General features: G+C 35.1%; 3 protein-coding genes across 7 annotated transcripts; 2 read left to right on the top strand and 1 right to left on the bottom strand.

The window, feature by feature from the left end:
• The first annotated feature begins 2,558 nt into the window (after positions 1-2,558).
• On the top strand, positions 2,559-23,473 carry LOC138315632 (uncharacterized). Of its 4 annotated transcripts, XM_069256796.1 has the most exons (9): positions 2,559-2,740; positions 15,315-15,347; positions 15,807-15,845; positions 16,683-16,760; positions 18,189-18,317; positions 20,164-20,199; positions 20,526-20,558; positions 22,576-22,770; positions 23,059-23,473. In XM_069256796.1, exons 1-9 carry the CDS (start codon positions 2,675-2,677, stop codon positions 23,080-23,082), a joined length of 633 nt encoding a protein of 210 aa, XP_069112897.1. In that variant the 5' UTR covers positions 2,559-2,674; the 3' UTR covers positions 23,083-23,473. The 4 variants fall into 4 exon arrangements, with proteins under 4 accessions (XP_069112897.1, XP_069112915.1, XP_069112906.1 ...); XM_069256814.1 differs by lacking the exon at positions 16,683-16,760 and having other exon boundaries at positions 2,561-2,740; positions 18,192-18,317; XM_069256805.1 differs by lacking the exon at positions 16,683-16,760 and having other exon boundaries at positions 2,562-2,740.
• Positions 23,474-39,884: 16,411 nt separating this feature from the next.
• LOC138315620 (uncharacterized) lies at positions 39,885-58,121 on the top strand. Of its 2 annotated transcripts, none has more exons than XM_069256784.1 (4): positions 39,885-40,307; positions 53,554-53,663; positions 54,485-54,716; positions 55,669-58,121. In XM_069256784.1, exons 2-4 carry the CDS (start codon positions 53,595-53,597, stop codon positions 56,475-56,477), a joined length of 1,110 nt encoding a protein of 369 aa, XP_069112885.1. In that variant the 5' UTR covers positions 39,885-40,307; positions 53,554-53,594; the 3' UTR covers positions 56,478-58,121. The 2 variants fall into 2 exon arrangements, with proteins under 2 accessions (XP_069112885.1, XP_069112877.1); XM_069256776.1 differs by having other exon boundaries at positions 39,885-40,315.
• A 2,839-nt stretch (positions 58,122-60,960) lies between these two features.
• On the bottom strand, positions 60,961-71,807 carry LOC138315605 (rhodopsin, G0-coupled-like). The gene is made up of 3 exons (XM_069256750.1): positions 71,178-71,807; positions 66,305-66,398; positions 60,961-65,995 (listed from the first exon to the last, which is right to left on the bottom strand). The coding sequence occupies exons 1-3, from the start codon at positions 71,805-71,807 to the stop codon at positions 65,793-65,795; spliced, it is 927 nt and encodes a 308-aa protein (XP_069112851.1). The 3' UTR covers positions 60,961-65,792.
• Positions 71,808-72,089: the final 282 nt, after the last annotated feature.

Genomic DNA, 72,089 nt, shown 5'->3' with positions numbered 1-72,089 from the left:
AGAGAACATTCGAAAAAAACTAGTTACCCTATACGTTTTGAATGAAATGATTAAATAAAATCAGTGTTTTGTTTTATTTTCGTATCTTAATGTTTTTAGAACAAGGAGAACACAGTCACCTTCAGTTTGTTGGTTCTGAATTTAACCTTTTTGACCTTTATCACAGTTCGTATTCTCCACAAATGTTGTAAGGATGAACTGTTGACTGCTCAATGACATGGCAGCTTTCCTCTGTGCGGTTTCCTCCATCCATTTCTTAGGTTTCCTCCACTTAATATAGAGGCATGTCAACAATTTGTTGTACAAATGCTTAACATGCGCTAAGTAGATTTATAGTTTGTGACACAGCTAGCGATGCATGTTTTCATTTTTGTTCAGCTATTGATATAATTTGTCACAATATCTCTTACGATAAAACAATATACTTGAAAACCTACCAACAAAAAAAGAATATGAATCCATATTTTATGTCATAATCTATATTATTTTATTTACGTTATTTCGACAGCCAGTTAATGTAGTTGATTTCTCATAAGGATAACACACGCTACTTCTGGTCTGGACTTATTAACATTGAAACTTCATCTAAGTTTTGTATCAAGGTTGGCTAACTCAATATACACTGAGTAATTTAACAGTGACACAATGATAGTTGTATTATGATAGGGGCAAAACTGTCGGGAGTTTCTGCAAACAACTTTCAAATTTCCATGACATACTCGTTATTGTAAACAATTAATTTCCATGACATACTCGTTATTGTAAACATCAAATTTCGAATAATACTCGTTATGGTAAACACTTAAGCAGAGTCCAAACTGTGTGAATGTTAATAAATTATGGAGTAAAATGACCATAGTTTTTTTTCAAAGCAATACAAACTTGTCTTTTTTATTATAATTCTTGTACCTGCCTGCATCAGTACAGTGTATCACTTAATTACTTATTTTTTCATTAAATAAATAAACACAGTATTCAATTCACTACATACCATATCAATGTATAATTGTCTTTTTCTCGGAATGCATGACTTTCATGTAGGGTTATATTGAAGATAGGGTCTTTGAAGATTGGATACATTGAGGGCAAAATATTATCTTTTTCCTATAATAACATGCTTAAAACGATTTGAGTGAACACCATTTCGATTATTGAGTTACAAGTTAATGTGAAATGTTGAACTTCTGCGATCCTTATTATGTTCAGTTCTAATATAATTTGACACATTTATCCAATCATTTACATGGGAACGTTCGGAGTCTAAGAGCTATGTTGCAGAGAGAAATAACATATGTATGCGATAAACTGATTGGCGTAAAAGGGATATGTACTAACATTTTCACGTTTATACACCTTAACTTACAAATGTTAACAATGGTCTTTTAAAGTGGTTTCGCGCTTGATGTTATTTTGTTTTTGTGGTTTCATAATACATAATTGCAAATCCATGATATGTTCCGGATTTGTGTTGTCATTTTAGGATGCATTGATATGGGTTTTTTTTAAATAAATGCTAAATAGTGAGACTTGATATGTTGGTTGTAATATGAAATCGGATGTAATCAGTTTTTAATCAATTACCGATTCTCTTAAAATAATATTACTTATTATTTAGAAGAAGAAAAAATATAAAGCAATGTACACGAGTGAAATGTAATGAAACAGTTGATTTGTAAGTCCCTCTGAAATGAACTGTTCACCATTGTGCGATCAATCTTACAACTGTTAAAGTTCACGTTCACCTGAAACCTCATTTAAAAATGTGCCGACAATAGGGATGTGGTGAGCGAGCTTTCAAGGTGCTTGGCACACTTTCTATCAAACTATCGTGAGTTGTAGGAATGGAAGTAATTTATTTTTATGATATTCTGAAGAGCCTACAAATCATGACATGTTCTTCAAATTTATCCACAAAATTAAATCCATGACCGAACCAAATTTACCAAAACAATAAAAACAATGCTTCCCGTGTCGCCCTTCTTAATGGTCAAACCAGCAGCGTTCAGGTTGAGAGTCCGTGGAATGATTTAGATAACTAATGATATCGTAGCCTAAGCTTATAGCCGAGAGATTGTTTATTTCAGAAATCTTCGCTTATGTGTGTAAATGCTCATTTGTCGCATATACAAAACGTTGTGTTCTATTTTCACTTACTAACCAGCTATACAGACGTGTACAATTATCACTTTGGATTAAGTTATAAGTAATTACAGGGAACCGACTACGCATTAAACACTCTAGTTTGTGACAAATACCAATACAGTACTGGATAGCCAACACCTGATGTAATGTTTTATGCTATTCAGACTCGCTTTTCTTGTGAATTAACAGATAAACTCGTCCCCGTATCCGAATCCATACATTTGACAAATACGTGCCCGCTTGTTAAATCATCAATTGTGTTTGACATCATACATTTCCTATCAATAATTAATAACTAAACCTTACCCATTTACCTAAGAGTTATAATAATATAACGGACACGCAGTAATCTCGGAATCGACCGGATGTCACGTGACCCATAGCTGCTGACGTCGAGAAGAAGTTGACAAAAGTGGGTGTTGCCAGCCTATATCAAGCAAAGCACGTGTCCTGCTCATAGAGAAAGATTTTCGGTTTTCGCCCATAACTGCTGCAGCAAAGGAAGAAAGGGAGAACATTTAAATTAGGCATCATGGTTTCAGGACTTCTCTCAGGCTGTGTGTTACTTGTAGCTTTCTCACTATACACGGAAGGAAAGGTGAGTGCTTTTAAACGTACATATATCTAACTTACATATATTATTGATCTTACTATGATGATGTTTTTGTCAATTGTATACAATCATTATTTTTGCAAATTCAATATGTTTAATGAATTAAAAGACAAAATTCGCGGACAATATATGAAAAAAAATGTTTTGCTCCAATTTTATGTTCCTGATTGCTAGATTATCTTAACTTGTAATTAAGTAAGGCTTACAAAAAAAAACCAACATTATCTTAACAATTATCATTGGGTAGTGTGTAAAGAAAACGATAAAGATCTGCTATCAGATCGTAGTAAAACGAGCACTCTTTAGTTGGGAAAAATCATTAATGTAAATGAAGTTCGATTTACGATCGTCAGTAGTTATAATTAACTGTATCTAAGGAAAAAAGTTCGATCCCATAACGAATTACGCCTATACGCGTTAATGTTATTATGTAATTGTGTGCTTTCGACAACTTATCAAGGTATGATTGCAATAATGTTAATAAAAAAAAAATCCTATTTTTAATTTTGCTAATTTTTCATTCTTAAGACGCCAATGCACAGCTACATTTGGTTTATTATGCAAATTAACGCTTTTTTATCCATCGATTTAAAGCAAGTGAACACAACTGTCATTATTTTACACGTTTTTCAACATCTTCACGCTGACGATTACATTGTCCTGATGGCATACAGCTGTTTCGGTCGAAACTTTGCAGAAATACATGAATGCTTAAAGATTCGTTTTAATTTATGTTTCCGAAACGGATTTTGATTTTTAATTTCAACTCTAAAACGAGTTTGATATTTTTGTAGAGTCGGAAAAGTTATTAATTTTTTCACTTAAGCACCTCTGGACAACTTTAGATACAGAAATGCTAATTTTCATAACGCGGGTCTTCTACGTTTCCTGGCATCCGCTAAATACCGCACAGTACACGTAGTTGATTACCAGTACCATGTTTATGGAGCGTATCTACAGTTACCCACATCCGGTTGGAAACAGTGACTACGCTACACAAGACAGGGAACCTTCGTTGTAAGCAATAGATTTAAGCAGGGTTCCTGCATCTATTCGGGTTTCAAGTTCATTATAAACTATAGTTACAGAAAATCTAGCTTAGTAATTATCCTTAAACTTTTGTTTCGATAATACAGTGGGTCTTTAAGTAATTGGCATAGACTGAATAAATTTCATTAGAAGCATATGATTGCATTATCTTATTGAGATTTAAGGTTTTGTGGAACTATTTTTTCCAACACGATATCAACTAATAGTTGTCAATAGCATTACCTTTCATATTTATTATTGTTAAAAAAATCAATTTGATCATGCAAACAAGATTCCAATACCCAAATATTCATCAAACTTTATGGACTGTTTCTCGCATTTTAGAGCAGTATTATATGAGATCATCTGCAGTTCACCATGAAATATTAAAACTAATAACCCGTACATATGCACACTGTAGAAAACCCAGGAGAGCCTCACCCGCTATTATAAATTTGGTTATCAGCTGATCGTCTCCACCAACTGGAAAACCAATCTGGATTAAATTGTAATCCGACTGTAAATCACAGTGCATCACTATTAGATACAAATTTTATCTGGAATATTGTATCAACGAGCTTGGCAAAACGATGGTTAAATTTCAGCATTAACAAACATACATATCAATTACCAATATCGATATCATTGCCCAGTAACTGACGCCAGCGAGATATGTTAATCAATAATAGTTTACATTTTCAAAAATATCATCTTCTTCACAGATTATCATCTTCTATTAATAATATCTCAAAATTCAGAAATGCTTAATATCCGAAAAAACCAGCTTTTACGAATTAGGGTGGGTATGCTTTGTTTTATAAGGTTTAGTTGTCACGTTGCCTATAGTGTGTTCCATGGCATCTGTGACTAGTAATTAGAGTAAATCTGTTTTTTAAAGTTCTTTAAAGTTAATATTTGATCCATAGAGATGTTTGAATTACCAAAAATATCAATAACACATTAAGTAATGGCAAATTGTTTTGATATCTTTCCTTAGTGATCAAAGGTTTCTGAATTGGTAGCACACTATTTAATTGTTCGATAAAAATAAATTCCTTTTCTGATTGATTATGAATGACTGCAAAAATCAGTGCATCTTGATATGGTTTTTACCAATTACTTATGAATTAACATTTAGTCGTTCTTGCTAGTGCTATTATGGAGATAAGACGTAACAATCGCTAATTTTGAAAAGTACTCTCTATGATCTCTCGGATACTTCTCTCATTGTTGGTCTATCTGACACCATGATATTTGTGCCACATGTAATTATAGAGAGTTGTAATGGGATAGTTGAAATGATTAATAATCGATCCCTTGTTCAATTAATTAATTAGTTTTAATGAAAACGAAATAATTCACAATACCAAATTTCTGACTATAACGACGACCATAAATACAATGTCAGTTTTCTCCAGGACATTCGCTTCTTCTGCTATACTGACATAGACATAGTACAAAGTAATAATGATTTCAATATAGCCTTTTTGTACCCCCAGCCGTTCAATCTATTAGAGATTTAAATACTTTTACTATAACGAATCACATGGGACAAGGAGAAAAGCTATAGAGTTTCCGAAAACATAAGTAAATTAACGTCATAGGCTGTTTACACCTATGATCAACATAGGAACTATAAGTTTACTCTTCAATTGTAAAGTTAGAAACAACGTTTTCGCTAAGAGATTGTCCGTTATCGACAATACATTGTATAGTTGTTTGATCTTATTTGATTTTATTTCAATTGCTTCCCCTCTTTGGCCAAAGATGACTTTAAAACAAGACTACATTCAGCTCTTTCAGAAAGAAGTTCCGAAAAAAATCATCATAGAGCAAATATGGACTTGATTGAATCTCAACATCATTTATTACCAAAGATAATTCGTTATAAACAATTTCTTAATACGTTCTAAAAGAAGTATAAAAAAGAGAAGCCAAAACAAAGGACTTGAACTTATATCTAATAAGAATAATTTCGTATCAGGTATGTTCGTCTTACTGTAACAATATATGTTAGAATCTGCTTGTGAATGATAGTAGAAAATCGCAAAGTTCAAAACAAAAAAGCTTGAAATTCAAACTGTAAATCGTATTCGATAAAAGCAATACGATAAAACATTACTGAATTAAAATGATATCATCGAGATTGAAGAACAATTAGATTTTTTACTGTCTGCATACCCTAGTCGAAACGGAAGTGATTTTGTAATTAAATTAAACTTTGAATAAAGAGTGATTACCCATTTAATAGAATATTTTAATGTTTTATTGAATAACCAATCAATGCAAACGTACGTATGTCGAAGCTAATTGTAGTATGTATTATATAACAGAAGCACGTATCATTAACCGCAGCTGACTTTTCAAAACATTCATTGAAAAAACATGCCTGATGTTCGAATCCCTTGCTTTTAGACAAGCTATAGTTCCGAATGACATTTGTTAATTCAGCCATAGAGTACTGGGTTAACAAACTAATGTATTAAAGTACAAGTTTGTATCCGACACCAAATTACCAGGTCATTAACTGTTTGTGTAATACTATGGAATGGTTAAAGTATCTATTAGACGTAATCAAACAAACAAACGCGGATTTAAATGTTTCTGGGCGGAAAATGTTGACTTGCTTTTTGACGCAGGTGGAACATTAGAAGTGTTCTGGCTGACATTTTCAAAATCTGAAGTTTCTCTTGGATGTTACATATGGCAACCTAACGAATTAAACTGTCGTTTTCACCATTACCAATTTAGCACTTGTCAACAAGACAAATCATTACTCGCACCGCCATTAAGAATTATAAATCAACGTCTAAAGACACTAGATAACATTTTGCTTCTATTGCGGAAAAATAGACAAAGCATTTTATTACTATGGAAATAATGCACCGTAAACGGGATTTGGGTACATAAAAGCAGGTAAATTATGAGACAAAGCACCATCAGGCGTTAGTGTATCAATAAAAATGTTTGGAATTGATGATTTTCGATAATTTAGAAAATGTATCGAAGTTTAGCAAACTCCTGTATATTGTGTCTGTTTAACTCGACCTTTAGTAAACGGCTCTTATCACTTTCCTTTTAACTCGATAAAGTGAAAATAACTGCGCTGAGGTATGGCGATAAGTGATTTTAACATGATTAAAATATAACTACAGATGCAGCCATACTCTGACATTTACAGTTTATAATGTAAACTTAAACATTAGATACCTTTATGACGTTGCTGATCCCGTTCGGTGTCGTAAGCTAAAATGTCCTTACCTATGATGTCTGATATGAAACCTTAACTTTGGCAGATATAATTTCCATACGAATTTACGAGAGTAAAGGTCACGTCAAGCAGGGTCGGGCAGCTTCGACCTACAAAACTATATCCATTCTATATCAATTTAATACTGGATAGCTTTGTGTTTGTCAAAGTAACGTAACATTGAACGAAAGTAGTAAATTATGCATGCTTTCAATCATTGCATCTTCCATTTAATTTTCAGGACAGGTTGTCATGCAATCGATATAAATGTGACTTCATTCTATGAATGATTTTTTCATTTTTGTCAATTGGATGTCCCTCATTAATCAACATTGTAAACTGAAACTCGGACATATACTGTAAAACAATAAAGTCTGGTAACATATATATTACTATAGATGTCAAGTGTAAATGCATCATTTTCTGGGATGGCGATAAAATGATAGATACAGTATAACTAAACCCCCACGCGGGGTACTTCAGAGTGGAAGTCTCCATCATTTGTCATGTCTGTACATACAGTATTACCACGACAGGGGTTTGAAAGACGTCTACACAATAGCCACATAACCTCTGATTGTAATAGAATTGTGTAACTGCTAATACAATGCATACATTTGCCTGCAACTGTCTGTATATAATCAACAGAACACAATTACATTAACACCACATACGTCGCCGAATACAATATTACACCAGCGTCATATGATCGACGCACCTCTGACAATAATAGACACAATATGCCATTTTCTTTCCGTGTATTAAGACATAAATTTCATATGTGTTTGTAGAATAGCAAAATCGTCCTCTTAACAGAATATCACGATATCTGATTGGAGATATTTTATCATAAGTCACGATTTTTATACAGCTAATCGATTGCAATACATTTATTTCCTACACTCATTTCTTCCACTCTTTCTTTTTAATTGGCAATGCTTCCAGACATGAAATCAGTGTTATCTATCGTCTGTATTGTAGACTGTTAATGTCACATTACCATGAGTTGTTAGTAGTCACATAAAATATGCTTCACAGTACAAGATACAAAACGTGTTCTTTTTGACAACTATCTCTATGTCAAACATGTTATCAGCATATACACTATTAGTTAATTACGTGGGCACAATCTGCCTTCCTTGACACGTTTTACTTTTTTATGTTGATACCTTCAGTACCAAACAAAAAGATCCAGTGACAGGAGTAATCTAACGCCTTCTTGTGTGTGTAAGAGTTCGTTTTCTTTTCGTTTAAGGTCTTTTTGTTAGAGAGTATGAGTCAACATAAGAAGAGAGAAAGCAAATTCTGGAAAAGAATTGCACTTTGGATTCATAAGATTCAGTTTTGATATGAAATGACAAGACATGACATATTCACACATTCAAATGTGATCTTAAAATACTTTAGATCCTACAGAAAACGTTATTTGGTAACTTAGATCTTTGAGTTAAGGTCAGAGTAGGGTAAACGACATCAATTTCGAAATAACTACATGTGGCATGCAATACGAGATCGGATGAATTATAATAAGCTGCATACATGGTAAATCATCAGTAATGTCTATTTGTGCACGCACATCGTCGTTTCGCGTTGTTTATATTGATGTTTGTATGGAGTTAATTAGTTCAAATTACGGGATGTCTATTATGACCATTCCACTAGATGATTAACCTTGATTTTACCCCAAAAGTCAAAGGATGGATACAACAACATATCTATTTCAATTACCATTTAATCTTTAGATATAATGACTCTATAGAAATCGGGATTGATTTGTGTGTGTTCATCTCCATAAAACGATGTTAGCATGTCAGAAAATTGATTTCAATCTCATTAATTGTTTTCTCTGACGGGGTGTCTTTTATTTAGTAAATCATATGTTGTACTTAAGATTTTTTTTTCATATAATTTCAAATGCTTAAGAAAGCGATTTGGATGTTCAGTCGTTATGTTTTACTCCTTGCGAAATATGTTCAATTCCTTTTTTGTTCAGGACCAAAACCAATTGACATGAAACCATCTGATAGAGCAAATTCACAAATATATACGTGCATAAGTACTGTTTTCTATTATTCTCTGTTGTACAACTACATTATTTGTAAAATTTGTCAGTAGTAATGAAGTAAACAGTCTAAAGATAATATATATATTATATATAATCAAGTCGGTCAAACCCCGACATCTACTGCACTTTAACAATTTCCATTTTTTGAGCAAACCTGTCCAGTACCACGAGATGTTACGGGGCGGTTTCTGAGATAGGATTTAGGAGGTGGTCGAGATGTGTCTAAATCAGATAGGATTTAGGGAGTGGTCGTGATGTGTCTAAATCAGATAGAAGGTGTTACGAACCAAACAGAATGGCCAGTATTTACTTAATAGGCAGGCACTAAATGCCATAAGTCTGTGGCTGATCCGCTAAGGTTTGGGGACGCGCCTAGTGTCGGTTGTGGATACTTATCTACCACCGACTAGAGTCTGCCTACTGATCTGTATCAATAATACGTCAATCCATGATTAATTGTCGTCACAAAAAGGAAAAATATGGTGCCTCAGATATGACTAGTATAGACATAGGAAATTAGTTTAGTTTTATAGACGGATAAGTAGACACTGCCACATTGCCAAGCGTAGAGTGATAGGAATCCAGATAGGATAATAAATGACTACACATTACATGAAAGTTGTAATTAAAATTGACTCGAAGAGCTAAATAAAGTATCTTATGTATTTACTGTGAATGAGAAATATTATAAATCACACATATATTTAAATCAAGATTTTACAGATGCATTGCAAGTATGAACAGAAACAATTTTTCCTTCAGCAATCTTTAGATATTAACGTCATATCATTGCCTTCACTATGATGTTACCGTTAATGTCATATCACAATACAGACTGATAAAAGGATTGTATGCATATAGCATAGTGTGTTAGGTAATTTCCAAACTTAAAAACACAAAGAGGTAAATGAAAGTGTAAATAAATTCATTGTAGTTATATGAAACTGTAAATTAATTAAATTTAATTATAAGGCATTTAACGCTTGTAATTCAATGAGGATTATTATCACATTATGATTGCAAACATACCGCTATGGAATATGGAAAACTCGAATTAATGGTTTGCTATTAAGAACGATTTCATCATCAAACTGCCTTCTTAGGGAATTTATGGCCCTATAATTCTCCCAGGGGATATATTGCCCTATAATTCTCCCAGGATTGCAGGCGAATTGAATAACGCGCGACGTCACGAAACATGTTCTACATATCATTACACCAACGGAAGGTATAGGAGAATTATTATTTCACAAATTCCCTTTTTGTTTGGTAAAGCTTTATAGTTTCAGTCCCGAGCAATTGATAATATTACCGTTTAAACGCAAAACACGGTTTTGGTTATAATTTGACAAATGCATCCACTTGGATGGCATTTTATACGTAATCACCTTAGCTCAGTCCGAATTAGGGAGTACAGAGAGAAAACAACGAGACATTTTATACAGCAAAACTCTTTTAAGAATGATTAAAAGGAAAAGGCACATTAATTTTTTATTCCCTCTTTTTCAGCTTTCAGCTCGGTAAATTTAATTATAATCCGTGACAAGGGAATATAATTATACTTTTTACGATGAAATTAGTTCATTATCAAATTCCTCAAGTCATAAAACATTATTTTTTAAGATTATGGGAATCTGTTTTTTGCACCTTGTCCATATAGTCACTGCTCTCATCAGGAATATTTGTATCTAAAATGATATTTTCTCGATAAAAACCGCTAAATGAATAATCTGAATACTTTCATATTTTTTTCTCATTGTTTCAAATGACGTCACACTTGGGTGAAGTTGATATATTGCATCGATGTAACCCAACTAAAGATGTCATGAACGGCAGCTGACGTCATCTGTAGTTAGATTGACAACTGGAAGCTATATATTTATATTTATGTATTTATCATTGCGTGTTATACATTTACTTAATCAGCAAATGTTGCAAAATACGTACTTTTTAACTTTCCCTTTGATAATCAATAGTTATTTCAGGTTAGCCTATTAACGATATGAGATGTTACGATTCTTCCACTTATAGTAGGATAGTCAAATCTGTTACCGCAAACGTCAAAATCGGTTACATATTTTACAGTTTTGGCACGAAGTATTATAGCAACATGGAAAAGACTTAGAAAGAAAGACGAATCGGTTCATTTGAAGTATCAATTTCGTTATCCTTCATTACGGCCCTAATAAAGAGCTACATAACACTCGAGTATACTGAAATAATGTTTCTGTTGTTCTGGCTTTCTTGCCATGCCACAGAATAGTGTGTCGGTATTTTCTCGTGGAAAGTCTCCACCATTTCTTGAGATTAACCAAATTTGCTGCCTAATTCGGCAATATTTTTTCAATAATCATATAAAAGGTTCGAAGAAAATGTAATTTTTGAAAGGAATTGATGCTCGGTGGACATGCTTAAAGTGCGTGAGTGATCAGATTGACATCCAGTGCACACACATAGCCGCAGTGTGATTCAGAAAGGCCTGCAAAACACATGTCTGGAATAAATCGAAGTCATTTATTAATGATAACGCACTTCCCAAGCGATCTCGAGGCCAATGTATATAATATATGACTACTTAAGTTCCCAAAGTAAGAAGCACGTCTATCGGCTGTGGCCGGTTATTGTTAATCTACTCGAGCCAATTTCTCCTTAAAACAATGTGAAATCTGTGTTAGGATTGAATGGTAACAAGGTTTAATATTGTTTATAACCAATCGTCTAAGCTTGTTCTCACCATGTGACACAATCGCTTGTTAAGATAGGTTACACGATCAATAACATTAAAAAATATCCTTGAAAATCTTGTTATTAACCCTACAAATTTATTACTTCCGGTGTTTTGTTTGCGATCGATTTCTTCCGACGGAAGTGGAAATCAGCACCTTCTACAAGTCTAGCGACCGTAAATAGTTAAATTTCTTTGTACAACACCGTTATTAGACTCCTTGATTCGTTCACAATGAAACCAATCTTTGTTGTTTTAGGAGAAGAAAACATATAAAAAGCAAAATATGAACTGATAGGTAAGTTTTTATTCATAACGACGTCATGAAGTAGACACATAATATTTGTTATATTATATTCTATTGAACGCCGGTAGTATCCGCAGAAATCATGTGACAATAGAAAGTTTTGTTGTAACAATTCGACGTTATGAAGGCAGTTAATTTGTTTTGCTGATAACGTAAAGTTTCATTATAGCTGAAACATTGTAGCTCAAATGATTGTTAGACAGATAATGGTGTCGTCTTTAGAGCTACAACTGGTGTCCATTACTGTTAGTGCAGCAAGATATAATGATAATAATAACCAGCTATTTACACCTTTGTTTACATCTTATTCAGCTAGTTTTGTGTGATTTACCTACCAGGCAACGTAATACATATTAACGGTCAGATATCCTTGGCTTATGAACACGGCAGTTAATTCTAAGGAAAAATGTACAACAATGATACTGGTTGTAAACGGTATGATAGAAATTGTTAAGTTAGTTTTGCGGAAGAATTACATATATGCATTCATGAGCATGAAATAACTGGAAATAAATAAAAAGCATAGAAAATTTCCCACAACAAGTAATTCACTGCGGCAGTGCACTAGTAGTACACATATCGCATCCGGCCGGAAGGCAGAGTAGGTCGGGTACGTATATTAGCTTTTACTTTCCTTGGTGACCTTTGCTATAATGCATGTTTTCGCAAAAGGATTGTTTGTTAATTGTTTGTAAATTTTATTTAAAATGTCGTACAAGGATCGACATGAATATGTTCTTTATCTGTTTAAATGGATATTGTAATTATTTAATAATTCACTTATCATACTGCATTGTTCCAAACAGTCCGAATATTGTAACCGTGCCAGAATTCCAATCAAGTAAAGCTCAAATTATCGAGTAAAAACCCGGCTAATAAACCCTCAAACACCCGTCAAAAGCTGGCCTTACAGAGTTAGTGGGATGCCAGACTTCATCAACTTTGACCTCTCCCACTTAAGTATCCCTCCCGAATATCTGATGAGCATGAGTTGAATGGACATAGTTACACTTCAAGTAATCTCTCTCATTTTGCCAACTTCGTTGTTTGACAATGGAAGAATTTCGGAACTACTTGGCAACTCTCTAAGACATTTTCCGACTGACAAGACTGCCCCGAGGAACTTGTCCGGTATCTGGTAATACATTTTGTGAATGACCGTGGTTAACTGGTATTGGATAAAACTAATTAACATAACAAATGATACGACAGTCATACTGAAAGCCAAAGCGTGACCCAGCCGTCGTATTTTTAGAATATTAATTTTGTTGCAAATAGTTTGGCTATGGAATGGAGGCAAAATTACCAGAAACGTCCGAGGAAAAGATTTGTGCAAGTAGTTTGAATTGAGAATACTCCTTGAGAGGGAAAAAAGCATGTGATTTGCATGTGTTCAATTAAATAATCAATTTTACATCATTATTGGCTTTGTATATGCTGATTCTTTCGTCATCAAAATTAACGTTTAAATAAATTTCTAAAATCACAGATGTGTCATGTGATCCAACTAATATGTTTCAGATCTAGCTTTAATTGTCGAGTTTAAACGCTTACGTTTCGATCAAAAGTCATATAACTTTTCTTTTTGTCATATCTTACACTAAATCGTCGTTAATTAGAAGGTCGATGGGACAACAGTGAAATTGTTCAAGCATTCGAGTAAAGCGAACGATGTGGTCAGGACCACCAAACTAACTTTGAGTTAAATATGCTATTTGTAATTATAATATATCAATTCAACCGTTCAATTAATCTGTGAAATAGGCCGTAATATTAATGTCAAATACAATCTTATTGGCCATTGCTATGGCATGAAAAGCGTTTGGCAAGCAATTATACATTTCTATACTTAACAACAATGAGTGATGAAATAATCATATTAAAAGTTTAACCCACTTCCTTTTCGAAGCAATAGTCGAGTAAAGCGCGGAAGCACTTTTGATTACATTATAAAAGAAGCCCCTCACAACGATATATGTCACATAAACATCGAAAACAATGCATCCTTTGTTAGACCGTAAAACATTTAGTAAATACGTGTCGTGAAAATCTGACTGAAGCTCACTTGTGTGACATGCATATTAAACGATCAGCGACTAGACTGGTGATACGTGCTTTTTTCTTTTCTTTAGAAACTGGCTAGATTTCAAATACGCGGAATGATGGACAGTAATGCAGCTTCTTTTCATTATATCTTTATTTGTTGATAATACATTTCCTGGATATTTTCGTTTGTTCTCAATCATTTTCGACTATAAATAATTTTATATATAGAGTTTTAGTAACCCTCACTCGTGCTTTTTTTATTTTTTTTATTTTTTTTTTTTTACAAATTGTCTCCTTTGTATAATATGCTTTGTATGATATGTATAATACTTAGTATGTCTTCGTCGGTTTTACATTTTATTTGTTTGTTTATATCTTTCGTGTAATATTAAATGTCACCATCCGGTGGCCATTTCACACATATCTGTTTTGTTGTTGTTTATGTGACAAGATGGAGGATGCATAAAGAAAAAAATTATATTTCAGGCACAACAAGCTTGCGCACTGCGGAATGAGTCTTTCGAACGCACTGCTACTTGGTCTCCTATTATCTTTTACCTGATTTTACAGCTTCCTCTCTAATTAAGTCACTAATTGTTCCATAATTATGTTAGGTAATTAAGGTAGAAATTCTTGCCCATTGATGGCGTGTTTAAATCAACAAATGAAATATTGAACACTATTCTTTTGTTGGATTATAGTCATTGCAAGCATGGGTTTTCATTCAGTGTATTTTTAGTTACCATTTCGCACCCGCCTAGAGGCCATGATTGATTAATAGAAACAAAATCAATTACACTAACAGTATTGATAGATCTTCCTCGATATCTAAATCCCAAAAATAACTACACATTTATTTTTAAGTATATGTTTTCAATCTAATACTGCTAATGGATTTGGAAGTTCGCTTCTGAAATAGTCTAGAAACTGGTCAAAACAGCTCCATTCACATTGTTACGTAAAGAGAGATTCTACTTGGTTTCATATATCTTTTTATCCTCATTGAAGCGACTTCGTCGATTACATATGGATATGTAAAGATGTTCTTTTGAATAGATAGGAGATAAATGGTATCATAATTCCATGTATGTTGTAGGTATGTTTTAATAAAAAACATTTTTGTTTTGTTTCTTACAGGCTGTGTCGATAGACAGACAGAAAAGAGCGCCGGTAAGCACTGATATGTAAACTCTATCTACTTAAATGTTGTGTGGATGAGTAGCACAATAGTACAAAGTTATTTTGTTTGTAGAGGAGCGAAAAGAAGACAACTGTTTAACAGTTGAAGAGAACATCTTAAGTTTTTTTTTTTAGATCATTCAATTTTGATGCTTTAAAAGTGATTGTTTAGTGCGTAGTAGTAATACAGAAGTAGATTCCCGTTTAGAACTCTAGCGAACTTTTAATGATGAGTTCGACAGATTTGTTACTTCAGCATGCATGATGAGCACAACTGGCATGGGGTTTGATTTGGGCACACTGTATCACATATAGATAGTAATGACACATTAAAGCATGTTTGTACGGTGATTTTGTGCGCTATCAGCGTACTCAATAGCGATTGGTGATCAGGTGTCAGGGCACTTTAAGAAACATTTTATACAGTTTTTAGCTGATTTATTGCTTTAGGGAAGACAGCATCCGAGATTAGGCAGACGCTCGCAAGAGGTATGTACAATGTTGTTCGCGTTTGTGCGCATGCGTACGGATATCCTTACGTCTTTCTATCAATTCTAACATGCCCATGACAATGAACTAATCTACTAACCATCTGATGATTCGAATACCAATACATTTTATGTCTACTTACGATCTGTTAATCACTTGTGTATCTTGTATTCATTTGTAGTAAAAGCTACTTCAATCACTTCTAACAATACTTGTTATACAGTGCACGTGGTGCAATACTCAAGACACAATATCTACTTTAAAATGTCTCGTGCTTTTGTTCTATAAAATATACATGTACTATGTCTGGTTTTCATGCGGACGGACATTTTCGCAAATGGCTTAATTTCGTTAATGCCTTGATGATAGAGTGGGAAACCAAGCAACTTTATATGTTTGAATTTAATATCGACATATCAAATGTCAAACAATCGTGATTTGTTTATCCTCGGAGGAGTCCTTGATTATTATTCTATCAGAAAATGATTTAGACCCAGGTGAAGTGCAAAACATAGCATAAAGCACTCTCTAAAAGGAAATGTTGGAGATATTTGCAATGTTACTGTTTCATTGGATTTTGCTCCTTACTATAATATTGTTACATCTATTAGAAAATAAAATAAACATAAATATATTTAAAGAACTATTGTTAATCGACAAAAGTTGTATTTGTATTAGGTATATGAATACATACCAGCGCAACGTACCAAAAGCACGAATATTCTGGTTTTTGTAGTTAAGACAGTTATTTCTTCCCGCTGTTAAACAGGTTATACCTTTTATAATATTAAGACAGATCCACTTAATTAGATGTGAAAACTTTTTTGTGAAACTCAGTTATTAGAACTACAGCGGCGTGGATGGCAGCACCCTCGTTTAGGCCGGAAGCGTTCCGCGGGAGTAACGGAACTCTGGGTATAAGAATGACGTCATTATCCCATTCCTGCATTATCTGCTTTTGTCCAACCCTACTGCTTTATGTGATGACGGAGGAGAACGAATCTCAATGTCATCAGAAAACCCACGAGTGATTGAATTCAATATAATCGTAATAAGTCCTGTTCACCCAAGCGCAAAATTAACGTCCCTTTTTATACACCCTGGTCGATATCGACTTCAGAGCTACTTCACCATTTTTATGAATGATATATTTCTATAATGCGTACATATTATCGCCTTACCATGCCTCCCCCTCCCCATTTCATACTTCATGACGATATCACTCTCACGTTCGTGTATCTATCCATGTACCATTCCATCTGTCAATGCTTATCATATTTTATCGACATATATATATTCATGTATATTTATGTATATTTTTTCCTATGTAATTCGTTCATTAATTACTGGCATGTCCAACTTTTCTATTGAACTAACATGTCTGTAAAACTCTTTACCATGCCCCCTGTGATAATAAAATTATACATCAAGCCCTGGTGTTGTTTTTATTAATATTCAAACTTTTTAATAGATCGATTTTCTTCCTATTTTATCTCTGAAACTATGGTCTTGCTTTCTTCTTTTCTAGGACTCAATGATACAAAAATAACAAATAATTATTCATTCGTCGGATATGTTTTAATACAAAAATGTTAATTGACAGCAAAATAATTATGATCCATATTTTGCGTGTTATACTTATTTTTAAAACTAAAAGCATGGATTTTTTCAGTAATCTTGTCTATTTCAAAAGTGTTCTTCTATATCCACGTCTTCTCTTTTCTGGTTATGCATGATTCCATGACCTATTGTAACTCTTAAAAGAAATGTACTATCCATAAGATTGTACGTAACTATTGCATTAAGGAGATCATTTGATTGTGAATTTGTCGCTAATTGTATATGATAGATTATGGCGTTCTAATTAGATAAAATTACGTCCTATTAGAAAATCATTGTCAATGACATAGTAACGAGATTGAAATACATGAAAATTATTGGTCCATATGTACATTTTTATTGTATGTACAGAAAATCAATGTTAACCTATTAGCCCTTACAAGTGTTTAGTCTAGCTTTGGAAACATGTTTTACTTTTTCAATTATATCATTACTTGTGTTAATGTGTGCTATTTGATCATGTTTTGATTTGAATGTAGTTGGCAATATAATATTATTACATAGAAACACACAATAAATTACCTTTCAGTGCAATAGAATCTAATGTAACACCGAAACCATTGAAATGCATGATGTCGGGGTCGGAGTAGGAAAAATAACAAAAATAAATTGCATTTTAACTTTGGTTGAAAGTGATGTAAATCTGCGCATATCAGTTTAGCGAATGGCCCTTGCTTTGGCGTTAACAATGCATTTACTGTTTGAGTTTGGCGCCATTTCCAGCAGACAAACGATAGCGTTGGCGGTGGGCCTGACGCTGTGGAAATAGACCCCGCCCTCAAGGAGCAGTATGTTAACCTGTTTGTAGATCTATTATCGTCCGCAATACAAGCCAACCCGGAGCGCTACCAGGTTTGTAATATAACATGGGCGATTCAGATCATGTAGTTCATCTCTTCTCGACTTCTTTCTCCTGCGCAAGCTCTGCTACTTCTTAAATCTTCTCAACCACAAACTGCAGATGTAACACTATCTGGCTTGTAATGAAAGGTAAACTATTCGTTTTACTCTCCCCCCGGCTTCCTTACCTAAGATAAAATCTTTAAAGCTAATAAATAAGTAAACAATTTTTATTTTTTCCAACCTCTTTTTCACCATAAACATTACATTCCTAATATTTCTCACTGACGACGAATTAGTTATATTCTTATTAGCGTTTACAACGATATTTCTTCATCTACCCACTTCGGCTTATCCCTCCTGCACGAAGCTTCTTGCCCACAACGCAGCAAAGGCAATACCGGTTAGAAAGATTTTAGAATTGGTATAAAATCAAAAGTAGACGGTTTGTTTTGAAATCATCCTCTATCTGGCTTCCGCTCCTCACTTAAATCTCTTTATCCCTGCGTGATAAAGCGAACTTAGGCTGTTTACCAGAATTGCCACGAAGTCATCTGGTTCGTTTCTCATTCTAGCCTTTCTTAGTTCTTCGACACGTGTGAATTCTGTAATTCTCATTTTAATAACACATTGAAGTTTGTGTTCCTCTTTATCTGAATGAATGCACCCGTTAATCTATCCTCAGCGTAGTTAATCCATACATCCTTAGTTGCACTGTCCTTCTATTCCAGGTACAGACAGAAATCTCTGTGTCGACTTCCACAAACGTTTCTTCTATTCCAGGTACAGGCAGAGATCTCTGTGTCGACTTCCACAAACTTTTCTTCCCGTTCAGAACCTCCTTCTTCTGACGATACTTTAATGTCACTAAAATCATACTTACACTATTGTTAACATATGTTGTGTCTTCAAATTCAGTCCGTAGAAGAATTTACATCAGTATTTATTTGTTCACATAATTACTGAACATCGATTTTTTTTGTGGACATGAGAAATAATTTAGTCTTGAGTTATATATATATTAATTTTATTTTTAACACCAATAAGAACATAGATAAACCTTTCTTTGTAGCATACCTATATCTGATGTACTCTTCCCCAGTCATCAAAAGCACAAGTTCGTCGAGATAATGTTTTTTTTCAGACAATGTCTGAGGTTATTCAAAGCCCATATTTTATTATTTCTAGCTTGTCAAATGATATACTGGATGATGCTTTTTAAATACAAATTGGTTAGATAGTTAGTTTGGTTATTTAAAGTAGGTACAACATCAACCCAAGTGTTGTGATAGGTTTGATCTACAGTTGATAGCTAATGACTGCAGAAATTGAAAAATAATTACAATTCTGTGCTGACAACATACACTATAAATGTTTTTTTTCCACTTGTTTATCTATTTTCTGACTCCATAAATACTTATTAAGTAACTAATACAGGTAATAAGTTCATAGGAACAGTTTTGTTCCAAATAGGGATTTTGTAGAAAACTATGGTATATTTACACGACTAATCTTTTGTCTTTCTCGTCTTGTTTCATCTTGAAATCTTATGTCATCAGCATAGACCATACAACTTTTAGTTATACATTATAATTGTAAATGATGTAGTGATTTGACTTTAACATAAGTGCACTCGTGAAAGTGTATGAATTGAGAAATATTCTGACAAATATACCGTAGTGTGACGCCTGTAGAACAGAGATAGCAGTTATTTTGTTTTATATATTTCTGTTTCTGCACCTGTATCAATCAGTTTAATTATGTTTTATAAACGTTTATCTATATTTCACCGCTGTATGTATAGGATCCATCGATATATTTATATAGAAATAATGATTGTTTTGTTCTGTTTTTCTAGAACTTTTTAGCATATCCCAGAGGTGGTAGATCCAGTGTGAGTACAATTATGTTTTGTTCATTTTGATTACGACACATTTTTAAGGATTAGAAAGGAAACACTAGTCCTTCACGCCTTTGATATGATTTGCTTAATTTCTAAATATAACTTCTTGTTTTAATTTCCATATATAATCTCCCAATTGTATTTTAATTTAACCTTGTTTTCTAGATAGATTCAAACCATCACAAATATCGCTAACATTTAGTGAAGCTCTTACATTTAATTTCCTATCAATACCAGCAAGGAAATTTATTTTTGTTGTGATATACTAGACATTAATAACTACATTTTTCATTTATTCAATTGTTTGTATTTCACAGAATCCAATGGCATTCTCTAGAGACGCCCGTGCGGTAAGTTTCAGTTTCCATTTATCAGCTAATGAATTTGGATGATGTTTGATATATGATATTATTCAAGTTTAGGAGGAAAGACGCGGGGCGTGGAAGAAATCACTGATAAACGATAAGTTCCTGACAAATCCCTCTTCAGAGTCCGTTATTGCAATGACGTTTTGTAGAAGGCCAGATACTTTATTGGCAAGTATTCATCCCAACATGCCATTTCTCGCCCCCTTCCCGGAAACTATAGATATCATCATTTATATCGAGTGGGTCGAATGCATGACAGCAATTTTCAAATATATTAAAGTCAATTGCAAATCAATCCCGTAGGAAAACTTCTTATAGAAATTTGAAAAATTACAAAAGTATAAGGTGTATGGTTAAAGAGAAAATGCGCGGAATCGTTTTTTCCTCATTTGTTACTTTTCTGCGCATCTTCCTCATTTGTTACTCAAAATATGAAAGAAGAGTAAGATACATTAGTGTTTTCGTATTCATTTCATGTTATTGCTACACTCTAAACCTTTACATCGATAAGATAATAGATGTATCAACAAGGAAGTATTTCCTATCTGACATTTAAGCTCTGTACAATTACGAAGGCTACTTAGACTTAAAGATTAGGAAAGAAAAGCATCAGAACTTTATATTAGCTAAAACATTGCAGTGACTGTGCTTTCTATCACACAAGAAGACAATCTCATTTAAACAATCAGCTCTGAGTAATAAATGACATTGGTTTGCTCGAACGCGCCTTTATCGTTCTAGAGAGCTACTCACCGCCATGATCACTTTCAAATGACATGTTTTTATTCTTTTTTTTTCGGCCATTATACCAATGTAAATTGTGCATGAGTAAATGTTTTAGCAGGCACGTGAAAGATAACGATTAATGGCAATATGAAATTTCCGAATAAATAATCGGATGTGCATTTTGATTTCTTTATGATTTTGCGGGTGATTGTACACAAACTAAGTGTGTGTTTTCAAGCAGACGATGTTTGCAAGCCATCAATCTAGCACCCACATCTCAAATAATTAAGTCCTCTTAATTGAAATAGTAACTGCTGTACATTAAGCAAATCGCTGTGATGTTTGAGTGGAATAGCAATAGTGATATATATAATATTAATGTATCCTGAGGGTTGTTTGTATTAAGCATTCACGCGACACGGATCTGAATAGAAATCCATATCATATAAATGTTTGATTTTGATGTATCTGTGATAGGATTAGGAATTGGTTTGTTGATCTAGATGAGAAACCATGGCCACAGTTTACAAAAAGGATAACGGATGGCTATTACGAACAGTTGGCTGAACATCCCATTCTGTAAAACCAACAGAAACACACTTATCGTACTCAATCACTGTGCTTTGCTTCACGACTTTTTCTAATCAGTTTTAACGCAGCAGGCGGTAAGAAATATTAAACACCACAGACTTATGTTGACTTTCCATCTATGGATACAAGGGATACCTGCCAAGGAGAGATAACTAATTGTGATTTATAGGCACCTGTGACGTCAAACCAAGGTCAGATAGTAATAAGATTCAGACTATGAATAGTTAAGCTTTAGTGAGGAGTGGTTAACGTGTTTTCTTGTCTCCCTTTGATTGACTTCGTCCTCTGGAGATTGTGGTTTCAAAAGCTATCTAGGGACAGTTGTCATGTACTGACCGTAAGCCAGTAGTTTTTCTCCGAGTACTCCAGCGTTCCTCCACCTCCAAACATCAAGACGCCATAAATGATAGTGACTGTGCAATAAGACGATTAAACAATAAAACGCAAGACCTAATTAGTTCATACGAAGTTATGATAACAAGGAACTTTAAACACGAGTTAAAAAAACTCAGGCTAGTAATTTTTTCTTCAAAAACACACATTTAACAGCCCATATCGATAGGTTTTAGTGTATAGAATGATTAAAGGTGCAGTCAGCAATTTTATAAGAGGTTATCCCACCGCATGAAAGTGTTCCATGCCAACAGCAGCAACTGTTTATCTTTGATATTTTTTCTCACAGATGTTTAGCTATCCGAGGTTGGGGCGTTCTGGTGCTGGGTTCCCGGCCGATGTCTTAGACGGTCTAAGTTGTTGTAACTTTGGTGTCAAGTCCATTAATGGTATGGCGTTATGCCCCGCCAGTGAGTGCTGTTCCGGTCTCCAGGAGTACCAGGACGTCAAGAAACCATTTGCGTTCACACTCTGTGTGTTGGATGTAAGTAGTGTTATTTATGATAACCGTTTCGATTCAGATATGTCGCGATTCGATCATTGTATACTTTCTTACTTATATAATAAAGTGTTTTCGGATGCAATGTTAAACATACTAAACAAAGCCATTTGATATGAAAAGTGAAATTTTAAGGTACTGGATAGCATAACGATATGGTTATTGTTCTCTCTCCAATGGGTTAGAATTGTAAGAGGAGTGATTGGATGGGTGTGAAAACAATCGTTGAAGGCTTCATTTCTAAGCATGTTTTATTTGTTTGTCTCTCCGCAGAGTCCGGACGAAAACAAAGCGTGAATGCCTGCTCTACGACAGTCGCTAATTCAATAGTTAGCAAATCATAAGTAGTTTTACTAACTGAAAGCAACCAAATCTCACAAAAGCGCCCAGCAATTTCATTTTATAGACGAACAGTTATTTCATTTCACCGGTTGCATTCACAATGGACAATGTTTATATGAGAGCAAAGGGTCTGTTTACCAACCAAACAACTGTATTACACACGGATATTGACACAAAACTGGAGCGGTAGTGACAAAACAACAACAACAACATCGATCGGTTGCCTGGATACTCTGGATATCGAATCCTCTTAGAACAAAAGTCCTTCTACTAGTTGAATTCTGACTCATTTCGAACAAGAATAGTTTTGTTTTTTTGCAAAATTAAATATAATGTTTTTGAAATGCTTTTGTCTTTTTCTTCAATTTAATTTTGTACGCACAACTACACACCGCTAATGCGGTTGGTGATATTTTTTATTTAGACTCATAAACACCTTATAATGACCTGTAGATACTCTCATGGGTCAAAATGGATATTAACTATAACTAATTCACATATCCATGTGTGAAAAATGTTCAAGACCAACTGCGCCATTTGCAGCGATGTATCGATAAACTCGGAATACAAATATTATGGTATCCCGATATACCCGTGGGAAAATGATAACACATCTTGGTTAGTGTAAGATTATTAATATGGTATGAAGACCAATGAAATCATGAGTTGGATTTAACCTAGACACTCCACACGCCTGAAAAAACGAGAACTTCACGATCAGAGCAACAATAATAACCAAGAAATATCCGGTAAATATTTAACCCATGCGGGCCATTTTTGAGAAAACATGAAATAAATAATCAGATTTTGAGACGGACAGTGTGTCTGAGATATAACCATGGTTGTTGATAGACATACCAAACACTATATTACTTTTGAATGAGCCCTATATCTGTCCATTAATTCTCTGGCTCTTCTGCAGTTTAAGTCGAATTGACAAGAACCTAAAGAAGATGTGATTGATATCGATATGAGCGTATCAAGAATTTGAAGATTGATATGAGTAAAGCTAAACATTGGTTTCATAAATGAAAACAGACAGAATCCTGAGTACAGATTATGAATGGCGGCACATCAAGCAGTTTTCGGCAAATCATAGGGGCCCAACAATCCACTAGCACCACGGTGCTGTGTTGTGTTATGAAGAGTCGCTTAGTTATCAGCTGTTGAGGACAGGTATTTATACAGTAAAACGCGTTTATAATGAATATATTTACAACGAATTCATGGTTAAAACGTAGTATTTTTTCATCCCCCCTCATGGTTCTTATAAGACGTATGTGGTATGCACATATTGAACTATGCTTACAACGAAGTGATTTTATTGGCTCCAAGTATTCGTTATAACCGTGTTTTAATGTATTGTGTGTGTTTACAATTAGCCTTCGATTACTCCAGTGATTGCTAGGTCACTAACATCACTTGAAATATGACGTCGCATTTATCGGAAAGTGGGACTAATAGACGGTGAATCATATTTCACTCATGTCATTCTAGTAAATCATTACTTACAACACTTTATCCAAAGGTTACGTCGTTTCTCTAAAATATGATTTTACGCTCACAAATACGTAATATATTAACAAATAGAAACTAGCGTGTAAATTATTTACAATAACATCATCAACATCAAAACCCATATAGATAAAGTGATTAGTGAATTAGGCTATACTATATATTTGTGTCCATCAGAGACTAGTGTGCTGGAATTTGAAGTTTTGATGACAGAGCAGAACTATAAAGTAATATTTACAAAATATTATTTTACTTGTTAGCTATTTATGCGTGACGTTCTATCCAACAGCTAGGATTATTGAAGGACGGCCTCCTGTTTATGTGTTTTAGAGTCGGTGCTATGTTCTTTATAATATGCTTCTTTGTAATATAAGAAACACTTTAACTGTAAGGTGTTATCTCACTCAAGCATACTGCTAAAGGTACCGACCAGCCATTTTGTTTGTTTGTTTGATTCAATTAACGTCTTATAAACAGCTAGGATCATGTAAGGACGGCATCCCATGTATGCAGTTTAGTGCGTGTATGTAGTGCGAGGTGCGTGTTTTCGGAGACTGCGGTAAATTCGTGTTGTGTCTTCTTGTATAGTGGAACTTTTGTCCTTTTTATAGTGCTATATCACTGAAGCATGCCGCCGAAGACACCAAGCAACACATCCAACCCGGTCACATTATACTGACAACGGGCGAACCAGTCGTTCCACTCTCAGTATGCTGAACGCCAAGCAGGAGTAGAAACTATCACTTTGGTGTGCCTCGGCCAGGGGTCAGAGCCTACCTCACAGGGGCGAGCGCTCAACAAAAGGCCAAAAATGAGGCGGTGTTAAGGGAGGCATGAAACATGATAGGAAGAATAGAGCCAGTAAAAAGAGAAAAGATAACATCCTAAATTTAGTCGCCTTTTACAATCATGCATCAGAGGCAGCAGGTTCAATTCTAACGCGCTACCTGCAGGGCAGAAAGATCTCTCATTTTACTGAAAAATCAAGTATCCCACAACCTTTAAATGTTAAACGTCAACGTTAAAAAAAACAAAAGAAAATATGCTAGAAGGTAAAATATCAGCTACGATATAGACGCTTAATAGACATTTTTCAAAGTATTTGTGAACAGTCGCGATCATATGATTATCGGGCAGATATTGCAAATAACCAACAGATTACTTATTATCAAGAAGATCTAAAACTCCACTATGAGATGAATCGACTATCCTAGTCAAGGTTAAATTTTCTGAGAATATGAGGTGGCGTTAATTTAAAATAAAAATCTCATTACATTTTCTTAGACCCTTGTATCAAGTTTTCAATTAACACATCTGTTTAGATTGCAATAGCAGTGATGTATAACGAAATGCTAAAAATAGGTACAAATCTATATTAAGATTATTTTATTAAAATCCGTCGCCCAAGGCAAGCAGTAATTGACTTAATCACGATTATTAACAATGACATATTCAATTTTCATATAAACGCAGTAACGCTACAGTGATACAGATGACTTAATTATCAGCGGCATATATTTGTTCTCCGGGCAGATTACCTACACCGAGTACCTTTGATAAGGGCATATGAATACCATAGTTAATTATTAAATAGACATTTAATAATTAATAACATATGACAGTCTTAACAGCAATATTCTATACAAAGTAGTAAGTCAAACAAACAAATTATCTTCCCATGTTTTCATGTATTCCAAATAACATAATGTCCTGGTGCCGGGGCAGTTTTCATGGACACCAGTGGTCTGTATCAGAACTTATTGTCAATAGCAAAACAAGATTGGATGCCAAAATGCAAGAAACAACTACGCAAAATTTAGTGGTCTAAAGTTTACTGTACACCAACTTATTATCGCTGCGATTTAATTTGCGTTTTCATGCCAATCGATATTTTGTGGCGATATACAAGTATGACAGCTCTACTGTAGTGGAATATATATATTTGTCGCCGCGAATCATTTTCCCTAACTCCCATAGTCCGACAGTAGATGGCTTTAAAGTTTAATATCAACTCTCATATGCCTTCTAACGCTGTTGCATATAGACTTACTAATTAGTGCTTGAGTAATATGTTGATGTTATCATTAAATAGAGCGGATATAAATCTGCAATAAATCACAATAATAGAAATCTGAGTGTGACTGCAAATATATGCTGATGCAGTATATGCTAGGAGTGACAGCAAAATATAAAAGTACATGTATCATAATAAAAAAACCTAATTCTATTCGAAAATAACTGCGAAACGACCACCTGCCGCACGGTCTCATAACAACAATGGAGAGAGTTATACGTATACCCTATCTCCCAGGATATACTTACATTGAAATTTAGTTGTGTTCTGTCTCCGAGACATTCAGCCTAGTGTCGGTAACAATGCTGTGCCCTGTCTTATTTTTCAACTCATAGGAAGTGCGAGAAAAGAGCTGGGTGTTGGTGTCTTTGTAAAAGTGTTTTCGCCATTTCACAAACAAGTCGTCACAAACAACATGTTTCCCATCACCCCTTAACGCCAAAATAACATTACGTTAATTAATATAAGTATACAAATACTTCGTGTAATCTAGCAATTGCAATTAAGTAATAGATATCTTTATTATATTATTCTATGAATATTTCAATAAGTAGTTATAAGCGCTCTAGTTTTCACAGCATCTAGAACATTGTGACATCATGTAAAACGGTCCATAATTAATGTACAGCCAGTTAATACATAGCTTCTACTTTGTCTTCGAAACCATGATTGTTATTACCGGAAGCGACGTTCATGTGAACACACATGTAAATGTATTATTAGAGCTACGGCGGTATTTACCACAGGGTTGACGGGAGTATTTCAAGAACTATTTTCGAAGAATTATAACGATACACGGGTCATGTATTAAAATATTATTATCATATAACGTTTGTGTGAGAGTTTCAACAGCATTCCAACGACATTATGTATTCGGAATGTTTGCACGTGCAAGCAATAACACTGTGCTTGGTACATATGAGTATGACCTGTGGATCATTACCAGAGTCATGGAACCATCAGATGGTTCATAATAATGCTACTGTTGCACAATTTTTATTTATATTGGATGTCTTAACCTGTACTGGAGACTGGACCTTGATGGAGTAGCGGAGACCATAAATCTATAAGATGACTACGAAACTGGAAACTCGTAATAGATAGTGTGACAGTCATACGCTACCACATTATACTGGTCTGAGACATTGGTCTAGACCTCATTTGTGTCACACAATCACACTATTGCGTCACAAGACCCATGGTGAGATATTTTAAATTTTGAATACATTTACTAAAGAGACAAGAAAATAAACTGTAAAATAAAATAAATACAATCACGACACAAAAGTAACATGAAGTATTAGTGTGCAATTGATATGTGATTTTACTTTAAGAGTACTTCGCTGAGAGATGATATGAAATACATTGCACATGCATATTGGAACAATTTATACCCCTTGTTATGATGTCGATGGTGACAACACTATTCTAGATTTTAAACTATTAACATTTCTTTTGGATTCTTCCACTTTCTCCAGAAAGGGAGTTAAGTTTCTGGAACACATTGTAAAATGGACATACCTACACCAATGTCCTTCTGCTATTAACTTGGTTAACATTCGACGTCGGTTTGAAAGGAGTGACATCTAACAGATACCCTAACTGTTTATAGTTTTACTTCATCAAACTGAATTATTGGTACAGCATATCTGACACTGCAGTAGAGCAAATTGTACATACTGTTTCCTGCTTTGCTATTATGGGTTTCCCTGCAGGTAGGGCGTAAGAATTGTACCTGCTGCCCCTATTTTTTCTTCCTTCCTTACTTTCTTCTTCCTTAAGTCTCCCTTGACACCACCTCGCATTTGAGGCCGTCCTTACATTGATTCAGTGATATAGCACTATAAAGGGCAATAGTTCCACTATACAAGAAGACACAATACAAACATGTTTGTTTGTTTGTTTAAGTAACGTCCTTTTAACAGCTATGGTCATGCAAGGACGGCCTCCCATGTATGCGATGTCTTGCGTGTATGTTGTGCGAGGTGTTTGTTTTGGGAGATTGCGGCATATTCATGTTGTGTCTTCTTGTATAGTGGAACTGTTGCCCTTTTTATAGTGCTATATCACTGAAACATGCCGCCTCGAAGACCAAGCAACACACCCCACCCGGTCACATTATACTGACAACGGGCGCACCAAAGCAGGTATTAGGGAAAGATAAAGTTAGTTAGGAAGAAGATAAAAAATAATATTCTAAATTAAGTCGCCTTTTGCGATCATGCAATAGGGGCAGCCGGTACAATTCTAACGCCCTACCTGCAAGGCAATACAAACATACCGCAGTCTCCCAAAACATGCACCTCGCACTTAACACATGCCATACATCACATATATGGGAGGCCGTCCTTACATGACCATAGCTGTTTATAGGACGTTAATTAATCAAGCAAACAAACATATTCCGACATTGTTACTACGTCCTATGAAAAATGCATTACGCTATCAATTAGTGTAGTAGTGCACTGCGCGGTAGTATAGAGGAATGTACGTGTAATTGTCATAACAATTAAATGATGGCTTTATTTAATTGTACTTAATAACCAGCATATCCCATGAACAGTTCAGGTCATTTACGGGTAGCTTGTTTATTCTGTGATACATAGAATCGGGCGGTCAGTTGTGTGGTTTTAAACACAGTGTTATACCTATTTTTGTAATAGACGTAAAGAGGATGGAATGCTACAAGATAGCTTGTAAAATATCATTACATGTAAGTGTCAGTAGTATGGAATTCTAAAGGACTCGCATATAGCGGTAATATGTTGTTTATGTCTAAACCGAGGTCAATATTACCTGAAACGTTGACAAGGACTGGTGCAAATTTCACCATCATCAATAAAATTACGGAAATTCCCCAGTTTAAAATCCCCTATGGATGTCTATATTGACTATTGTTGACGCACTTCCTTGTGATGGTTTTTGTTACTCGTGTTTTAATTCAAATCATCTTCCTGATCATAACTTGATAAAATGGGCAAGCAGATGAAGAAACTATGACCTACTTAAATTGAAAATGCACAGTAATAACGATAGCAATCACTATACACAAATTTAACATCTATAGCCTTAATAATGTTATACAAGGAAACTGGACACACGCTAGACGAGAAGCTTTTGAGGAGTAGATGATATGACAAATAGTACAACACTCATTAGTTGACTTTGTGTTTGAACAAGCATTTATATAAGGACAATGTACGAAATAGTATTCAAATGATATAGTAGAGCCCCAGCAGCAAACAGCTTATCTTCAAGATATAGTTATGGGTGAGAGACAATAAAAGTTGTTTTCATATGGGATGTATAGGTTTTATATAGACAAGAAAACGCGCAGATTCATACTGCTGAAAATTGGAAATCCATGTTGTATTACTGCAGAAATAATTAATTTGCGTGGGAGATTAATTAATTGCATGATATAAGTCTTATCAGGCAATATTGTCGTCAATGACCGCTTGTACGCCGAAGGCGATAAAGAAATGATTATCATTTGGCATTGTTTTCAGTAATAATACAATGCCGTGGACGTGACAAGAATCGCAAAACAATGATAGATTTAAAACACGTGAGTACAATATTTTGCAGAAAAGGGGTCATTGCTCAAAGAAATATACATGTTTACATATTTTCCGGATAATAAAATAGAAATGCTTTGTATTCTTTGATTTTATTATATCATTCGTCCTATTTTCAGATTAAAGGAGATCAACAGTTTCAATACAAACTAAAGCACATTTACTGCAATAAGTTACACGAGAAAGCTCTTTCAGAACGCAGTCGTTAAAGTATACTTTAACAGTACAGAACCTATAGCTAATGGCGATGTTTTGTTGATATCTATCACTTCACAACAATTAACAAAGTAACCTTTCAACCTTTACCAGTCAAAAATAAGCATATCTTGTTGGTGGAAAAACAACACACATCTAGTATTTTAGTAAGTTCAAAGGTAACCACGTACATTTTATTGACCACCAGAGGAAAATTTCGTGCATGTTGCTTTTGTAACTCCGTTTTTGTTTGATAGTTCTCTTTTATTCTAATTTTTGTCTCTTCTACCCTTATATTTCCTATCGACGAGACATCAAAATGACGATTTTCTAAGTCCTAGGAAAATCAGAATTATTCAGGACTAATTGCTTTTACATATTTGGTCATGTTTAACGGTTTAATGGTAATTTGTGACGTCGCCTATACCATAATCGAGTTGATACCATGTAAAGTGAGGTTTTCCACTTTAAACTGATTATGGCTTCACCTTATACTCGTCAATTCTAGTGAGGCTCCAGTCGGGATGCTAACATGGTTCACAGAGAATTGCGTATTCGGCCATCAGTCAAAATTATATCTTTTCTTTTCTTCCTAACCGACTTTATGTTTCCTTATGCCTCCCTTAGCACCGCCTCACTTTTGGCTTTGAGTTGAGCATTCGCCCCTGTGAGGAAGGCTCTGGGTTCTGTCCCCTGGCCGAGACACACCAAAGTCTATAAAAGTGGTAGTTTCTGCTCCTGCTTATCGCTCCGCATGTAGGGAGTGGGACGACTGGTTCGCCCGTTGTCAGTATAATAATGTGACCGGGTGGGGTGTGTTGCTTGGTGCCTTCGGCGCCATGCTTCAGTGTTATAGCACTATAAAAAGGGCAACAGTTCCACTATACAAGAAGACACAACATGAATATACCGCAGTCTCCCAAAACACGCACCTCGCATAACATACACGCAACACGCAGCATACATGGGAGGCCGTCCTTACATGACGAAAGCTGTTAATAGGACGGTAATTAATCAAACAAACAAACAACTCATCATGGAAGACCACAAACTATTCCGATGATGTCTAGCGTAGGAATAATACTTTCAGTAATTTTTGTCTGCTTGATCGACTATTGATTATTGGTTTCCTATAAGTTTACTTCCATTTTATTCCCATATTGTCATTTACCAACAAAACAGCGACTAAACTAAAAACATGACGAAGTGTAAATACATAGATAATAAAAGATACAATATGTTACATATGTGTACTCAAGTTCACTTTGGTTAAGGAGAAGGTGCTGCGCCTCTCTCACTTATGGTAGGATATAAACAATTTTGAACCCCAGAATTCACAAGAACTTTTATGTGAATCCACATATTCATTTAGACGTCATAAATTTTCAGTGTTAAAATCAATGTAACTTTAACAGTGAGATTTAATACGTTGCCATTTACTAGTATACAAGGAAATTGACCGTATATGATTTAGAAAATTTGGAAAATGAATTTGAACGTTGGAAAATTATTTGCACTCGATAGCAAGTATCAACGTCCGATTCGTGTAGTCAAACTGTCAGACGATTGTGGAGATACATCTTTGTCACGTACCATCAATATATTTACATAGTCCATTATTACATCAATTTAAACTTGATGACGTAGATATTACATATTTACCAATTATAGTATATATACCTCAGCGCGTGATCCCGTTTACAATAATACAAATCTACAGAATTAAAGCCGCCTCTCTCAACCAATCATAAAACATCCATAATTGATAAAGACTTTCTAATTTATTTTTATGGAGTTTTGAACTATTTATAATCTATAAATTAACATATTTTCTAAAAATTCTCAAATTATCTCCACATAGTCTATTTTATGACATTAAAACTAAATAGCCACCTCCTTATGGATTGATAGATAGTTTGGGCGCAGAGGTTTATCAATCAGTTATTAATTTTCAGTTACATTAAGATTTGTTTACAATAAATGTATATATAAAGAAAAGCGATGGTTCACTGATGGTGCCTCACCCAACAAGAAAGTGTGCTAAAAATCGATGTCCAAGCCGGCACAAAATTTATTTTTGGTTTGAATTTCCATGATAACGGGTTTGCGTGCACTTGTTAGAACACAACGTAATCTTTAAATGGAAGATCATTATTAAATCATCATGAATAATCCACCCCCAAATTACCATTCACCAGGAGATAATATTGGTTTTATCATTCCTCTGGTTAGTTAGAGTTTCCTCCCCTTATTCATTTGTAAGTAAATGTTATTGACGTCCCCTTGAGAAAAAAAAAGTGAATACAAGTATTAATCGATTATCACTAAGTCTATCATAGCGAAATTTATATTTGCATCCCTTGAAGATTTTCAAACAGTTTCAAACTAAAACTAACAACTTTCTCTAGTCGTCTAAATTGTCATTGTAATAAAATCTATAAAGTAATTAGTGTATCGTTTTGTCAAGGATTGAACGGATACACAGTACCGCATACACGTTATTTTTGTCTTACATGGAATTCATGTGATATGAATGTTTTGCTTTGGTCACGTGATATATTTTATAAGATATTACATAAAATTCACACACATAACATTGAGTAAATTTCCCCCATGTAATAAATCATGCGGTTGAGGGTTATCACTTCAGGTCATTTTACGGCCACTTAGTGATTAGTGAAATATTTTGCAAGAAGACACTTCAGTTGTATGCTGTTCGGAATATCTATTTTTTTCTGTTTTCCTGTTTATTTCAGATACCAAAGGTCATTGTTTAAGTTCTTATTTTTTTACATATTATACTAGAAATGATATTTTGCCTGCAAATTATAGAATAGACTGGCCACCAGACCCTAAGATGCTGATAAGACTTTCTCAGCAGTTCTTTACTAGATTATCTCCCCCTAGTTTAAAACTCTAGAATCAGGTATGTAGGCTAGTAGAGACAAAAATAATCAAGCCAAATTTTAGTGATGTGTTTAATATTCTAGAGACGGGTGGCCAGTCTAATTATAGACTTGTGAATTTCAGCATCAAGTTGTTGCTTAGTAATGCATGTGGATCTTGACATGGCCTGGTTAAGATATTAATTACATCCTAAAGTCATATGGGCTCAAGTTGACAGGGATAAATGAAGTCATATTTAATTAATGATATCCCCTATACTCAAGCCTCGTCTGTTTTTATATTGAAATAGGGTTTAAGTTATTTTAACTTCTGGGAAAACTTCAAGCAACACTGTACCTGTTGTCCGTGTGGGGCGGGCTTGTTTGGTGTTTTCAGCGGCATATACTTTCGTGGGACAACACTATAAAAAAGAACAAGAGTTCAACTAATACAGGAAGACAAGATACAAATATACCACAGTCTCCCATAGCAAGCATCACGCACTTCACACACGTAACACAACGCATACAAGGGAGCCCGTCCTTCAGTGATCCTGACTATTAATATGAGGATTAATATCCAAGATTTAGTCGCCTCACACTATCGTGCTATGGGGAAGCAGGCACGATTTAATTACAACCTACTTGCACTGCAGGGGTTGCCTGAGATTATCTTATCCAACATAGTTTAATAACTTTAAAACAAGGGAGAAAACCAAAAGATGCTTAGTTCAAAAACAAACTTATTCATTGAATGGAACCTAATTGATTTACAGCTGTATTCACATTACCCTTGAATGATCCACATGAACCGCTGAACGTGAAGTTCTTTAATCTAGGTGGCTAGGAGATTAAATTCATAAATCTAGTCGTTTTCATGGAAGTTGACATCATAACATGAAAAAAATCTTTCATACATAGAAAAGATGATTATATTAGTCTTCAGGTAGGGACTGCATATAGGCCGGGATCTAGGGGGGGTCTACGTGCACCCCCCCCCCCCCACAACTTAACGAACCAATGTTTTTCTGAAGCCTTATGACCCACTGATAACGAAATCGAGAGGTAACATTGTATAAACTGGGATGAACTTCCGGTTATGACGTCATCAAGATGGCCGCCATATCAAATTTCACTAAAGATTGAAAAATAGTCATAACATTGACATTTTTCAACCAAAGAGGACAAATGAGGCATCAAAATGACCACAATAGAACAACAATTACATATCAGGACCATATAATCCAATATATGTAGTTATTTCTACGCAGGAAATGAAAAAATCGGATTTTAAGCTCAAAAATGGTAATTTTTTAGCAAATTTTTCATATTTGGCTTGACGCAGCAAAAATGTTTGCCAACAGCAAACTATTATTTCTAATCAGTTATTTGACCTCTTATCAATCAGAACAATCAATTAAAACAACACCAACAAAAAAAACAATGTTAACATTGTATAAGCTCCAGTTATGACGTCATCAAGATGGCCGCCATCTGGAATTTCACTAAAGATTGAAAAATAGTCATAACATTAACATTTTTCAACCGAAGTAGACAAATGAGGTATCAAAATGATCATAATAGAACATCAAATTCATATCGGGATCACATAATTCAATATATGTAGTGATTTCTGGGTAGGAAATGAAAAAATCGGATTTTAAGTTCAAAAATGATAATTTTTAGCAAATTTTTCATATTTGGCTTGACGCAGCAAAAATGTTTACCAACAGCAAACTATTATTCGTAAACAGTTATTTGACCTCTAATCACTCAGTAAAACAATAAAATATATAGAGATACAAAACAGAATTATTGTTATACCATCATTAAGTTTACAAAACATCACCGGGTGCGTATACTGGGTATATGTTATTTTTCTAACTCCAAACCGCTGACACTAGTTTCCTAGTGTGTTATAAGTTCCTTAAATAAGTTTGACTATTAGCGATTTATAAGTAGGAAACATGAATGTAAAGTTGACAGAATATCTAGCCTCGGGTAGGACAAATCACAGTTTCGTTTATTTTCTATGCATATTATTAGCAAAATGTCAGATAGGTACCACAATGTCACATATTTCTTTCGCTGGTTCTCAATTATAACCATTATCATTGTGCGTGCTTTCCCACCTCACTGCACTATCCTCTGACGTGACTCGCCATGTGTGGTAGCTGGTACATGCAGTCCAAATCAGAGTAATCGAGATATCAGTATCCAATTCGTCGAAAGCCAGAGCGTCGTCTTCGATGTCGATGAGATGATGTGACACTACATTACCAGTGGTGTTCTAGCCTGACATCTTTCATGGCCCCATCCATGGCCAGAGTTTATATCAGGAACAACAGGTTCAGGGATGTGGGATCTCCTACAGATTCTAACATATCGTATATGCTGTTTCAGACTTCTCAGGAAATTACACCAGATCCAGATTCTTCGAATGGTTGAATGATTCAAGCATCATTCATCAACCTTGTGGACACTCGTGCGACTATAGGTGGCACAGGTGATATCCTTGAGGTCTTTAATGAGGTCATAAATGTTAAATGTTTTTCATTGGTCAGACTTTCCCATGTCCCTTGAAGGTACTGGTTGTGTCGCATCTGGTGTATGCGTGGATACACCATTGAAGACTCTCCAGAAAAAGTTTTCTACAGTGCTCTCCAGACTTGGCAAAGAGAGGAACTTCACTGTAGACCTCATTTATGACCTCAAATAATTCACCTGTGTCATCTATGGTCACTGAGGGTTCACAAGAATGAGGAATTGTGCTTCATACGAATTAAGGAGATGCAACTCAACCCTTCGCAGAATGTGGCTCTGGTGTCTTTTCCATCCTACCGGAGAGGTCTGGAACATCATATACGATATGTGAATCACTAGGTTGAAAACAAGATGAGCTCCCACATCCGCGAACCCGATGTTCTTGATGTTACCTCTGGCCATGGACGGTTGACAAGTTAGAACCACGATGGTAAACCGGTAATCACATCAGCTCATCAGCTCATCGACACTCTGGCGTGAAAGCACGCACAAAGATAATGCTTATCATTAAGAACTATTGAAAGAAATACGTGATACTGCAGTAACCATCTGACATTTCCTTACGTTATACACAGAAAAATAAAGTTAACAGTGGATGCGCTATTTCTAAAAGAAACAAATTTCGGAAAGTGTCGTGGTATTAACGGAAACAAATGCTTTCTTCAGTTTTAATTTGATACCCTGTTAGTTGGCGTTGTGCAGTAAAAATTCATCTTGAGACGCTACTAGTCTACAAACTTTCGAACATGAAAATGGATTTTGTTAGGAAATAAGTCCCAATTAGATATTAAGCCAACTTAAAATTCAAATGTGTTAAGATATGAATCGTCAATTGTCAATGTTATCTTCGGGAAGTTTTAAGACATCCGGAAACTTTAGTGTCAGCGGTTTGGAAAAAACAGCAATCATATACCCTGTATACGCACCCGGTGATGTTTTGTAAACCAAATGATGGCATAACAATAATTCTCTTTTGAATTTCTATACATTTTTGTTGTTGTTGTTTTTGCTAATTGATAAGAGGTCAAAATAACTGATTTCGAATAATACTTTCTTGTTGGGAAACAATTATAGCTGCGTACAGCCAAATATGAAAAAATTGCTATAAAATTATCATTTTTGAGCTTAAAATCCTGATGTTTTGTAAACCAAATGATGGTAAAACAATAATTCTCTTTTGAATTTCTATACATTTTTGTTGTTGTTGTTTTTGCTAATTGATAAGAGGTCAAAATAACTGATTTCGAATAATACTTTCTTGTTGGGAAACAATTATAGCTGCGTATAGCCAAATATGAAAAAAATTGCTATAAATTTATCATTTTTGAGCTTAAAATCCGATTTTTTCATTTCCTACCCAGAAATCACTACATATATTGAATTATGTGATCCCGATATGAATTTGATGTTCTATTATGATCATTTTGATACCTCATTTGTCTACTTCGGTTGAAAAATGTTAATGTTATGACTATTTTTGTTAGTGAAATTCCAGATGGCGGCCATCTTGATGACGTCATAACCTGAGCTTATACAATGTTAACAATGCTTTTTTGTTGATGTTGTTTTTACTGATTGATAAGAGGTCAAATAACTGATTAGAAATAATAGTTTGCTGTTGGCAAACATTTTTGCTGCGTCAAGCCAAATATGAAAAATTTGCTAAAAAATTACCATTTTTGAGCTTAAAATCCGATTTTTTCATTTCCTGCGTAGAAATAACTACATATATTGGATTATATGGTCCTGATATGTAATTGTTGTTCTATTGTGGTCATTTTGATGCCTCATTTGTCTTATATAGAAATATAAGTTGCCTCTCAGTGGTGTTATTACATCTATATCCATTAGCCGGATGAGATTTTCAGTGACCTCGATTCCGAACTCAAAGATGCACTCGGTTCTTTCCGTTGTAAACATTCAATGCCGACAGATACAATTTCTTGTTGTGTTTGGCGATATTTTAACGTTGATAAACATTGCCAATAGTTCAAATTAAATGTTGTAATTTTGAAAACTTTCTAATTTCAGGCATAAGAACGTTTGTAGGAAGTCAAAAACGCTAAGAAATCTATGTAAATCTAATGATTTAGTAACTTTAAACAGATACCATTTTTGAGCTTAAAATCCGATTTTTTCCATCTCCTGCGTAGAAATCACTACGTATATTGGATTATTTGGTCCTGATATGTATTAATTGTTCTATTGTGGTCATTTCGATACCTCATTTGCCTACTTCGTTTGAAATATGTTATGACTATTTTTCAATCTTTAGTGAAATTCGATATGGCGGCCATCTTGATGACGTCATAACCGGAAGTTCATCCCAGTTTATACAATGTTACCTCTCGATTTCGTTATCAGTGGGTCATAAGGCTTCAGAAAAACATTGGTTCGTTAAGTTGTGGGGGGGGGGTGGGGGGGGGGGGGGGGGGGGGGGGGCTGCACGTAGACCCCCCCTAGATCCCGGCCTAGTAAGAACTGTACCTGCTGCCCCTTTGCATGATCGTAGAAGGCGACTGAATTTAGAACCTGATCTTCCAAATTGTCTCTGTTGAAACGCTCGCTATGTGATTTAGGCGCTGGGTTATGTCCCCTCACATCATAGACGGGTTAACGTGACCGGATAGGATTTGTGTGTCTGGTGTCTTTGGCGGCATGCGTGCTACAGTGGAAAAACACTATAGAAGGGCAAGAGATCCACTATTTCAAGGGGACACAACACGAATATACCGCGGCCTCCCAAAACATACATACAATCACACACCGCAACACAATGTAGGCAGGGGAGGTAGTCCTTTGACTACCCTGGCTGTCACCCTAACCCTATGTGACCTTAGGATGTATTCATCTTAACCAAGTTATTTCAATATACATATGTAGTACGAAACAGCAATCTCAAGCTATCAATCAGATCGCTGTACAATGAAAGTATGCAGCGAAACCATTAAAAATTGTGTTAAAAAGCAAAATGTTTAACACAGTAACTGTGACCTTAATGTTCTTCTGTTTCCTCCACTGAAAGTCGCAAGTCCATGTTTTGCAGATAGAAACTGCAAAACAATTATTTCCATTGACCGTTGACATCAGAGAGAACCATGATTACTGAAACGATCGATGTTCTTGATAGCATACAATATGCAACTGACCCTAAGGTATCGTCAGGAAAAATATTTCGCTTATCACTTGGTGGCCGTAAACGGCCCAAATTAATACCAACTCAATATACGTTTTCAAAGGTAAAATTTAAGTTTTGGGTTTCCATATTTTTTACATGAAATATTCACGTATATTATTATTGATTTTCTAGCATCATGGAATATAATTACAAATATCTATTCAATATTTTGTTGCAGTATTTGCGATATTTGTAGAAATCCGTGTAGATTACTATATAACACTTAACGAAGGAATAATTATCCACATTCAAACATAAAGTATATAAGTGTATTCAGGCCTTGTGATATTGTTTGAGATTGAAACAATATCTGATAATGACGCGTGCGAAACAAACTAGACAAAAGGCCATGTAAAGCTGATTGTATCTGGGTACGCGTGAAGATTGCCAAGTCCACGACCAATTCATAGTATTGAGTGTAGTAATGATTAAACAATGAACACGTCTGAACTCTCAGGTTTATAAATCGGCGTGTTATCAGCGGGCTGTATCGTGGTGATTTCTTACCCACATTAGATTATCTAAATTATATACATTTCTTCGTCTATTGTCACATATCGTTAGGTATATATACAGTAAAAACTGCATATTCCTACGTACAAGTATGTCTTGTCGAGCCAAAACTAACAGACTTGTACAAACAATTGCTGAATTCTTAACGTAAAGACGTCAATTTAACAAAGATAATATTTAAACAAAAATTTATCTTATTTAAATCTTGAATTGATTCGTGTATTTTGGAGTTAAATGGCTGTACATTTCAAATTGAAACTTTCTACTATTGAAATAACGTTCCAGTCTAAGATTACTAAAATTTAAATCTCGTTTTAAACACTTAAGGTTAGGCCTTAAGATTGAGTGATATAATCCTATTGTTCAATACACATCTATTGTGAAGTGATTTCGAGGTTAATAGAGCCTCACTGGTCCGCTTAGCGTCCCTTTAATTCTCGAGTGTGGTCGTCTAGTAAATGTCAACAGACCCTAGTGGCGTGGCAGGGGTAATAAGAATTCCCATGGGATAGCATCCAGAAACTAATCATTACTAGCCCGAAACTCCTGGACAGTCAGCGCAGACATCTTCGGTGACGGAAAATATTCATGGGAAACATTTTGTAACATATCGAATTTGAATACCTCTGTAACCGGTGTGTCCAGCTATGTGAAGACTTTCATACATGTATACGTGTGTTTCATAATGGACTTAATTAGTAAGTAGGTAAGTATATAGCCCCATAAAAATATTTATTTCGTAAACGACAGAATTATATTTTGTACAATGAAATTATGTACTATTGCGCGAATGAATTTGTTATCGACGACATATTGTTGTATTTTACAATATGAATTCACTTAAAAAGTACTGATATCGTGTGACAGAACATGTGTGTCAATTTATCATATAAAAACACTGGAAGTACGACTACAAAGGTATAAACAAAGTTAGAAATAGAAAGTTCATCGATTTTAAATGATTTTATTTTTGTACAATTGGTGAGGTATTCCAGCACATCTATGTGTAAGCCAAACAATATCACGCAGTGACAAACATTTCCAAATCACCGTTTAGATACCAAAAAAAAAAATGCAGGAAACGTTTTTTTTTTAAATAACAATCAACACAAAGCAACTAATTATTGAATCTATTCAGGAAAATTGTTGGTACAAATAGTTCTGCAGCTTTAGCGTTACGTAAAAGTTCCTTTTAAAGAAGAAGATGGAGAATATTGGGGAATGGGGCTGGTGGACGTGGTTTATAATTTCGATAAATTTAGTTTATTAGCAAAAACGTTTAAATATGTCACAATTGAGTCTGATAATCTTCCTACATTGTGTCAGCAATCCTCAACCTCGCTGGTGTAAGTTGCCCGACTCTGCTCACAGTGCAGTGAGATGTTTAATCTTCAACGCCAAACTCTGTCGTGTTCTTATACAGTCTCTGGTTGATAATGGGGCGTTAAATACAATAGACAGAATGCAATGAGAACTTCTAAAGACACTTTCAAGTGCTACTATTGGAAGGATGTGATTATAACGCGCACAAACACAATAAGATTTCGCTCGATCGCAACCATTTTATCATATGGTCACTGGTGTATATCTCATTATATCTAAATATCTAAAGTATGGACAATACATTAACGCTTACAGAATGTATGGATGATATTCATATGTTTGTCTAATTTACCATATCTTATCAAAGTTGAATGTAAACAACAGATTATTCATGAGGGACAAAATTGACTTTTAAACGCCTTAGTCAATACATTTCTCGACTTGAACCAATATTAAGATAAGATCAAGGGGGTGAATTCATTAAGAGGCTAAAAATGAGAAAATTGTGCTTTTATTCATTCACTTTTGTGCAAATGAAGCCAAAGTTATAAATTATGGGGCAATTTCGCGTTACGGAGGTGGAGCTGAGAGATTATAGGGGCGGTAAATGTAAATTCCCTGGGTCGGGTAATCAGCAGATGGTTCTAAGGATATTGATAAACAATTAAGTCCTATAATTTTGATTAAACTATAATTTTTAAGACTGTATAGTGAGTTAAAATAGAATGATGATTTTCCACATAAACTGCTCCAAATATCAAGGTTAACAAAACAAAGTCGATGAGCGTTTCTTAAATTACTTCAATATTTCAGACGGCTTTTTAATTTCCCAACAGAGAGATAAACTAAACTGTTAAACTTTTATTAAGATTACAAGGTCAACTGAAAAATATGTCTTCATATTCTTATTGTATATGCTATTTGAACGTAATCAATGCATTGTGACATGTTTATGAAGCAATCCCGTTAACAGGTTATTAAAAGTTTAAATTTAATAGGGATATTATGAAGCAGCATCTTAAGACTATTTGAAGGTGATCAAAGATTGTCTAAAATAGAGTCATTTTGTTTTCGGCAGTAACATCAAACCATGTTTGTCATATTAACCATGTGTGATGATGTTTTTGCGCCGTTACAGAAACGCTGTTTAAGAATGTTTAATATAAAGTGTCATGGTATTAACGGAAACAGGCTTACCTCGGTTTTAATGTGTTATCCTATTAGTTGACATTGTGCTGTAATGATTCGCTATAATTTTTCTAATAGACGTCTACAAAATTTCGAACATGACAATGGATTATGTTAGGAAATTTTGAAGTCCCACTTAGATATTCAGCCAACTTTAAATTTGTTAAGATATAAATCGTCAATAGCTAATGATATCTTCAGGAATTTCTAAGACACCAGGAAACTGTAGTGTCAGCGGTTTGAAAAAGTAACCATCATATGCCCAGTATAATCACCCGGTGATGTTTTGTAAACCAAGTGACGGTATAGCAATAATTCTTTTGCATTTTTTATTTATTTTTGTAGTTGATGTGTTTTTACTGATTGATAAGAGGTCAAATAACTTATTACGAATAATAGTTTGTTGTTGGGAAACATTTTTGCTGCGTCAAAAATATGAAATATAAAAAAAAATGCTTAAACAGATACCATTTTTGAGCTTAAAATCCGATTTTTTCCATCTCCTGCGAAGAAATCACTACGTATATTGGATTATTTGGTCCTGGTATGTATTAATTGTTCTATTGTGGTCATTTCGATACCTCATTTACCTACTTCGTTTGAAACATGTTATGTTTGTTTTTCAAATTTTAGTGAAATTCGAGATTGCGGCCATATTGATGACGTCATAACCGGAAGTTCATCCCAACTTATGCAATGCTAACATTTTGATTTGTGACCAGTGGGTCATAAGGGTTAAAAAAAATTGGTTCGGGGTGCATGTGTAACCCTCTTAGCCCATGGCCTAATGGGAGAGACTTGTCAAATACGGTTCTGATTCTCTTTGCAGTGAATGATATTTGGGACATTTCAGAAGTTAGGATATATCTGAAAATGTGGTAAAAGGAAACTGAATGGACAGAAAATGATTTACCGATATTAATCTACTAATCTGTGAAGAAATGTCCCAAACAAAATGTATTATAAAGAGATCGACTGTCATTGTGAAAACTTCAATTTATTTAATATAGTAACAAAATACCCTCTCCTAGAGGATGGTTCTGCTGACGAAGCATGGTGATTAAATTCAACCAATAACAGTTAATTACTTCAGCGTGAAACCAATCCGCTATATAAGGTATTACTGTATATAAATCATGAAGAATGGACCAATGGTAGGAGACACCTGATATATGACCATACTCGTCAATCTAGTTTACGTGTGTTACAACGAGAAGATAAAATAGAAACTCCAAATATTGCCACACATTGTGAAAAACTGATTAGACTTGCGTGAGAACAGTAGAGGGAAAATTTTAACAGGCTCGAGTTCCCTTTCGTTTGTTTTCCATCGGTCGTGCTAACTGGTAATTGTAAGTAGTGCTATGCTACCACAATGGATGGGAGGGGTGTTATATCAATACGAATGAGGATTTAAACTGCCTAGTTCAAGTTTACGTATTTATATTTTTTCAATTAAAACCAGTGTTATCTTTAATTACGAGTGAGTTGTTGAGTCAGTGTCGATGTGACCTGATCTGACATTATAATGGGCTATATTACATTCAATAATTATTTATCGGGGATGAAAATACCTCTCACTTCTTGTCATATTTCCATCAAATACACTAAAACTTCATAGAACTATGCTGTTTTACTTGGCAATGTAGATACAGGAGCGTAGGAAGCGGGTGTGGGGAGGTGGGGGTCGGGGTTGGAGGGGGTCAGGGGAGGGGGGCAATGGCCTCCCCGTTTCCCAGGACGAGGGCAAACATTTCTTGTTGCCACCCCCCTCCATTTTTGCCGACTGAAATGTTCTAAAATTGCACATTTGAAAGAAAAAAGGGTCCTCCTGCACATTTTCGTGAACTACTAGACTTAAAATGTCAATCAGGGGATTCTACGTACTATTTTAAAAAATGTCTCTTAAAAGATTCATCTGTTTATATGACTTAGCAAAACAATTAATTCATTATTATTTTGTGTTAAACAAATAATGTACCGATGGTGTGAAGCCAGTATGTTCAGACCGAGTTGCATAGATATGACGGCATTCACAATTACCAATTCTTCATGCTGGTAACTTTAAATAAAAAAAAGTATTATGTTAAGAACGCTTTAAAATCATTAAAAATATATCGTAAAACTCATCACAGCCATTCTAAATCTAATATTTTTTACCCGGGGGGAGACCCTCGGACCTCCTCAAACACCCAAATCTCGCGCCTTCATGCGCTCCTACATTCATCAAAATACATCGTAAAAATTCTAAATCGTAATGTATTTCCCGGGGGAGACCCCCGGACCCCTCAAACACCAAATTCTCGCGTCTTCGGCGCTCGCAAATTCATCAAAATGCATCGTTAAACTCATCTTAGCCATTCTAAATCGTAATATTTTTTGTCTCGTAGGAGAGATTGTCGCCCCCCCCCCCCCCCCAAACACACCAAAAATATCGCACCTTTGGCGCTATTTGCCCCCCCCCCCTATTACGTTTCTTTCTACGCCACTGAGATACGCTGTAAATGTATCGGCTATTACGCTTAATCAGGCCAATGTAACCGATAAAATATAAGTTGCCTCTCAGTGGTGTTATTACATCTATATCCATTAGCCGGATGAGATTTTCAGTGACCTCGATTCCGAACTCAAAGATGCACTCGGTTCTTTCCGTTGTAAACATTCAATGCCGACAGATACAATTTCTTGTTGTGTTTGGCGATATTTTAACGTTGATAAACATTGCCAATAGTTCAAATTAAATGTTGTAATTTTGAAAACTTTCTAATTTCAGGCATAAGAACGTTTGTAGGAAGTCAAAAACGCTAAGAAATCTATGTAAATCTAATGATTTAGTAACTTTAAACAGATACCATTTTTGAGCTTAAAATCCGATTTTTTCCATCTCCTGCGTAGAAATCACTACGTATATTGGATTATTTGGTCCTGATATGTATTAATTGTTCTATTGTGGTCATTTCGATACCTCATTTGCCTACTTCGTTTGAAATATGTTATGCTTATTTTTCAAATTTTAGTGAAATTCGAGATTGCGGCCATATTGATGACGTCATAACCGGAAGTTCATCCCAACTTATGCAATGCTTACATTTTGATTTGTGACCAGTGGGACATAAGGGTAAAAAAATTGGTTCGGGGTGCATGTGTAACCCTCTTAGCCCATGGCCTAATGGGAGAGACTTGTCAAATACGGTTCTTGATTCTCTTTGCAGTGAATGATATTTGGGACATTTCAGAAGTTAGGATATATCTGAAAATGTGGTAAAAGGAAACTGAATGGACAGAAAATGATTTACCGATATTAATCTACTAATCTGTGAAGAAATGTCCCAAACAAATGTATTATAAAGAGATCGACTGTCATTGTGAAAAATTTCAATTTATTTAATATAGTAACAAAATACCCTCCTAGAGGATTGTTCTGCTGACGAAGCATGGTGATTAAATTCAACCAATAACAGTTAATTACTTCAGCGTGAAACCAATCCGCCTATATAAGGTATTACTGTATATAAATCATGAAGAATGGACCAATGGTACGAGACACCTGATATATGACCATACTCGTCAATCTAGTTTTACGTGTGTTACACGAGAAGATAAAATACAAACTCCAAATATTGCCACTCATTGTGAAAAACTGATTGGACTTGCGTGAGAACAGTAGAGGGGAAATTTTAACAGGCTCGAGTTCCCTTTCGTTTGTTTCCCCTCGGTCGTGCTAACTGGTAATTGTAAGTAGTGCTATGCTACCACAATGGATGGGAGGGGTGTTATATCAATACGAATGAGGATTTAAACTGCCTAGTTCAAGTTTACGTATTTATATTTTCAAAACTATCAATTAAAACCAGTGTTATCTTTAATTACGAGTGAGTTGTTGAGTCAGTGTCGATGTGACCTGATCTGACATTAACAATGGGCTATATTTACATTCAATAATTATTTATCCGCTCCTTAACAATCCGGATGGCAGGGTTTGATATTACACGTTATGGCTATATTATCTTACAAGGAACCTGCCTAATCTCGATCATGTATACTTGTCGAGTGTGTACTACATACATTATATGTTAAGAGTTTTAATTACGTGAACATGCACCAGTAAGCAGAAACATAACGATGAGAGCTGTGCATATGTCTTTATTCGTGATCATTTGTATAATGTTGATTATAAATATAAACTATATAGCTATAGGTGACATTGAGATAATATATAGGCTACATGAAGTTTTCTTAAAAGCAGTTACTGAAATTATCCACATCAAAGCGAACTTTATTGATTCCATAACTGACGGAAAATCACAGAAGCATGCTACTTCTGTCTGTAACTATAGCTAGTTTAAGTTTTCAGACATCTCCGTGTACTTCCGTCAGAACACAAGCAACATTTAAGTCAACTCGAATACACAATGATTATCCTCACTAATTAATAAGAACATTGAGGAGGAATGTTGAATGATTAATGTCACAAACTAATAAATACATCACCAAAATAAAGTGATTGAAAGTGTTGACTGATGATTGAGTTTTGGCTGATACATTAGTTACGTTTTGTGTATGATACAATAATGTAAACTGTAATGTTATATTTCATCGAGATGAAAAAAGGAAACTAAAACTCAGTGAAAAGAAAAGATGGCAAGATATTTTTTCTTTATATATTCGGTTTCAAGTTTCTTTCAATAATACCATTTCATTACATATGTATGCCGAAGTAAATATTTTCAGCAATATTAATATCTGTCGTGATACAGACAGGTCAGAGGTCACAAACCACACACATAAACTACCCAAACATTGTGTTATTAAGTTTACATTAATGCACATTGCTTGGTTGAGAATAAAGGTTTTTAAAACAATCAGCAATCTTTGGCAATCGTACAATTTATACAGACTGAGTAAGCAATGTTTGATATTAACTTGTGTAGTTTAATCATACCTACACAATTTACAGGTATATTATTTTTCTATCGATTATTGCTGAGACGCGCCTACACAATAGCTGTGATATTTCACAGATAAACAATACCTATAGCATGTCCGTGTTTAGTCTACATGTGTGTTGTTAAATTTTGATTGGAGAATAATTCGATATAAGTACCGACCTCACTAAGTAAATCCTTAACAGGTGGCAGGTCCTATATCTAAGGTGACGAAAGGTCAAATTTGAAAGCTTCCAGGGGATATAAAAGCTAGAAATGTTAAACAAAACTGTCCCAATTTATCATTTATAAAAAACAGGATCGAACGAAACAGATGACACTATATACCCGTCCCTAATCCATGGTGGGCATAGGCAACACCTAGAACAGCTCACTGACTTCAAAGTCTGCTATTCTGACACCCATCTTAATGGAAGTCTGCTATTCTGACACCCATCTTAATGGAAGTCTGCTATTCTGACACCTGTCATTAACGAAGTCTGCTATTCTGACACCTGCCTTTGCCTACGTCTGCTATTCTGACACCTGTCTTTGCCTACGTCTGCTATTCTGACACCTGTCTTTGCCTACGTCTGTTATTCTGACACCTGTCTTTGCCTACGTCTGCTATTCTGACACCTGCCTTCAGTCTTATTCTGAACCTGTCTGTTATTCTGACTCCTGTCTTTGCCTACGTCTGCTATTCTGACACATGTCACTAGCGAAGTCTGTTATTCTGACTCCTGTCTTTGCCGAAGTCTGTTATTCTGACTCCTGTCTTTACCGAAGTCTGCTATTCTGACTCATGACTTTACCAACGTCTGCTTTTCTGACACCTGTTTTTACCGACGGCTGCTATTTTGGCGCATGTCTTTACTGAAGTCTGATATTCTAACATATGACTTAACCTATGTCTGCTATTCTGACACCTGTCATTACTGAGGTCTGCTATTCTGACACCTGTCTTTACCTAAGTCTGCTATTCTGACACCTGTCTTTACCTACGTCTGCTATTCTGACACCTGTCTTTACCTACGTCTGCTATTCTGACACCTGTCTTTACCTACGTCTGCTATTCTGACACCTGTCTTTACCTACGTCTGCTATTCTGACACCTGTCTTTACCGAAGTCTGCTATTCTGACACCTTGTCTTTAACTACTTCTGCTATTCTGACACCAGTCTTTACCGGAAGTTCTGCTATTCTGATACCTGTCTTTACCGAAGTCTGCTATTCTGATACCTGTCTTTACCGAAGACTGCTATTCTGACCTACCTGTCTTTACCGAAGTCTTACCTACAAGTCTGCTATTCTGACACCTGTCTTTACCGAAGTCTGCTATCTAGACACCTGTCTTTACCTACGTCTGCTATTCTGATACCTGCTGCTTTACTCTACGTCTGCTATTCTCATCGACACCTGTCTTTAGGTTACCTACGTCTGCTATTCTGACACCTGTCTTTACCTAAATTTGCTATTCTGACACCTGTCTTTACCTACGTCTGCTATTCTGACACCTGTCTTTACCGAAGTCTTACTATTCTGATACCTGTCTTTACCGGAAGTCTGCTTTACTGAAGTCTGCATGTACCTTTACCGAAGACGTCTGCTATTCTGACACCTGTCTTTACCTACGATCTGCTATTCTACCTGACCTGTCTTTACCGACGTCTGCTATTCTGATACCTGTCTTTACCGAATTACTGCTATTCTGACACCTGTCTTTACCTACGTCTGCTATTCTGACACCTGTCTTTACCGATCTGCACTGATTCTGACACTGTCTTTACCTACGTCTGCTATTCTGACACCTGTCTTTACCGAAGTCTGCTATTCTGATACCTGTCTTTACCGTACGTCTGCTATTCTGACACCTGTCTTTACCGAAGTCTGCTATTCTGACACCTGTCTTTACCGAAGTGTCTGCTATTCTGATACCTGTCTTTACCTACGTCTTGCTGCTATTCTGACACCTGTCTTTACCGACGTCTGCTATTCTGACACCTGTCTTTACCTACGTCTGCTATTCTGACACCTGTCTTTACCTACGAAATCTTTGCTATTCTGACACCTGTCTTTACCTAAGTCTGCTATTCTGACACCTGTCTTTACCGAAGTCTGCTATTCTGACACCTGTCTTTAAGTTAAACCTAGAGTCTGCTATTCTGACACCTGTCTTTACCTACGTCTGCTATTCACACCTGTCTTACAACGTGATCTACACCTGTCTTTACCTAAGTCTGCTATTCTGACACACTGTCTTTACCTACGTCTGCTATTCTGACACTTGTCTTTACCGAAGTCTGCTATGTCTGCTATTCTGACCTGTCTTTACCGAAGTCTGCTATTCTGACACCTGTCTTTACCGAAGTCTGCTATTCTGACACCTGTCTTTACCGAAGTCTGCTATTCTGACACCTGTCTTTACCGACGTCTGCTATTCTGACACCTGTCTTTACCGAAGTCTGCTATTCTGACACCTGTCTTTACCGAAGTCTGCTATTCTGACACCTGTCTTTACCGAAGTCTGCTATTCTGACACCTGTCTTTACCTACGTCTGCTTTGCTGACACCTGTCTTTATTGATGTCTGCTATTTTGATACCCGCCATTACTAAAGCTTTACATGTCATTTAAAGATATTTACACGACAAATGTAATCAATTTGCGCTGTACTGAGTACTTCCTGTCTTACTATATCTGTGTGCATACGGGATCGAGGAGCATTGTCGTTTACAATAGCTTTATGTATTCATATTTTAACTAACTATACAAAAATATTAATGAATTATTCATATAATCAATGAATTATCTTTGTAAACGGTCCATTAGTTTTAACAATTTCGAGAGATCATTTCACAGATCAGTAATTTTACGATATATAACGTGTACTATGTGCGCGCAGAGGATGTACTGACACACACTTACCCAGTGTCTGTAGGTAAAATATAATCATAACAATGCATATCTATATAATCTATTTGTGTTGTCCGAAGAGAGTCGAACGTTCTGGTACCAAGAATGGAAACAGCACATCAGGTACACGTATACACTGTGAAACTGTGCAAGTATGTATATTTGCATGCTTATATTCATATCATGTTACAATGTCACTATTAATTGTATTTACCGATTATATATCAGTTTTACAAAAATATAAATGTAATAATATTATATGGATCAAAGAGTCAATATAGGTTTCAAGTGTAAAATCTTCAAAGTATCAATACTTTTTTTTATTTACATGTGTCTGATATATGTCGTATAAAAACCAGAAAATCTTAATTTCGACATAAGACTTTACTATATACTATTGGAGACCTTATGTGGAGTCTATACGATATACAGTATATAGATGTATGCCCAAGTATTCATTAATTCTTTACGAGAAAATTAGGTACATTGTAAGTTTTCCCATGAATTAATTACGTTTTATTAATTATATACAAATCACGAAAAAATCAATACCTTCTCGCAGGGGAGGATAACTCTGTACAAGGAATTGAAGTCACTTTAAGTTTTTGTTATCCTAAGTTTTTTTAAACCCAAACAAAAAATAAACAACAAACCCTTATTACATCGTATTGTAAAATTTATTTCCGGAGCCAAATGTCGCACTTTTGGCTACAGAAAACCCAGGCTAAAAGACCTTACCATTTTCAATTCAGTAAAATAGTGAACTCCAGACGCCAGGTTATTATAAGCTTTATGTATGTACATACGACTTAATGTTGATTAGTCTAAGACCACGTGGGTGTTTGTCCATTGTTATTAACCAAACATCCAGTATAACGTAAAGTGGATAAAGAAATGCCGTTCTAACTCTCTCGTCATTAATCCACACAATATTGCCACTGCGTAAGTTACCACAGCTTAAATATAGCTCACCGATTTCATTAGATTGATTTGCTTTTCTTAACTTAGGATAATGAGGATAAAGCCATATCAATATGTCTATTTCAAACGCATCAAAAAAATCCTAATTCCTGACATACATTCAAATATCTTTTCTTATAATCATTAACAAACTTCAACTTCAAAATTTATTAGTCTCTTTACAAAATATATTGTGTCGATAAACATCTTTACAACAGTCAAGAAATTCAACATTGATGGAGGACAAATTATATGACATTTTTAAACATAACTTTGATGAATTTACATAAATTTCTCATTATTTTTATATTCTTTGAGTTCAGAAGCTGTGAAAATTTTATAATATTTGGTTTGGTGTAATAGTACTCATTAACATATAATTTCCTTTCTAATGTCAAAAACGGGCACTTTAATAAATAATGGAATTCATAACCAATATCATTGGTATCACAATAAGTACAAATTTTATCTTGATAATTCATATTAATCCATCTACCAGACTCCACAATGAATTTATGATTACTTGTTCTAAATTTACACATTAAAATTCTTTCATTATCATTTAATATATCAAAATATTTTTCAAAATTACATTCGTTCTTGTATATTCTATAGCAAATTGACTTTGAGGAACAAAAAATGTCATTATTCCATTTTTGTAAAAATTGGTCACATAATATTTGCTTAACTTGAGCTTTAACCCATTTTGGATTCAAATTGTGTTGGAACTGAGAGTGCCATATATACATCAGACCACATTCGTTTAAAATCTTTTGTACAAAAGTTAAGTATGGAACTACTCTGTTTTCATTTACAAAAAACATGATATAACATACTATACACTACAACATTTAATTTATTTTCTTTAGATAGAATCATTTTTGACCAATAATTAATCATTTTTATTTTAATGTCAATTATAAGTGGTCTAGTACACAGTTCGCCATATACCATGTAACTTGGTGTACTTTTTTTTAAAACCCAATAGCAGTTTACAAAATTTTAAATAAAATCACTCAATTTTTTGTACATTAGTAAAACCCCTTATCTCACAACCGTTTTTTCAAATAGTTCAAAAATACATCTAACCGATAAATTCAATTTTCTGCCTTTTCTCAAAATATCATACATAGCTATCGATGTTATTTTAATATTCTGACTCTTTGCACCATTAAATGAAGGTGTCTTTGAAAATGCTGTTCCTAAATAATTAACATGAAGACTTATTTACTGGTGAGATACACTTACAAAACATTATTGTCATTTCGTCCTGATACCGCCATTCCACCACCACCACATTGAAATACGTTTTTAGGGTTGAATTATCTTTCATAGATTTTAATTGATTTACTTAGGGCATATATAGCTATGACATCTAACCCTGTAATGCATTAACGACTACCTCTCTATAACGACCACCTATCTATAACGACCACCTCTCTATAACGAACACCTCTAACAATATAACGACACCCTCTATACGAACACATTATAACAACCATGTTTCTATTACGACCACCTCTCTATAACGATCTCATAACGATCACCACTGTATAACGACCACCACCCTGTATAACGAACACCTCTCTATATGTAAAATCATATACTTGAGTAATAAATTTGTCTAAGATAGTTTTATGGTGCCGGGCCAAGGTGTTTTACCTCATAGAGAAATCTAGCCCTGTCCCACTTGCTTCAGAACCAGACACTTTGTATTAACTTAGTATTTAATGCCTGTTTAACCTAAAGGCCTAACACAACAGTTAAAGCTTGACCGAAAGTCTACCCATTAGGATTAAGACCGAGGTCAATTTATGTCTATTAAATGTTTACCTGGCATTTCAGGTGAAAATCACACAGGTGTTGTGTATTACCTGTGCCACTCAGTAACGTTAATTTAAATCGAAAGTTTGCATGCCAATCACTACTGTTAGTATACTTTGTGTTAGAACCACGAAAAGTGATTCAGCACAAACTTTAATATATTTGGGATTTTTTAACAGGGGGTATTAAATCAATCTGGCAGTGATAAACCAGTCATTATATGGTCAGTGATCACACAACTGCTCATGACTTGCGGTGAGGATATAATTATTTACATCAGTTAACAGTATACAAGTAATTTACCATAGGCGGTTTGACACGATATTCTAACTCTTGGTATATCTATGTTCATTAACTTGGTAGTTTCGAGGTAATGAAATATGACGTCGGTAATATAATGTAAATACCCGCTTGATAATTATTATATTAACGAAATAAAATGTGTTTAGTTTAATAACATATGAAAACAACATGAAGAAAATTACATTACGATGATCATAGAACCTCCATTTTCTTGCTCGTTGTGACGCCAGGATGTGTTATTGGTAGTTAACTGGTTTTGGTAGGCGGAAATACGTTATGATATGATAATAAAGTCTCAGACGTGAAGTCAGGTCTGGATAACAATGCGATGAAATTACTGCCTCGCGCGAATTTTTTCAACTGATTTTGTCTTAATTATGCTTTGCCAGATACTTTTTAAGATATAAGCACAAACGGAATTAGTTTAGCAGAGATGACGCTGGTACAAGCTTCAGACATATACTAGCACACGATTATAACAACATTCCGAATGTTTCTGTCCACAGATAAAGTGGACGAGATGAGAAGAATGAGGACATAAGGGGCCATGTCTATACCGGACGCATGGACGACGGACAGGGTGGACTTCAATGGCAAGGCCAGGGTGGTCAATTTTGTGAGTGCAGATATTATTACTTCTGTCCATTCTAATACAGAAAGACGGTATTAACAAAGCCTGTTGAGGGTCGTATACCAAAAACAATCGTTATTTAATGTTCTAGCAATGCCAATATACTTTTTCTGTTATAAGTTCAGCAGGCTTCCTTACCGTAGTATAACCGTTGTCATTTCAATCACAATACATGGGAGAGAACTTTTACATACATTCTGTCATTTGGGATTCTCAGAGTTGCCTCCCGTTGTTTTAAATATAAGATAATATTTGAAATATCATATGATACTATTTAATACATATGTAGTAAAATCAATCATTGAAAGTGTTCAAACATAAATCAAACACCAATATTTTAATAAAGTTTTATTAAAGCAATACACATTAGAAAAATACCGTTATTCGTTTAAAGTGAATAGTCGGACAAAGGAAGGCTATAGTCGGTAAAATGGTGTTAAGATATCCAGTATAATTTCTGATAAAATAGAAAAATAAAATTTCTCATTAAATTCGCTCTGCATGCGAAAAAAATTAATTCATACTTTAGGAATCCTTCAACGTCATTCCGGCTGGCTATGTCCGTGCTGACATTTTTTTGGAGCATCACTTTCAAAGAGGTTGGAAAATTTATTTTTAGAATTTTGGGGCTTTTCTATTATTCAATTGTCAGTACTGGACAAAGTAAGCAGAACTGGACCGTCGTTTTGATATGTAAGGACTTCTGAAGGCAAATGAACGCATTTAGACTGGTTTTCTTTGCCCGACTATTCACTTTGATATATTTAAGATCTCAAAACTCATTCTTTACTAATTACTTATGACAGATGACTGGCATTAAAGATGTCGGGAACGCCAAGGTAAAAAATCTGTCCAAATCCAACACCAGCACTACCCACACCAGTCATAAATCCCGTTCTCAGAAAGTGCTTCAACTCAAGGCTAAACATTTCTCGGACAAGCCCGTGGTTCGAACCAATGGTCAAGACGACCGACCCCTGACCACTAAACCTCCGCTCTGTCCAGGGGCCTACTTCATGCCGTCCGAGAATCCGACAGGTAACTATATGATCACGTGTGCTAAGCAAAAAGTTCCATCCTGTTGTTCTTTTACATTACTCAATTTCCATTGTTCTATTTTTCTTGGGATTGTTTAATCTTTTGTCAAAGGTTCAAAGAAATCCAATCACTTTTTTCCGAGTCCGCATCCTTTTTTATTTTATTCGGTACATACATGATGGACAATACGGAACTTTCTTACCTCTTTCGCTCTATCAATACAAAATCGCTGTTAATGTACAGTTTAATATTATCAAAACAAAATACATGATAAATCATTAACAGTGGCTACGTTTCGGGAGATACCCGAGTCCTCAGGCCTTCATTTGTTTACATAAATATCCATGATGTCATAAATGGCCAAAGGAATTGGGACATCGCCTTGAAACTTTTAATGACTTGTGTTTAGATCACTGATTTGAATTGAAAACATCATAAAATTTATTGTTTAGATAATAGAGAACTATTTTTGATAAATAAAAAAACATTTATTGCTTCTTCTAAAAGCAAATGTTGTTCCTGTTTTATTGAATTGTAGTTAATGTCACCAAGCTAAACGTAAAAACACTGCAATGGCTTATCTCAGTGTTGTAAGCCCTATGTAAATTATGTTAGTGATACAAATATAGCATACCATTTGACGTAGTCATTTGAGGGAAGTCTCCGGACATCAATGTTTCCTTATATTAGAATGAACGCTTTTCTGCTTCATAATGCTATATTTTTAAAACATATTACCAACGTCAACTGGTCCATACGGGACGACAAGTAACCTTATGGAATGATGACTATCGCGTTTTACATTTTCTCCTATGAACTTTGTCTTACATGTAAAGAAGGACGTATCAGTCATACGAGATTTAATTACATAATGTGCCTTTTGCTCTTATTTTCCGAATTAGTTATATTTAAATTGTACATGTGAAAAATAACATTTGCTATATATTTTCAGCCACTTTGCTGACACAGATTAACGTTGGAACGAACAGACTAACAGAAAGCCAGAATGAGTATCTCGACTCTCTCCAAAACAAACCATCTACCCCACGAGGCGTACCCACAGTTGATATCGGGTGTGGTGGTTTTCTGTCGTCTGCAATCACTAACGATATCACGATGACAAAACGTGCATTTATCAGCGAGTCACAGGCACGTGAACGCAAGCAAACAGCACTTCGTAAGTCACAATCCATGGCAGTAAGGCCAAACGCAAATGCGGACCAAATTTCGAAGCCACATTCGCTTTTCAATAATTCGAACGAGTCACACACAGTCTTCAGTAGTTCAAACGATTCTCCACCTAGGCCAAGACCGGGGACTGGCGGCAAGTCTCTGTGTTACCACGAGTCATTCAAGCGTGGAGGCGATCTACTTCCGGTGTACGACAAGAGTGAATTAGATGCTTGTAACGAACAGATTGATCTTTTGTTGCCAGGTTTTGTGAGTGAAGCGACACCTAGGAAGTCTAGTCAGCCAAGTTCGGCCTCCCATCCTCGAACTCCAAACTGTTGTAGTTGTTGTAGTGTGTGTGATGGCGAATTCCGCTCCATGGTGCCAGGGGCAACGCCCACTTTAAACAGGAAATCAACACGAGCTGGGAGTACCAATGGAATTATGGGTACACCACAACAACATTGTGAGTGTAGACAATGTCACGAAGAAAATGGTTTGCCTGCTAAGAAATTGGTGCAATATCGCCATGGTGATGTGATAAAGACATTTGATTGGCTAACATCAGATTCACAGGAAACTGCACTCTGATATGCCGATTTTTTTTTGTTTACGAATATGCTTGACTGTGATATTTTTGTGCAATATGTTTTGATTTATGAATGTTGAAAAACTGAACGATGCTTAGAATCTAAGGAAAAACCCATCAAAGGCACCGGCTACGATAATTAAAAAGTTCTCGTCAAAAGCCAGCTATATTCCCGTGGCTTTGTTATTAGATGTTGTCTGATCGTCTGTTTAAAAACGCAAAATCAATAATTACTTAGTATTCCAATCGGTGAGGTATGTCTTGACAATAGCTTTTAACCGAACGTCTTTGAAATAAAATTTGCTTTTAAAGTGGCTATTTCTCTAGGCGGATGCAGTGTACCTTGCAAGTATTAAACTGTTATCAAGAAATCGTACTCGCGATGTTTTGTTATCATTCTCAGTTTGTAATGCTGTTTTTTATTATTATTTTGTGCATTTTTGGTTACCTACGTAATCCGCCTACACTACTACGTTGCGGTCTGGTACCGTTGGTTACTTGATACGATCTGCGTCGTTTTCCCAAAGAAATTCCGAACACTCATAATGAAGCTTTAGAAGAAAGTAACATAACCAAAGTACTGAATAATTTACTGTAGCGTTGATAATTTCTTAGGAATTTAAACTATTTTCTAACAATGATGTATCATATTTACATGTATGTACAAGGTACATATATTCTATAATTTCATTGTTTTTTATTGTGGCATATCAGACTTCATTTTGATCGAAACATTGGTAAAAAATAGCAAATTATGAATAAAACGCCTTATTTACTAGACTACTTCTAATGATAAAGGATAAAGTTTGAAGTAAAGAACAAGTCACTGAGGCCGTCATGCGGAGCTTCCTTCTCTAAATTCCAAAACAACACCTGGGTGATATATTTAGACATAAAACACCGATTCCCCTGTCTTGTGACCAAGGGGGCGTCGTTGAGTTTAGATACTGTGAGTGTGTTGTTTGGGTTGTTTCTGATTTGTTTAAACTAATTGATGATGCTGTAGCTTAAATTTTATATGACTTATTACGATAAGTAGATATATTACTGATTTCATCAATGCCGCTACTGCTTTAACTACTATAAATATTAATGATATTGTTGGCGAATGTGGAGTCGGTAAAAATGGTGATTGGGTGGATATGGATTTGGTGGACTTTTGCAGTGTGGCTTAGGATGGTTTTTGTGTTAATTGTTTTTATTGATCCTTCATGTGTGATTGTTTAGGAAATATATTCCACTGTTATTTCTTCCTTTTTGAGGTGTCATATTCAATATTTAGTAATTCTCTAAACACATGTAAATATATGTCATAACGTCCTTGGCAGGTTGGATCGGCAATGGATGTTATACGACTAGTGTCAGAAATCCCATCTCCAAAAAAAGAACGACCACTTTTTTTTTTCTTTTTCGAAAGGAAAATAAGCTGACAACACATTTTAAGATGCTCTACCGCTGACAAATGGTATTTTTTCTCTATCAAAAACATGAGCAGAGGAAAATATATTTTTCTTCAGTTACAAAAGTAACTTAATTTACACCATAACCACTTTGAAAAATTTGAACTTTTAATGTTACTTCAAGATGAAAATGAAAAAAATGTAAATAATTGCTCGCGAAAAAATCCATGTTACCGTATCCTTTATAGAATGAAGTACTGAATGCGCGTGCACCCAAAGTAAAATAAATTATATTATATCATTTTTTGTGTTAAATAAATATATATATATATATATATATATATATATATATATATACATGTACATGATTATACACCCACTGTTGTTAAAATGATGAGTAACATTTATGCTCTGTTGGCGGTGTAGCATTTTTATCACTTAGCACATACATTAATTATGCTTCATGATAGGGAATGTACTTCAAAAACGTTACTAAGAAAACAACGTAATGGCTTCCGTGAGGCCCGCATCTCGGTAAGTTTACCTATGTTTGTATTGTTATCAATCAACTTATCAATTACCGATGCCGTCTAAAGAACTTTACATGTATTCAAGATTCATCGGCTGTTAATGGATTTTTTTCAAACATTTAAGGACAAACATCGTATGCTCGCAGATTAAACGTTGATATCGTAAGGGCTTCTCACGGCAGCCATTACGTTGGTCTCTTAGTAACGTTTTTGACGTACATCCCGACCGTATGCTTAGTTACTTTACGCTAACATGTTGTTTATTCCTTATTCATAGCACTATGTAAACAAAGAAGCGAAAACAAAAGCATTGCAACCCAATTAGAACGAGTCGTAAGACCTACCGTGGTCCTATAAAGAGATATGACGACGTGGTGAGCATGCTCACTAATTGTTGATGGAACAGGAAATAGAGGATTCAGATTTCACCATTACTGGGTCATTAGCAAATGCGTTATCAGTCGTAAATGTATTCATGAAGCATGTCTTCCGCGGCGTTACAAACATTTGACTTCCTGATCGATTGATAGTGACCACTGTGCCGTTAATTGAGTCAATGACAAATAATTGACCCTGAAAATACTGATAATATCTATTTGTTGATGATTTACCCACTGGATACCACATGTAGAGGTGTTTATAGACTGCTGCCAATAAAACGATATATTCGGTTTGGGCAAGTACAAAACTAGAGGAAAGTCTTGTGTTATGGTATCCTTGGGAGTAATATATTCACTGAGCATTGTCTTTAAACGGTATTGGTGTTGGGCGCATTTAGGGGTTTACGAGTCTCCTAGGATTTTCTGGATACAATTAAGGCTACCGTAACATTGTCTATCCTCTCATTATCTATAACAAGTGAACTCATATTCCACACGCTATTATCTACATGGATTCGTTGAAATGTAATAGATATAATATATAATATAGCTCTTCTGACCAACCCTCCAGTTTTGTTATTTGAAAGGAAACTTGCATATTTCTGGATATGTGTGTTATTGGAGATGTTCCTTTATATTCACGATTGTCTGTTTAGGTCTGTTTATATTGTTGTCTCGCTAGAACACACTGCGGAAGATACCAAAGAGCTGATCCAAGGCAATCAACTGCAACTGTATATAAAAAAACGTGTTATCCAATTCCCTATGCGGTGAACACGTCATAACACCCCCTAGTCAAAGCTGTTGTCAATCCTCATTTTCTGGTAGGGATCAGTCAGGATATAAAACATGAGGCCATGCTAATTGGGCGACTGTCAATTCCAGACAAAAGCTAATGCATTGGAAAGGAACTATGCGATGCAATAAAACCAGCGGGTGTATACCCGTCTCTCTATAAATAGATCTATTAATATGTGTAACTATAGTTTTCTTAAAGCTGACAATGCAAGTTAAAAAGTATGCATTTGAGATAAAAAAAAAATTTAAATTCAGTATTTTTTTTTAAAAATTCGTTTCTGAGACAACCCCTTGCGTTTCTAAGGACGGGCAGTCGCCATTTTGTTTTAACTCTGCTTGGATACATCACCGGGTACCGACCCCTATATAAAGCGCGTGAACCACACACACGTGCAATCAGTCGAACGTTCGCCGTTCAAGGTGTAATATACTGTACTATATATATACCCAATACGTATTTACGTGTAACCTGAGGCCATGCCATAATGATAAAATGGTTAGTACTTTCAATGTTTTCTCAAATAAATTTTCTAAGAACCATATATAGATTTATGTATTAGTAGGTGATACACAGTAGACAACTTCTAGGTGTTTATGTACATGACTGAACGCACGTGTGTCGATTCACGCGCTTTATATAGGGGTCGGTAGGCGTCACGTATCCAAGCAGAGTTCAAACAAAAATGGCGTCCGTCTGTCCATAGAAACGCAAGGGGCTGTCTCAGAAACAAATATTGTAAAAAAAAATCTTCAATTTTTTTTTTAAATCTCAAATGTACATTTTTTAACTTGCATTGTCAGCTTTAAAGGGACAATTTAGTCTAAGAGAATATTGCACATATAGCGGAAAGAAGCCTTTTCTAATGGAAATTAGATGAGTTGGTTTTACTGAGCTATGCCAAAAAGGTCCATGGTGGTGAAATATATGTAAAATGTTCAAACTCGCTTGCTGTCCGCCATTACACACTGCGTTCGGACGTCTTGTATGCCGAACCCTGGCCTTTGCTCGTGGGTTAATGCAACTTTTGTCCAAAACTACTCAAATCGCTCTAACAATAGTGTGTTTCGTTATTAAGAGAATGCTACTGTCTAAAAACCAATTTTATCAACTCCTCGATGGTTATTTATTGCATTTGTTTAACTTTTGTGACTTTTGTTCGGGTGTGGGTACATCGTTCATACTGTACATACTTAATCGTATTGCTATACCATTTGGAATTTCAACGGTATGAATTAAAACACAGTGACACAAATTTGTTAATATATCATGCTACATGTTTCATAAGGAATGTAGAACATAAATTTATGCCATATATTGCCTCGTGGTTATGTAACAGAATTAACCTCACTTAATTGTCCCTTCAAAACAATGACACATATCATATATAAATGTTTATCTGTTTTTGTAAATAAAGCATGCTTCTTTAAAAAGTCAAAACAGATATGGAGAATACGTTTATTGTTCACAACAATATTTTGACAATTTTATTGTTTCTGGCTGTACAGTAACAACGGACACATAAAAATCAACAATACAAACAACCATGAATACATTAAATGTACACGATGTAACAACCGGAAGTTATGCGAATGAAAATCACAACAATATTTTAGGAAATCTAAGCAGTGTTGCAGTCCAAGAAAACAGAGGATAAGAAATTGTATACCATATGTAAAGATGTCGAAATCGATATGTGTATATAGATTACCGATTAACGATTTTATACCATACTTAAAGTAAAGCCGGTTATTTTGCGGGAGGATATTTTCGCAAGTCATTGATTTGATCGAGAAAATTTTATCAACGGAATATTGAGAAATGATTTAATCACATAATACCATGCAAGTCAGACCGCAAACACTTAAAATCACGTAAATCTACCCATTTTACTTAGAGTTAAAATCATAGAAATGTTTTTTCCGTGTAAGTAACTGGTAATGTGGTATCTAGGAAGCTTTCACAATACCATAAGATATTGCACGAGTCTGTCAAACATAAAACACAGAGGGACTATTATTGAAAGGATCAGCAAGGGTCGTTCGTCAGCACGAGGAATCGCAGCCTTGTATGTTGAGTCACGATATGTCGTTAATGCTGTTTACAGATACGCTGCACGTGATGTTATCGCCAGTGAATTGTTAAATGCCCTTGGCCTGTCTTACATTTCTTTTTCCCATGTTCTCCCATTTCAACACTTTCTGAGAAGACTTGTGCATCTCGGTCACAATCTCCAACTGCCCTATGTAACAACCACTAAATCTCCCTTTAACGCAAGAGAAATTGTCTCTTCCCTAGCAACCACTAAATATCTCTTTAACGCAATAGAAAATATATATTCCCTAGCAACCACTAAATCAACCTTAAAGGCAATAGAAAATATCACTTCCCTAGCAGCCACTAAATCTCCCTTAAACGCAAAAGAAATTGTCTCTTCCCTAGCAACCGCTAAATATCTCTTTAACGCAATGAATATAATCTCTTCCTTAGCAACCACTAAATCACCCTTTAACGCAATGGAAAATATCACTTCCCTAGCAACCACTAAATCACCCTTTAACGCAATTGAACTTACTTCTTTCCTAGCAACCACTTTATCTCCCTTTAACGCAATAGAAAATATTACTTTCCTAGCAACCACTTAATCTCTCTTTAACGTAATAGAAAATATCACTTCCTTAGCAACCAACTTAAAGCATCAAGGCCATATTCGCTTTGTGGTAGCAGCTGATTTATGTAGCAAAGCATGTACAATAAAAATTATTAATATGTGAACAAAAAGTATTCAAAAAAATGTATAACTCGTATTGTTAGTGAATAAACTACCTACCGATATCCAGAGTTAATTGATAATTGATAACCTTTTATAATCTATTGTATGATATTGGGTACCCTCTCCACCATTTAAATGATGAATAGCAAAGTTATCGATGTACATACATATCATTTTACACACAAAATTTAGAAGCAGTTTTCACTATATTTACATTTCAACGGTAACATGTGCTATAGAAACAAACACAAAACAAACAAAAGACCCATCTCGTCTGCTCGAACATTGACTTTTGCCTCAAATATCAGTCAAGTATTTATCAAGATTTTGGCAACAAAGATCGGTCATAATATCGACATTTTGTTAACAAAGATTGGCCATAACATCGACATTTTGTCCAAAAATATCAGTGATAATGTCGACATTTTGTCCACAAAGATCAGTATAATATCGGCATTTTGTCCACAAATATCAGTAATAATATCGACATTTTGTCCACAGATATCAGTGATAATGTCGACATTTTGTCCACAAAGATCAGTCATGATATCGACATTTTGTCCACAAATATCTGTGATAATTTCGACATTTTGTCGACAAATATCAGTAATAATATCGACATTTTGTCCATAAAGATCAGTCATGATATCGACATATTGTCGACAAATATTAGTGATAATGTCGACATTTTGTCCACAAATATCAGTAATAATATCGACATTTTGTCGACAAATATCGGCGATAATGTCGACATTTTGTCCACAAAGATCAGTCATGATATCGACATTTTGTCCACAAATATCTGTGATAATGTCGACATTTTGTCGACAAATATCAGTAATAATATCGACATTTTGTCCACAAAGATCAGTCATGATATCGACATATCGTCGACAAATATCAGTGATAATGTCGACATTTTGTCCACAAAGATCAGTCATGATATCGACATTTTGTCCACAAATATCGGTCATAATATCGACATTTTGTCCACAAATATCAGTAATAATATCGACATTTTGTCCACAAAGATCAGTCATGATATCGACATTTTGTCCGTAAAAGCTCAATAGTAACTCTTCTCATCCTCTAACAAACATTTCTCACATACAGCATCAGACTCAAATTACAAAACAAGGTTCCGTATCTTCAATACTAACGTTTATGAAATATAAATACATTATGTACATGGATGTTTAGTGTGTACTTAACTATGACTTGCAAAAATATGACACATCAATAATATCATTACATCAAATGTTATTAAAGTGAACAGTCGGGCAAGGATGGCTAAAGTCGGTAAAAATGGTGTGAATGTATCCAGTATAATTTCTTATGGAATGGAAAAATAAAATCTCTCGTCGAAATCTGTCTGCGTACGAAGAAATTAATTTAAAGTATGGAAATTCTAAAACGTTCTCCCGGCTCACTATGTCCGTGGTTACATTTCCACGCAGCCTCGCTTTCAATGCTTTCAACTTTTCTTTACTTTAATGGTCAGAACTGGGAAACTAAGCAGAACTTGGCCGTTGTATTAATATGTGAGAACTTTTGGAAGGCCAATGAACGCATTTAGACTGGTTTTCTTTGCCCGACTATTCACTTTAAACTGTTGCAGTCATACAATATTTAATGGACAATGAAAAATATTTATAAAAGTGATAGGGATTGTCATTAAAAGTCAAGGGAAATAATTTTAAGACATGTAAATCTTATGGACGGGAGTTGAAGGGACGGGGCACAAAGGAAACATAAAGCAGAAGACCGGATAGTAATCATATATATTTACATTTATCACTTCTACGATATAAACTAACCAAGGCAAAGTGAAGTAAATGACGGTATAACTGACACACCCAAAATGTGACATTTATGACGTCACTAATGTTGACGTGGTGACGTCAACTGATCACCGTCAAAATGGCTGTTTCATCTTGTGGATTAAATCGCCGTTGACAAACGGTTTTTTTCTGATCTAGCTTAAACAATGTTAATGCAGAGACCTTAAAATGAGCTGATAATGAAAATACAAGCATTAAACTATCTTCCTATGGCATCTATGGTCTATATAGACGCCATAACGCATCATCTCATAATGCGCTATATAGACCATAGATGCCACAGGAAGATAGTTTAATGCTTAAATAGTATATCATCAAATGTGTGTGAAATAGATATTTGAACCTTGTGGATATGATATCCTTTTTCATATCCACAGCATGTGAATTTGACATTTGAAATGTTTGAAGGACGATTGCATAATAATACAGATATGGACACACTTCTCCTCCACAAATTCTTAAACCATCACGTATGTACAAACAGAGTGGGACTAGAACAGTACGTTACTGAAGTTATCATTCATACTGGACATTTTGTCCCTGTAATATCTGTGTCTTCCTTCGTCACGTGTGGTTCTGATATAGTATACTCATATAATGTAGGATGACCTGATGTATGGCGTCGCGACGGTCTGCAGACATCATACGAACGAACGCATTCTGTTTGAAACTGGGTCGAGAGGACGTGTCTAGACGACATTTCCAAATTATGAATAATTCAGAGAATATGCTAATATGACCTGCTAATGTACAATATTACTATAATTACACTATATGTATGGACACAGCTTCACATTAAATTACATTAAATGTACAAACCAATCAGTTGTTTTAATAAGATTCGAATCCCCACTGTTTTACAGTATTAGTTAACAGGTGAGACAAAACAATCGGAGTATGGCAACATCTGGGAAATACGGGCCCCATTCATTCTTCTGTCCAACAGAATTTGCATATTGATAATTCATCCAGGCGTGGCCGGCCTTGACATACCCTAACGTTCGTCTTAAGGCTTTTGATTCGACACCCAGACCGATGTCATTGCAATGTCAATACCACGAAATTATCCGACACCTTCTTTCACACAAAGGTATCAAAGATTCGTTGGCTGTATTGTGACCCAATGAGTCTATCACACAGTATCTCAAAGGTAATACTCACTAACCAAACACTTCGTTGTAGTAGAACAAGCTTTACGAACATAGAGTACTAGTGCTAATTTTATTACATCGAAATCGTTCCGTAGCTGGAAGTAAATTTGATTAAGAGAATACCTTGATATATGTATCCATTGGCTCCTCTGTCATATCAAACAGCAATAGTTTGTAGGGACCTGAGGAGGCCGATATATACTGTTAATCACATTGATAAGGACTAATGAGACATCGTCAATGCCACCAGAGACCATTGTTTCCTGGCATACAGTAGGCGTCAGAATGAATAAAAGATGATGTCAGTCCTGTTACACTCCAAGGAGGCTTTTGTTACAACTTATATGCTCCAATAATCACACATCACATAATGTAACGGAATGATGGCGTCTCCGTGGATAAGTATGTTGACGTCATGGAATGATGAAACATCTTGAACTATATGCTCATTGATGTTGTGAGAAGATTTCCAGCCATGCCCTTTTAAATTCACGATTTCGGTATGCGTAGATAAGCGGATTCCAGATCACGGCGACTTTGGCAAACATCGCTGGCAAAAGTGTGACCATATTAGGAATAGTGCTTGCGTCACCGATAATTGCCCACAACGTCACAATAGCGTAGGGACACCAGGAGAATAGAAACGCACCTGAAAACGACAACAACAGTTTAAACCGATGGGAATGTGACAAGGCACTATAATTATTCCATACAATAATTTGTCGTGACACAAAATCCTGTTATCAAATTAAAATGGATGTCATTATACTCCTCTGATTAACTGTAGTTTCAATTTTAAATTAGACTTTAAAGCAGATAATGGGACCAAAGGTCATACACAGGTATTGAAACTGGACCAAGCTAGCTTCATAAAGGATCCATATTACTCCCAAGTGATAAGTGATTTTAATCTAAGTACCAATCGTTACAAATAATGTCGTTTTTACTCATTACATACTTATCATTAGGAATATTGTCATCGCAAGGTATTTCTGTCGTTCTTCCTGCCTGGAAAGAATAGAAACTCCTCTTATGTTTGGACAGCTTTTCACCTACAAAATACAAACTTACTTTTGTACAATTTTATTGATACAGTTGTATATCTAAGGTTCCCAAATATGTAGCTTAGTGCCAAAGGGTTCAGTGATATCGAGTATTGTAAACATACAAAATATACATGTCCTGTGGTACGGGCATATTCTAAAATTGATTACGAAATGTTTCCGAGGCAATCCATGTATAGCGACCGAACAATTAACTGGTTTTCCATAATTTACACTGTTCAGGGTTTTTGAATGTAATGTTAAAAATAAAATTCGTGTTTTATAACTTTTAAGTCCCAAACAAATACCGGTAACACTAGTGAACGACAAAAATAAATAAAAGCATTGCTATGATTGATTGTTTCAAGTATGTCAAATGGTTGTTAAGGCCGGTGGTCCACTTGTTGACCACAAAGAACTCGATTATTACGGTATGCACCTGTATGTCATAACTATGTGACTATTAAGACCCACGTGCCTCTTCTTAATTGTAAAGGAAGTATTTGGAAAACTGGTGATTAAATTAGTAATCGAACAGCCAACATCGACATTTCACAATCCAGTCGTCCACTGACTATGTAGACATAAAATGGACACGATTACATCTCACACTTAACAGGGTTGCCCCGCAATTGCTATGGAAAAGGTAACTCTGTCTATTACAGGGAAAAGACAGTCCATACCTGCTAGACAAGACGTGACGTCGTCAATACAGGCATATATTTTGATAAATAATAAAAATAAATGGATGTCTACACATTCACATTTTGGAAAGAAAAGATAAACAAATCGAGTAATAAGGACAGCCTTTGACCCTTAGGTAATATTCTGAGGTTTTAAATAAAATTTCAGAAGCAAACTTGATGTATTCTGTAAGTCTTCCCATTTTAAATAAGAGAACTATACAGTTGGTGAATCTGTTAGGGTAGGGCACATACAGGTGTGTCTTATGTTTTAGAACCTTCATTGGATTGTACATGTAATTTTTATCACAGGTGGTGTGTTTATATTTGTCATTTATCTTGCCCATGAAACCAACCACATTTTGTGTCTTGTTACACGACTCATTTGCGTCACTCTATTCGTACTGACTGGTAATGTAAGCCACGAGTTGTCAGTACAAAATCATATTTCCTTCATTGATTTCTAGATTGTATATAATTAAGGCTTGAATATATAGTAAGAAAAAGTAATTGTTTATTGAGAGGAGATAATCTTACTCCCTTTTACCAATAGGGACTGCATTGACACTAGGATATATTAATATCTTGTGTTTGTCAGTATGTAAAGTGTCTGGAGCCGAATTCGACTCTACTGTCTTTTTACAGAGTTAATATTGCTCTTTTAAAACCTTGTGAATTTAACAACATGCGTAAAGATCTACTGAGCTTATTAATTCACGAACAACGCATGCAGACTAATATCTCATAGCAAGACCTTGACGAGGTCGAATATTTGACAGTGCACGATGACAATCTCTATATGATAACTGTAATAGAGAAGCTGTAGAGAGTCTCTTGATTGTGCTCTCTTATTTACGCCCTAAATGTAACATACATATATGTGTTATAAAAGCCTGTATATATATATACCTGTATGCGATATAAAGTTATATGTTCATTCTACTTTTAGTTTTCGGTTTACTCTATGTAAACCAGATCGGATTATATGAGGCTATGAATGCTCATCTGGTCAAGCATTTGACCATATGTGCGTTCATAGCCTAGTATACTTCCATCTGTTTCACATAGAGTAAACCGAAAACTAAAGGTAGACTGGAATATAACTTTATTATCACGAGTATTGATGAGTAATTTTCAAAAGAAATATAAACTAAGTTGTGCTTTGCGCTAGCCGTTCTGCATGAGAACAACAATAATATTCGTGCAACTCCTAAAGCACACGTGTGTAATTTCATTGGCAGATTTTATGCGTTGCGCTCACCTGTTTAGAGTGGAAAATATTTTACTGATCTGTCAAACGTAAGGAGCGAAAACGTCATATAGCATACCCTGTCAGGATCACACTGCGGGTTAAACCCCAGGTGGTTCAATTGACGGGGCTGCCATAACAGGATATCAGATTTTCACTAATCTAACTTCATGTACAAATTGGAATCACGGTCGAACAAAGTTTTCTTGAATTCGCTATTTAAGAATAGAATATGCTTACTGCAAGGGTTTTAGTTTTAATATCTGGTGATATCTAAGCGAGAAAAGTAGATTATCCGAAATCATTTTGAGGTAAAGAACACGTGAAGAATGTAGCTGCACTATTGTAGCTCAAACGACTTTTGACAGATAATGGTGTCGTCTTTAGAGCTGCAACTGGTGCCTATCCCTACCAATGAGCAAAGAAATGATTGTGCATATCATTATTTAATCGTCTGTATGCATATTTTCGTAAGTATATATATATATAGCCTACAAGACAATACAACTAAACTGTATCATGATCAAATTTACATCGAGACTTTATTTTTACATATATATATATTCATGTCTTTTCGAAGGAAATTATATAAAGTTATTTATAGCACCACACAACGTGGCCATTACACGTGAATCGCATGTGTGATACACAAATTATTACCTATATAGGTCATCACAGTTTTCATTTAAACGAATAAATGTCACCGACTTTCTTCATGTTGTTTATAGTCATGTAGGTTTACTGACGAGATTTCGTTTGGTTCTTGAAGTTTCGTCCTAATACAAACTGCGATAATGTTGACACATATAATAATCCGGAGGCTTAAGCCCCAGTTTTGGCCGAAAGCGCACGATATTATGTTTAAGCCTCCGTTCTATAAGGTCCCAATTGTCAATAAGCCGGAAAAAATAAGATTGTTGATGTTTAGTATATCTATTGTTCTCTCGGCCAAAGGCAATATCAAGACTGAACAGAACTTTGCTACATACAGTTTCCTTGAATTGGTAAAAACGTATTATTTAGAGCAACCTCAAAAAAGCACTTTCGTCAAACTTGTGATAGAGTATTACCACATTTTAGGTATATCACAAATATGTCTCCGTTAGATAGCAAAAACTAAATGTATTGTGACCAAGACCGTTATGATAAAAATAAGCTGATACAGTAATGATTCTTATATACTCTTGTGATTTACGTAGGACTTGTTTCACTATCAGGCACTACGGCTCTACGTTCTCAAAGTGTGCGAGTATAAAACAAAGCATTGAATGCTACTCTGCCAGCTCCATGCTATACCTTATCATTCCGATACTCCAGCTAGCTATTGACGTCCTTCTATCATCAAGACATGATTTCCTAATCGAGCTCCTCCTAAACCCCCAGAGATACAGCTTGAGGGCAGTGTTACTATAAATACATTTATCTCCAGGAAATTAAATTGTACCGGTTTATCAATCAAATATTGTTTAAGAGTTGATGATATGATCGTTATATAAGAAATTGATGTTGCTTTCGCAACATATAAAATAACACTAACGAAAATGTGGTTTATGTTAAAAATAAATTAAAAGTAAATTATCTTTAAAATATTTAATTTAATTACGACTAAAAAGCATACTTTGTAAGCTCGACATTTGATAGGATTGGCGCCAAATGGATTAGATTACTCTATCATTCTAAATATGTATATATATATATATAAAGAAAAAAGTGCGTGTCGATGTAGAGTTGAAAATATATATATATAAAAAACTCATCGACCCTCCTCTAGCACTTTCGCTGTTTCGTGATATATATATATAAGCTTATACTAAAACTTTTAAAAGACGTTGTGCATCAGTAGATATTAAAGATATCAACACAGCATTCATTTTCGCTAAAGTTTTCAGGCCTTTCCGGCTATCTTCAGGCGATTGTGATATCAAGAAAAAAACCTGCCCTTAACCTTCATGACAAAAGTATTTCGACGCTAACGTTTTCAGCCCTCAACCTTCATGACAAAAGTATTTTGCAGCTAACGTTTTCAGCCCTCAACCTTCATGACAAAAGTATTTTGCAGCTAACGTTTTCAGCTTTCACTTATATATATATGAAAACGTTAGCGGCGAAATACTTTTGTCATGAAGGTTGAGGGTTAAAAACGTTAGAGGCGAAATACTTTTGTCATGAAGGTATTATTCTTGAAGAAATATATAATACATGTAGATGTACAAAGAACATTTTTTTGAACATTCTATAAATAAACATATATATAATCGTCAACGAGGTACAATTCAACACGAAAATTTTAATAAATTGTCATCCTTTGTATATGCCAAACACTAAAATTAGCGCTCCTTCGACATGTATATCTCACATACAACTCACGTTGCACAGCCTGTCGTCGGAGGCTGTTGAAACACGCCTTACATAATAACAAAGCATACAACTCGTTAACTTTTAGTAACAATTTCACGCCGCTAAAATCAAATCCCCCGTTCAATAATTTTTGGAAGCGAGCGCTTTGTATGCTTGGTAGCAAGTTTCATGTCCAATGATTCTCACGAGTACACAATTTTATTATGTGATCTATAGGTAAACTAATGTACGCGTATATATTTACTATTTTCAGTTTTTAATCTGTCGAAATTAAAAACTGTCCTAGAAGCTTCTAACCACCTGTTTATATATACAATAGACAATTAGTCACAGCTTTCTTGATCGTTCTTGATCTTATCGTTAAACAATACAATTCACAGTTATCCTATCCTAGTCATATTTTTATATGATGGATGACTTCAGTTGTAAATAAAATCAAGTTTGAGACAACATCACATATCAAAGTATATCAAATAACGAAACATCAGGTATACTTACCCTCAAGTAAATGCAGACGTAGAAGAAGCAAATGAATGCGAATGGAACAAAAAAACATAAAACAAACAAAGCCGATGTATACGAGATGTCAATGACGGCCTTGCTCTTCCAGTTGACGGCACAAGACGTGTGTACGTCTTCCACAGTGAATACATAGGAGTTAACCCCGACCAGAGGACAGATGGCCCACACTAACCCCCACAACACACACCCTAAACAGGCAAGCTTGGACATACGCCTACTTCGTTTGCTTTTGTAGTTTTTCTTCGTCATGACGATGTACTGGTCAAACGATATCATCGTCAGAACAGCAATGATAGTTAAACCAATCCAGGTCATCGTAAATCCATAGAAGATACATCCTGGTGTTCCAAACACCCAATCTCCAACGAAGCTGGATACTATAACCATAGGCAAGTTAATAGAACACATAAAGAAGTCCAGATTTGTCAGCAAAAGAACAAAATAAGTGGTCGGATTCAGTACCGATGTATGTTTCTTCCCGAAGACAAACAAAATACTGCCATTGACAAATATTCCGATAATAGCAGTTATCAAAAACACAACTGCAAAGGAGACATTGAAAGGTTTCAGTAAGGAATCGTCTATGAGAGTATCATTGGTGGCCATGATCGCACCTATATCAGTGTCTACACATTCAGTGTATACTCAGTCACTGAATGTGATATATACTCATGTGTGATAAGTATCTCAACAGTGACTCTGATGGACTGACAAGCGCAGATACTGTCATTAAATTATATATAACACTAGCTGTCCATGCTGTGATCGAATATTGACATTCTGTTTATCTTCATAGCATAGTTATAGACTATAGATAAATCATGGGATTGACCAGGGCAAACGTCGGGAGTCTGTTATTGGTCAATGCAAAACAGATATGGTCAGAGT

Source organism: Argopecten irradians, chromosome 1 (genome assembly GCF_041381155.1).
Source record: "Argopecten irradians isolate NY chromosome 1, Ai_NY, whole genome shotgun sequence".
NCBI lineage: Eukaryota > Metazoa > Mollusca > Bivalvia > Pectinida > Pectinidae > Argopecten > Argopecten irradians.
This window is presented reverse-complemented; position numbering and strand designations above follow the sequence as displayed.

What these genes read in the sequence shown, in the direction of transcription:
- LOC138315632 (XM_069256796.1), top strand. Translation starts at nt 2,675, where the DNA reads ATGGTTTCAGGACTTCTCTCAGGCTGTGTGTTACTTGTAGCTTTCTCA. An exon ending in ACAGACAGAAAAGAGCGCCG is followed by an intron (nt 15,348 to 15,806) that starts GTAAGCACTGAT and finishes TTATTGCTTTAG; the next exon opens with GGAAGACAGCATCCGAGATT. An exon ending in TCTCTAGAGACGCCCGTGCG is followed by an intron (nt 20,559 to 22,575) that starts GTAAGTTTCAGT and finishes TTTTTCTCACAG; the next exon opens with ATGTTTAGCTATCCGAGGTT.
- LOC138315620 (XM_069256784.1), top strand. Translation starts at nt 53,595, where the DNA reads ATGTCTATACCGGACGCATGGACGACGGACAGGGTGGACTTCAATGGC. An exon ending in AGGCCAGGGTGGTCAATTTT is followed by an intron (nt 53,664 to 54,484) that starts GTGAGTGCAGAT and finishes TACTTATGACAG; the next exon opens with ATGACTGGCATTAAAGATGT. An exon ending in GCCGTCCGAGAATCCGACAG is followed by an intron (nt 54,717 to 55,668) that starts GTAACTATATGA and finishes ATATATTTTCAG; the next exon opens with CCACTTTGCTGACACAGATT.
- LOC138315605 (XM_069256750.1), bottom strand. Translation starts at nt 71,807, where the DNA reads ATGGCCACCAATGATACTCTCATAGACGATTCCTTACTGAAACCTTTC. An exon ending in ACGTCTGCATTTACTTGAGG is followed by an intron (nt 66,399 to 71,177) that starts GTAAGTATACCT and finishes TGTATTTTGTAG; the next exon opens with GTGAAAAGCTGTCCAAACAT. An exon ending in GACAATATTCCTAATGATAA is followed by an intron (nt 65,996 to 66,304) that starts GTATGTAATGAG and finishes TGTCGTTTTCAG; the next exon opens with GTGCGTTTCTATTCTCCTGG.